The sequence below is a fragment of the Juglans microcarpa x Juglans regia genome, chromosome 4D (assembly GCF_004785595.1).
Source record: "Juglans microcarpa x Juglans regia isolate MS1-56 chromosome 4D, Jm3101_v1.0, whole genome shotgun sequence".
In the NCBI taxonomy this organism is placed as follows: Eukaryota; Viridiplantae; Streptophyta; class Magnoliopsida; order Fagales; family Juglandaceae; genus Juglans; species Juglans microcarpa x Juglans regia.
The window spans coordinates 31,434,720-31,505,394 of NC_054600.1; the positions used below are offsets into that span (position 1 = coordinate 31,434,720).

At 37.3% G+C, this 70,675-nt stretch overlaps 10 protein-coding genes and 1 long non-coding RNA gene across 11 annotated transcripts in view; 7 read left to right on the top strand and 4 right to left on the bottom strand.

The window, feature by feature from the left end:
* Positions 1–4,638: 4,638 nt before the first annotated feature.
* LOC121261021 lies at positions 4,639–5,915 on the top strand. Its single transcript, XM_041163155.1, has one exon. It carries the CDS (start codon positions 4,844–4,846, stop codon positions 5,849–5,851), a length of 1,008 nt encoding a protein of 335 aa, XP_041019089.1. The 5' UTR covers positions 4,639–4,843; the 3' UTR covers positions 5,852–5,915.
* A 1,765-nt stretch (positions 5,916–7,680) lies between these two features.
* Positions 7,681–13,749, top strand: LOC121261023 (mitochondrial outer membrane protein porin 4-like). The gene is made up of 7 exons (XM_041163156.1): positions 7,681–7,901; positions 9,297–9,377; positions 10,438–10,505; positions 11,842–11,952; positions 12,138–12,224; positions 12,502–12,710; positions 13,080–13,749. Exons 2-7 carry the CDS (start codon positions 9,329–9,331, stop codon positions 13,384–13,386), a joined length of 831 nt encoding a protein of 276 aa, XP_041019090.1. The 5' UTR covers positions 7,681–7,901; positions 9,297–9,328; the 3' UTR covers positions 13,387–13,749.
* A 423-nt stretch (positions 13,750–14,172) lies between these two features.
* On the top strand, positions 14,173–23,812 carry LOC121261028 (protein YIP4b-like). Its single transcript, XM_041163162.1, is given in 4 exon segments — positions 14,173–14,527; positions 14,530–14,756; positions 23,068–23,142; positions 23,384–23,812. Coding segments are annotated over 4 exon segments (822 nt in total). The 5' UTR covers positions 14,173–14,268; the 3' UTR covers positions 23,645–23,812.
* Positions 15,788–35,713, bottom strand: LOC121261029. Its single transcript, XR_005939815.1, has 3 exons — positions 35,670–35,713; positions 21,790–21,793; positions 15,788–15,905 (listed from the first exon to the last, which is right to left on the bottom strand). It is a non-coding gene; the product is annotated as an uncharacterized LOC121261029 (long non-coding RNA).
* LOC121261026 (AAA-ATPase At5g57480-like) lies at positions 31,341–33,611 on the top strand. The gene is given in 3 exon segments (XM_041163160.1): positions 31,341–32,568; positions 32,570–32,826; positions 32,829–33,611. Coding segments are annotated over 3 exon segments (1,551 nt in total). The 5' UTR covers positions 31,341–31,837; the 3' UTR covers positions 33,392–33,611.
* A 7,741-nt stretch (positions 35,714–43,454) lies between the features above and the next one.
* On the top strand, positions 43,455–51,123 carry LOC121261025. Its single transcript, XM_041163158.1, is given in 13 exon segments — positions 43,455–43,532; positions 44,578–44,670; positions 44,832–44,960; positions 45,246–45,546; positions 45,815–45,933; positions 46,857–46,989; positions 47,213–47,289; positions 48,595–48,792; positions 49,541–49,730; positions 49,894–49,944; positions 49,947–50,056; positions 50,272–50,372; positions 50,469–51,123. Coding segments are annotated over 13 exon segments (1,659 nt in total). The 5' UTR covers positions 43,455–43,526; the 3' UTR covers positions 50,620–51,123.
* Positions 51,124–51,949: 826 nt separating this feature from the next.
* Positions 51,950–56,915, top strand: LOC121261027. Its single transcript, XM_041163161.1, has 6 exons — positions 51,950–52,317; positions 53,237–53,351; positions 53,671–54,312; positions 54,758–54,869; positions 55,479–55,540; positions 56,587–56,915. The coding sequence occupies exons 1-5, from the start codon at positions 52,235–52,237 to the stop codon at positions 55,502–55,504; spliced, it is 978 nt and encodes a 325-aa protein (XP_041019095.1). The 5' UTR covers positions 51,950–52,234; the 3' UTR covers positions 55,505–55,540; positions 56,587–56,915.
* Positions 56,916–57,691: 776 nt separating this feature from the next.
* LOC121261024 lies at positions 57,692–60,143 on the top strand. The gene has a single exon (XM_041163157.1). The coding sequence runs from the start codon at positions 58,004–58,006 to the stop codon at positions 59,930–59,932; it is 1,929 nt and encodes a 642-aa protein (XP_041019091.1). The 5' UTR covers positions 57,692–58,003; the 3' UTR covers positions 59,933–60,143.
* A 2,858-nt stretch (positions 60,144–63,001) lies between these two features.
* On the bottom strand, positions 63,002–63,826 carry LOC121260294. Its single transcript, XM_041162120.1, has one exon. It carries the CDS (start codon positions 63,824–63,826, stop codon positions 63,002–63,004), a length of 825 nt encoding a protein of 274 aa, XP_041018054.1.
* A 3,297-nt stretch (positions 63,827–67,123) lies between these two features.
* On the bottom strand, positions 67,124–68,024 carry LOC121260295 (auxin-responsive protein IAA33-like). Its single transcript, XM_041162121.1, has 2 exons — positions 67,589–68,024; positions 67,124–67,185 (listed from the first exon to the last, which is right to left on the bottom strand). The coding sequence occupies exons 1-2, from the start codon at positions 68,022–68,024 to the stop codon at positions 67,124–67,126; spliced, it is 498 nt and encodes a 165-aa protein (XP_041018055.1).
* A 1,791-nt stretch (positions 68,025–69,815) lies between these two features.
* LOC121261030 (NADPH--cytochrome P450 reductase-like) overlaps positions 69,816–70,675 on the bottom strand; it is a 6,122-nt gene continuing 5,262 nt past the window's right edge. Inside the window, exons 17-18 of the mRNA XM_041163163.1 lie at positions 70,634–70,675; positions 69,816–70,251 (exon numbers count right to left, since the gene is read on the bottom strand). The exon at positions 70,634–70,675 is cut by the window's right edge and continues 72 nt beyond it. Of these exons, the coding sequence (XP_041019097.1) occupies positions 70,171–70,251; positions 70,634–70,675 (123 nt within the window). The 3' untranslated portion in view covers positions 69,816–70,170. The remainder of the gene's footprint in view (positions 70,252–70,633) is intronic.

The following is a 70,675-nucleotide window of genomic DNA, read 5'->3' on the forward strand; positions in this document are numbered from 1 at the left end:
CGTCCAGGTGGAACCCGGCAAGCAGGAGTTGCGCCATGCCATATGGTGGATTCTCAAGAAAACCGGCGATGGTGAACGGATGTTAGGGTTTGAGGATAAGTTCTCTGGTAGTGATAATTCATCGAGTCATCGATTTCGATCGATAATTGTTTGTAATAAATCGGGATTGGGATTGATCCCACGAACCTGACTTTAGTCGGGTGGGGCCATGTCGAGTATTTCGGACGGACGAGCCCAAGCTTTTTATGCACAACCCTACATATAATAACTACAATTTTTTTTAAATTTTCACACAAAATATAATATACAATTCAACTTTTGTAAATTTTAAAGCAAAAATTATATTAAAAAATTATATTATAATAATATTTTATTTAACTTTCAACTTTTATCTCATCCCATCTGTGTAACCAAATGATAAAAATAAACAAGTTCTCTTATCACTATTGTTACCATAAAAGTAAATCACAATGTGCCTATGTTCAGCCTTATTACAATGAAGTTACTATATTTCTTTCACCTGAAATTATATATAAGAAGAGCACCGATACATTTGTCGGGAGTGAGTTATGGGGATTTTCACGTGATGGTTAAGAAATTGTATTGTTTGTTGCACTGTTCATATTTCTTAAGCATAGAGGTGTAATTATAAGAAAGTCTGATGGCGAATTATTTACATTATAAGAAAAAAGAAGATAGAAGCTAGTAATTAGCATAATCCATGGAGGTAAATTAGCAACTTTATTATAATTATTAGCAGGCGACCGATGTTGCCGGCCGGGGCAACTCTTGGAAACTTCGTTAAGTATCACAAGGCCGTGCATCTCCCATGGTTTTTACTTTTCCAACCAAAGTAAAGTCCCCCCATGAAATTAGCAGCAGTAACCCCCTTGCCCAAGCTAGCTAGCTTGCTTGGAAACTTCTATTATCTTATCTAATATATGTCTTAATTGACCACGTGGCCCGCGTATGCAAGGTCAAATCATAACCATGCAAGCAATAGGAAAGTAGCTGCCTACCTGGCTGGCATTAATTAGTGCGACTTGTCAAAGTTCCCTCACCTTGCATATATGGCTACCAAAGCTTTGCTATGCTGAATCGCTTGACTATGACAGCTGGCCGTTCGTCGATCGGGTTCTGAAGGGCTGGCTGGCTGTTGTGGGCTATTGTTCGATACTACTTGATCTTATTTTTTACTAATCATAATTCGAGAATAATCCTGCTTTGCATGATTTAAACAAAAAAAATTAATGGATTAATCAAATTAATACAAACCTCACACTGGGAATATTGCACAACCCATAAAAAAAAAGTGAATAAATAACTGAAAATATTAATAAATATCTAAACCAAACTCTTTAAATAAAACTTCAAGGAGATAAGTACCAACTTGCAATTATGTTGCAGCAGCTTCATAAACAACCTTGTTGCACTTATATTTTTTAAGTTATTAATTTACATATGTTTTTTGGTATTAATTTACATTGTTTTTTGGTATTAATCGTAGTGCATGAGCCTGAGATACGCGTTGGGTGCGACTAAAAGGTCCATGCTATGGAACTTATAATTATATTAGTTGATAAAACTACTTCTAAGAGAACCTATCAACCTTTTGACCATAATTTATTAATTTCCTAAAACAAATTTCCAACTTCTAGTATCATCATTACACGGTACTCCTCTTCCATACGCATCATTCTCTTTGACCACTTATTCCCGCCCAGCAGCTTCCTATTTCACGCACAATCTTGTGTTACACATAACCTCTTCACCATATAAATTCCATACAGGCTACAGGTACCCCACTTTTAAAGCATACCTCCACCACATTATCATCCATAAAAAGCTAGCTGCCCATATTGAAACCATTATTCTCATCAATGATACAAATCTTCTCTGATATGGGCGTTGACAATTGGTCTGTGTTAACTCGCCTAAAGAGGGCAGTAAAGAAGGTCAGGTTTTTATTGCATTTTAATGTCAACCTGTGGCGTCTAGCTTCGATGATTAACCGTACTTCTTCTAGCAATCACCACCGGATAAGTTTCAATGATCGTCCAGGCTTGAGGGCTTGCACTGATGATAATTTCGATACAGAATCTGAAGAATCAGGCGCCTCTACAAGGAGTTTACAGAGAACAATAAGCTATCAATCTGAAGATGATATCGATAAGAGAGCTGATATGTTTATTGCTAATTTCTATCGCCAACTTAAGATAGATAGACAGATTTCGCTCGAACTTCATTATTGTCGGGACAATAGCTTCGAGGCAATCTCTCCATGATGGTGATTGCCTTTTTTTTCTTTTGTAAATCTTCTCTCTCTTGTTTTGTTCTTGATCATTATTTGCTTATCACGCGGGAGGCTTTGATATTTTAAAAAGAGGGCCTGAATTGTGAATTTGTTGTTGTGCTTTTGATTTTGAAGAGAGGCTTTGTTTGTTGGTCGGGTTGATAGAAGAAATGGGCACGAGATCGTAGTGCCCGCTGTTGGACGATTCCGAGATTGTAGTACGAAGTATCAATTGTTTTGTGTACAGCTTGTAAAGTTTCAGTGTATAACGTGTTTTCTCCCCCCAATTCTTTTCGCTCTTTGATCTCAATTCAACATGCTTATGAATTGTATAGATCATATATAGGAAGAATGCAAGCAAAAAATGCGACTTTTGGTTTCTTATAAGTTATGTAGGCAGTATATTATATATGTCCGATGCAGTAGTTGCCTGATTGCCCGGTTTGTGTTCTTGTTAACTTAGTATGGAATTGGCACAATTTCTATTTTGTTGATTGAAATTTACAAGTCCCAAGACACAGTTCCGTAGCCAAAAACAGTAGAGGATAGAATCCAAGGAAGAGATTTCACATAAATCAATGGAAACTCTAGATCGATCGTAGGCCTGGTTTTTATTTGATGCTTGGAGAGCAAGAACGCTTCCGTTCTCCCAAATTAAACGCGCGGTCACATTGCATCCTTCTCACAACTAATTTGTGCGTGATTTAGGATATGTTTAGCTGTTGAACAAAATTCAACTCATTTCAAATTAATCATTGAAAATATTTACTACTTTGATTTTTCGTAAAAAATTTAAACTCATCTCAACATATTTTATACATTTCAATTTAAAAAGTTAAACCCATCTCAACTTAAAAAAGTTAAACCTATTATAATGAGACCCGCAAAATATTATTATTCACAATTCAACTCAATTCATATCAACGTTGAAACGTAGTGTTAGACATTAAATCTTGGATAGTGATAGGGTTACTATCATATTACTATCTATTTACTACTCATAGTTCATTTCAAGTTTTTTATTTTTTTATAATTTTCTTTTAAATATTTTTTTAACATCCTTAACCATTAAGAAGAAATTAAAAAAATATATAATTTTACTAATAGCCACTTCTTTAACCATTAAATAAAATAAAAATTTAAAAAAATAAAATATAAAATGAGTAATAGGAAGATAATAATTCTATCATTTTTTTAAAATCTTATCCTTTTGTTGAGAACCGGCCCATACAAAAGTGACGGCCCAATTTTAAATTGAGCCATTGAATGGGCTCGATCTAAAATGCTCCGACACCTTCCGGCCCAGTCAAATTAAGGAATAGTGCGCACATTGAGATTTTGGAGCAATTATCCTTCCTCAAGTCTATAAACTGCACGTATGCATCGTCGTTCTTGGATTGAACAAACGAATCCAATCCATTCAAATATATTGATAGTTTTCGCATGCAACTACGCCGTCAGGGAAGAAGCGTCTCTTTTTTCTTTCTTTCTAAACCATGAAAGAACCATGGAAGAAGTAAATGGCAAGACGAAGCAAAGCTTTTCAAGAACCATACAAATAATTTTATGATATTCATAAATTTTCAAATTTTTAGTTTGAGAAATGCATTAGCCAAAAGTAGATTTCATAAAAATAAAATCACGAATTGACGTGACTTGATATGATATGTTAGTTTGTAAACTTAATTTTATTATAAAATAGATCATTTAATGTATATGAAGTTACATTAATTTGAAAGTTTACTTTTGTAAAATTTATTTATAGCTGTATGACTTCACTTTTAAAGCAGTAAGCAAGCGCAACTCCAATATTGTTATAATCAAATTATAACGGGACAATTATAAGTGACAGAGCCATGCAGATGGGGACGTGCATTGCAAGTCTACATCCTGCTAGTTGGTTTTCATAACACATGTTAGCAGCAGATTTTTTGGATCGCTGCAATGTGTTTTGAATGGTTAGATAGCATGTTTTCAGGGTCAACGCTTTCTATTCAAATTATCATGGTGAGTCTCGAGTAAGCTGAAGACGAAGCAAGCCGACCATGTTCGTGCACATTTACCTAATTACGAAATGTTGACCAAATCACTTTAGCAATATGCAAGCGAGACTAGAAAAATATGCAAAAGTGTATCTAACATTAGGCACCAATCCACCTTCCCCACTTCCTTCCCAGTGCTTTTCTTGCGCACTTGGTGCCATAAACTGTGAGATTGCTCAATTATTGCCCCATATTGAGACCCCAAAAAAGACTGGGAACTCCTTAATTCAATATAAAGGAAAAAAAAGTCTAAAGAGTGATGCTGCCATCTACATTAAGGACATGACAGTAAATTATTCATACGGTATATGCACTCTCTTATTTTCTTCGCATCTTCCTTGCATGGGAGAAAAGTCAAATATGCTAGTCTCAATACCACGGTATTGACAATGTACTAATTATGCGTTTCGCCTAAGAAAAGTTGGGAAATTTTATTAATATATAACACCTGATACAAGACTCCATCACGATCAGATACATCCCGTTGCTTAGACTACACCATTACAAAATGGATGAAGACCGGTTCAATTGCCGAATAGAGATGAAGAACGCAAGGCTAGACCGTCGACGTTTTGTACTTTCTTCTTTCTTCTTCATCTTGTTTCTTTGTTTCTTAGCTTCCATCAATGAAGTCCGATTTGATAGCCTGGTGAAGTTTGGTCAGTGTGCTATAGCCAGCAGCATGCACTCACAATCTTTCAATTCATCGTCGGATCAAAACTTGTCGGCCGCCTCGAATGCTAACGCTTCCACCTCAGACGACATCCGAATCCTCATTGGCATCCCAACATTACCGGACCAATACCAGCGCCGCCACTTCCTCCGTCTCATCTACGGCACACAAGAAGCTCCAACGGGTGTCAAAGTCGACGTCAAGTTCGTGTTCTGTAATCTAACAAAGGAAGACCAAAAGCTACTGGTTGCACTAGAGATAATGCGTTACGATGATATCATAATCCTCGACTGCAAAGAGAACATGAACAAGGGTAAGACTTACACATACTTCTCAAGCTTGCCAGAAATGCTGAGCGACGCAAATGGTCCTTACCCTCCATATCATTATGTCATGAAAGCCGACGATGATACCTATTTTAGGGTGAACAATTTGGTGGAGTCTTTAAGGCCATTGCCTCGAGAAGATTTGTATTATGGTTATGTCATTCCATGTCCTAGCATGGACCCCTTTAAGGATTACATGTCAGGAATGGGATATTTGATTTCTTGGGACATAGTGGAGTGGATTAGGGAATCAGATATCCCGAAGAACCATTTGGAAGGGCCAGAGGATAAGACTTTTGGGGACTGGATTCGAGAAGGTCATCGTGCTAAGAATAGGTACAATGCCAAGTGGTCGATGTATAACTTTCCCGAACCGCCCACTAGATGTACGCACGAGCTTTGGCCGGATACGATCGCGGTTCATTTGTTGAAGAACCAGGAGAAATGGATTCGGACATTGAAATATTTCAATGTCACTGCTCATTTGAAACCATCGAAATTGTATCATATACCTTAGGTACTAATCTATATTTCGCATACTATTTTGCTTAATTATGATCATCATATATATATATTCTTTTATCCGATCGCACAATTTGATCGATGGATACAATCTGATCATCTTGATCAGATTTATAGTTCATGTTTTAGGTATTTCAAATGTGAAATTCCCTTCCTATAGGCACTTCATGAGGCCTCATGGTAAAGAAAAATATGATTTATTTTTTATTTTTTAATGGTGGTGCAATAGGATGTGTAACATGAATTCTTGACATTTTAATTATCACGACTCACAAGTCTTTTACAAACGGTACACTTACATCATATATGATTTATTTTTTATTTTTTTATGAGTTGCATTAGTTTTGTACCCAATTTTATATAGAAGAGTGAAGTTTTAGTATGAATTTTGTCTCAATTTTAATTGGGATCTTGTTGATCCATTATTAATAAAAAAAATATATATTAAATACAGTTTTAAAATATTTAAATATTTGTAAAAAGTGAGACCCATTATAATTTTTTTTTAATATGGATCCCGTTTGTACATATCCTTTAAAAAAAGAATTTTAAAACTATAAAAATTATTCTTTAACAAATATAAAATAAAATAATAGTACATTTATCCTTGAACAAAGTGTTAAAAGTTTACTTAATTTATCGATTCACAGTGTAAGTAATGAGTTGATATGGTGGAGTAAGTTTTATGGGGTCCAATTAAGATAAGTCTGAATATTGAGATGAGTTTAAATGTATTTATCGAAAGTTTAAAAAGGTTATGAGTCCCTCATATAAAAATGTGTTGAATTAAAAAAGAAATATAAAAAAGTTTTGAGTTGAGATGTGTTTAATAATTTGAGAGTTGAATATTTGAATATTAAATTCAATTTAAAATTAAACGTTCAGTGCAAGTTCCAAACGGGACCTTAATTTATAGATCCGCAGTATTACGACCCGTCAAGCTCTAACCACTAAGAGCATTGGCAATGGACTAGCTAAATGCCAATGCAAGTCCAAACTTTAGTTAGATGTGAGAAAAGCTTCCACATTGGACTAATGGTTCAAAGCTTAAGATTTGAACTACAGTAAATCTTAAATCCTCTCCAAACATGACTAGCTACTATTCACAATGAAAAATAATATTTTATTATTTCATCACTTCCCACTCTCTTTGAATGGTAAAACATGCATGACATGCACATTATTTATTCTACTGATTGCGAATATTGATAAAGTAAACACATTATTTCTACAAAAGATCTAAGAAATATATAAATTTTATTTGCAAAAATATATATATATAATATTATATTATTATTTTAATTTTAAGATAGTTAGTTCAATATAGATTCATTTAGTCAAAAATTAATATTATAATTAAAAATTAAAATTTTAAATAAATTTTAGACTTAGCAATCGCATTGCCAACGCTCTAATCAGATCTACCACGCCCATAGCTTTCCCTTCGTTGACATGATTGACTAATCAGATCTACAAGGTTGACCCATCAAAATATTTTGCATAGTGAAGTTGATGAGAAAAAAAAAATTATTGTGAAAAAAAGGAGAAATAAATCTAGGAACGGATTTAATTAATGAGATGGAGTAAGGCTCGTTTAAAATCCACGTTAATTCATCTCATTTCATTATTATAATTTTTTAAATTTTTATATAAAATATAATAAATAATTTATTTTTTTTAAATTTTAAAATAATTTTTTAAATTTTTATATAAAATATAATAAATAATTTAATTTTTATTTTATTATTTATAAAATATTTCAATCTATCTCAATTCATCAATTAATCCAAGCCATTATATTTTTCCCTTTCCTAAAAAATAAAAATAAAGACTTGGTGTACAGTTGTACACAAATCGTGAAAATCCTCTCCTGACTCGACGGTGACCTAGCTGTCTCACGGGTCAATCAAGAGTCTTACCGTAATACCTGTCTCCCACCAAAGCTCACGGAGAAGGCTCTTCGCTTGAAGCGGGTCGCTTACGCCGCATCGGGGTTTTCTTGTCTCGGCGTTGCACTTTAGCTCCATCTACGCCGACTTTTCCCTGTAAGTATTCTCCTCCCCCTCTTTTAATCCGTCGTCTGCTTTCGAAATGAATAGTTTTGAGTTTGTGGGATTAATATTTCGGGGCTTGCTCTTGTTGTTTTACGATTGTATGATTGTTTTTCTTTGATGGTTGGATCTGCTGGTTGACTTGTTAAAGTTGGATTCCTTATATGGCTTTAGAATATGCTCCGAATCCAACTGGGAAATCAGGGTTCGAATCTACAGCTGTATGATTACTTGGTTCAAGAATACCAGTCAATCGGGCGGATTCTTTGAAGGCGTTTTTTGATTTATTCATCGTGATTAGTGTTTTGAATTTCTTGTATTACTGTATAGACTTACTGTTGGATTTCGTCCAGACGAATTCCCGTGTACTACAAAACTTGTGCGATCGTCTGGCGTAAGTATTTATTTTTAATCAAGATTTTGGTCGGTTGATATCGGAGGAATAGGTTGTATTGCTCTGGTAGAGGGAAAAGCTAGTGGTTTCGATCACCATTTTGTAGGGGTAGCTGTTGCGAAGTGGGAAATATTAATTTTGGTTGTCGTAGATTTCACGGGGGTATGGATATAAATAAGTTACTTATAAAAAAAAAAAAAAAAAGTATGGATATACATAAGTCAGTTTTAGTTTCAAATTGCAATCTCCGAATGAGCAGAGACTTTCTAAGTTGCGTTGACAATATGTCTTTGCATTGGTCTACCTCGAAGATTTTATACTTGGAGATGCTGATTGCTTCATTTTGAAAGTTTTTGTTCCTCTTCCCTTTCAGCCAAAAGAAAAAAGAATCCTTGTATGCGTCAAACACAGATGTGTATTAAATATTGAAAACTACAGATGAGCTTGGAACATTCCATTATGCTTTTGCCTTCTCTACCAGTTTTGTTGACTATGAAGATGATTAGAAGGTTTCTTGCTACAAATTTTTACTCTCGCAAATATAGTTTTTCACAAGGGGATTTCAGAGTTCAAATGTCGAAATATTGTAATTTTATTAAAAAAATGTTGTATATGAATCCTAGATCAGTTGAATAATACTATCAGCAGAATCACGAAGATAAATTGGAATCGATCAAATGCTTATTTCACCTTTCTGGAAAATTTTACAACTTGCAGTTCTTCTTTCTTCAAGACTGTAATTTCATTAATCCTCCTCAAGTTACTTCTAATATTGTTAAGTGGCTTCCATTTGGGGATGAGCTTTATCCATGGCAAGTTTAACTATAGGATACGATGCTTACATATGTGCCAGTACACAATCAATCATGCATAGATGCTTGTGCTTGTGTTTTTATGTAATGTGGCATGCCCTTCTGTTTACTTATTACTTTTATCCCAGTCCACCTGTTGTGCAAATCTATAACTTCTGATATTTTATCACATTTGTGGCATAGGGTGTGGAACTATTTTTTCAATCTAATTGAGTATGGCCAGTGGTCCAGCATCATTTTCAGATATAGGCAAAAAGGCAAAAGGTATCCTCTCTATGAAATCATTGACTATGGCTATTCTTGTATTTGTTTTGGGCCGAATATTTGGTTGATATGGGTTGTGAAATAGACTTGTCATTGAGTTATTGCAATACAGCTCTTCTGTTTCATTTCCTTACAATTTTACCCAAAGTTTAACGAACCTAATAGTGCAAGTGCACATGTAACAGAATTTGTTTCATGCTGCATTCTTTATCATGTTATGTAAGTGTTAGATTGGTGATGAGTAGCATTCTTGAATTTTGCTTAAAAGTGACACTAGGTTGCAACAATGTGGAATGTAACAGTAATAAATTTGCCTGCTTATTTAAAATATTATATCATGAATATTGCATACATACAGAATTTGAGGGTCTGTAGAGGTTCGGTCCCAGCAGATGCAAACATATGAATATAAGAGGGGAAGTGATGTAGATGATTCATATGTATTTTGTGGCTGGAGAATATTATAGAAATGGACACCATATATAGATTTGATTAAAACTTTTTGTCGACAAGGACCTTAAATACATAGAAGAAACTTGAAATAGTTAAAAATAAAAAAAGAAGTGTAATAGTTATATGTATTTAGCAGGGCCTGAGCCTTAGAAAATCTACAAGACTGATTTTTGAAAATATTGGCTCAAAGTGATTGAGACCATAAACATTTTCAATAAAATATTGACTAATTAATAGAAGGTGGTAAGCTACACATTTAAGAAACTTAATGTATTATTATTGGTTTGTTGATTAAGTATTTTTTTGAGGTAATGATAATCATAGTTCTGCTATGAGAACCATCATTAAATAGACTTGAATATATATTTTTCCATTATACATCAACTTGAGGACCTGTATCAAGGAACTCATGTCCCATGCATAATTTTAATCCTCTCTGATATCTCAGGCACTGTCAAGAGCCCTACATCTACATCTTTGGCTTTCTGTTCCTGTCAAACTTATTCCTTTGTTGTTAGATGCCATTGTGGATTAATGTAGAATATTCCAACTTGCAGTATCTTGCTCTGTCAAATTTAATTGTGCTTAAATTTGGATATCTGTGCAGACTTACTGACCAAAGATTACAACTTCAGTCACAAGTTTACCCTGTCATTGCTGAGCTCTTCCGGGCTGGTAATGTGTGATATTACTTCTGCTTAAATTGATTTCTTCCAATATGTGTTTTCCTCTCTCTCCGGTCAGAAATCAACTAAGACCTCTGTGAAGAATCTCATGAAAATTTCCTGGCTCTGTTTTTCCATCTCCCACCCATTGTTTGTCAGTTCAAGGCTTTAGCGTAAGAAAGCCTTTTACTCTGTTGTTTCAGGAACTCAATTTATAAAAGATAAGTGCTACAGCCACAAAGAGATCCCATAAAAATAAACCCACAAACTGATGTGGCTTGGTGTAGTTAAAGCATTTATATGTTAAAAACTGTCCCATCTAATTAATTTCAGTTTTCCTCAAGTTTGGGAGCCTTAACCACAGTAGGAGAATTGTTGGCTAGGACTAGAGAAGGCAAGGTAGGCGAAAAGAGTTGGACTTTATTTTGGTCTCTCTCTCCCCCCATGTAACGCCCCAATGGAAGGCCCAAACCACATGGCCTATACTCCAAAAAGACTAGTCAATGATATAATTGGAGCTACATTGGAACCTTATAAAGAGCAATAACTTCTCCTCCCAAGCAATGTGGGATCCCATACACCACCTACCCTTATCCATATCATATGGGGGTATCACAATCTACCCCCCTTAAATTCCCAACGTCCTCGTCTGGCCTGTTCATTGTAGGTGGCATGGCTCAAGTCCCACATTTCTGGTTGGGATAGTCTCTGATACCATTTGTAACGCCCCAATGGAAGGCCCAAACCACATGGCCTATACTCCAAAAAGACTAGTCAATGATATAATTGGAGCTACATTGGAACCTTATAAAGAGCAATAACTTCTCCTCCCAAGCAATGTGGGATCCCATACACCACCTACCCTTATCCATATCATATGGGGGTATCACACCCCACCCCCCACAATGTGTGGACAAGTCTTAAAAATGATTATGGAACCAAACTAGTGAAAACAGAACTTACAATTTTTGTAAGAGATAAAAAGTTTATGATTAATGATTTCTTTGCATAATATCAGAAGGTTAAATGTTAAAACTGGCTTTCTAGTGGTTATTGTTTCCTAGTGATTCTGGCTTTGTCTCTATGAATAAGTGGTATTCAGGAAAGGAACAAATTATAATTGAATAGAGTAACAATGAGATAAGGCTTATCTGTGAATTATGCTTCTCTGTATTTTTCTCCATCTATGACTGTCCCTAGCATCCTCAAAGAGACATGCCATATGTAAAGTGAGAAACCTTTTTTGATGTCAGCTATCTTTTGCTAAAGCAGTCTTTAATGTTCCTCCTGCTTCCTTATGATGTTGTCTTGCCATACCTATTTCATACTAGAATTTTACATGGCAGGGGCTTACAGCTACAGGTTTGAAGAAGGATCAAATTTCTTTTGGTGACATAAGTACCCTGTACAAGAGTGGAAATACTACAGTGGATGTGAAAGTTGATACTTTTTCTAATGTAAGAGGAGAAAAACCTGCCTCATAACAAAAGGTTTTTATTATTATTATTATTATTATTATTGTGATTCTTGTCAGGATACTTCTTGTGCCCATGATTTTCCCTTACGGCATATACCAATATCTGTTACTTAATCTCAAATCATAATAGCTTTAATAAGGTATTCCTAATTTACCTTTCCACAGGTGACCACGAAAGTGACTGTGAGTGATATCTTACCAAGCACCAAAGCAGCACTTAGCTTCAAAATTCCTGATCACCAGTCTGGCAAGGTATGTGTCATGCAATTTATGGAAATAAAATTGGTAACAAGTTTTAGAACAAAAGAAAAAAACATAATGGTCATGCTGCTTGTTGAAAATAATAATGATGGTGATGAGGAGGAGGAGGAGGAGGTTAACAGTTTAATTTCAGATGTCTCTATTGTTTTGGAAACTCAAACTGGGAATATTGCATTTCTACAGAGATGATTTTAATTTTAATGGTTAAATACGAAATTAAGTTCAGAGGTATTGCAGAAATATTTTACATTTGATCTGCATCGTACAGCTGGATGTGCAGTATCTACATCCTCATGCAGCAATCAATTCCAGTATTGGACTGAACCCAACCCCTCTTTTGGAGCTTTCAGCGGCAATTGGAAGCAAGGATCTCAGTTTGGGTGGTGAAGTTGGATTTGATACGGTTTCTGCTTCCTTCATCAAGTACAATGCTGGGATTGGCTTGAATAGGCCAGATTACTCCGTGGCACTTTTACTGTAAGTGTAGAGGAATCCTGATTTTCTTTGCTTAATTGTGTTTTTTATGTACATGTTTTTATATTGTGTTTCAACATGAATATTCTGGATTCGAAACGATTACAGAAATTTTCCCTTAACTCCTTGTCGAGGGCTGTGCACCCTCAAGATTAGTCAGGACTTTCCTCTCAGACACCTGGTGCCAATTAAAAAAACAGGGATGTTCTCTGGTTCAGATTTGCATCTGAGACAATCTCAAATTGGGTCGGTTTTATTAGGTCTGGAAACCTGCACTTTTACATCCTACCACCAGAAACTTGTCCCTGGGTGGGAGTACATGTTTTCAAATTGGGTCGGTTTTATGACCTGAACCCGTTTGTGTGCATGCAGGACGGACAAAGGACAGGCATTGAAGGCATCTTATATTCATTTTGTGAATCCTGTCAATGGAACGGCGGTTGCCGCTGAAATGACCCACAGATTTTCCAGCACTGAGAACAGTTTTAGCATTGGAAGCTCTCATGCGCTTGATCCACAAACTCTGGTAAAAACACGATTTTCTGACAACGGGAAAGTTGCGATGCTGTGCCAGCATGAATGGAGGCCTAAGTCACTGATTACTTTTTCCGCCGAGTACGACTCGAAGGCCAATAATGTGGCCCCCAAGCTGGGTCTTGCCCTTGCCCTCAAGCCTTGAGTTGAGGCAATTGTTTTGATCGTGTTGGGGCAATTTGAATTTAACAACTTTCAACTATTGCCTATTTCTTTCCCAAAATTTGAAGAGGGTATGCATTTACCCCATAATTATTTTTTATAACCAAGAATTAGTTTTGGTGGGAAAATTGGACCCATTTTTGAAGGAGGAAGAACAAAGAAAAAAAAAAGGAAAATTGTAGTGATATTTTCTTCTGTATTGGCCCCCCATGGGAGGGGGAATGAGATTTTTCAGAATGTGTAGAAGAATCGTTTTCGAGTCGGAAGTTGTGCCCGACGACATGTCGGTATATTGTGTCGGGTGATCTAATTTACACCTTGAAATTAGAATAAAAACGAACTTTTTGTACCTTTTGGGTTAATTTGTTCTTTCGAACGTTTCGTCTATACATCTAATGCGTATTGTTTCGTCGATGATATCATGATAGGAGGCTGCACGACTTCAGTCATGACAACTCAGGTGTTCATCACAAAATATATATTAATTGGAAATGGATTATGTATCTCTTAGAAGAAATTAAAGAACTTTTTCTAAATTTAGAGGAGCAAATTAAGAAAAAGAGATTTCAGGTTGCATGCATGGCATAAAACCAGACATAGCCACTTACCCATCATTTTTTTAAATTTATTTCAAGAAATTGTTCTACTTTTTTCGCACTCCACAAAATATTTTATTTATAAAAATAAATAATATTAATCTATAAAAATTAGATTATTGTTGATTTTGTAATTATAATTATTTTCGATAATTTTTTTAATATCTACACTCAGCCCTTGCCGTCAGTACTCAGATCCGCACCCGCGTACACGCAAAGCCAATAAGATTCCTTCACTCTCCCGGGAAGATTAGAAAGAAAAAGAAAAGATGTCGCACAGCGACACCGTACCTCTCCACCAGTCCTCCCAATCGGACATCGACGAGATCGAGAGCCTCATCAACGCCAGTGTCCAATCCGGCCCCGCCACTGTCCTCCCTGCCCGGCCGCCCAGCCCCCCACGCGCCTCCATCCCCGTTGTCTCCTCGTCTCCATTCATACAGTCCAATCTCCCACCACTGCCACCACTACCCTCTTCCAACCAGAAGGTGCCATCTGTCCCCGCACCTGCTCCTCCGCCACCCCCAGTATCGGAGCGAGCGGGTTCGGTCCGGTTCCTAACACGCTTACGGAACCGGTATGGGACACGGTGAAGCGGGATCTGTCGAGGATCGTGAGCAATCTGAAGCTGGTGGTGTTCCCCAACCCGTATAGGGAGGACCCCGGAAAGGCGTTGCGGGATTGGGATCTCTGGGGCCCCTTTTTCTTCATTGTCTTCTTGGGTCTAGCTCTCTCGTGGTCTGCTTCCGTCAAGAAGGTCTGCTCCTTTCCTTCTTTTCCTTTTTTGGGTTTAATGTAGTTTCCGAGCATGATGTAGTTGGCTCAGATTCAAGACTCGATAATGCTACGTGATTGAAACGTCGGTTAATTTTTTCTTAATTATATGTTTTGAAGGAAAACGAGGCAACATAATGAAGTTGATGGATGGATTTGGTTTTTATATGTAGTTTTGAGCTTAATTATTAATTGTTGTTGAGGCTTGAATGTTATGTGGGAATTAAGCTTTCCCATGCATTTATAACTGTAAATTTAGGCGTCGCAGTAGGGCTTTGGAAGAACTTGGAAATGCGACTTGAGTTGAGTTTGTTCGTTAAACGGACAGAGCTTTAATAAGCCTCACGAAAGTTTTGGCTCGGCCCATATAAACTAATGTAACTTAATATAACTATTTGTTTAAGTTCGTGTAGGTTTGTGCTTGTGGAATTCAATCTTTTGCGTGCTAGTAGTTTATGACATATATATAAGTTTATAAAACCTTGGATTGAGAATAGGAGGCTGAATTCTACATTGCCTAGGAAGGAGAAGTTAGCTGTTTAAAGTGATTCCAAATGATTTTTTTGGTAAACATAACTAGTCTTTTGAGTATAAGCACAAATGGTAACAGAGCCAATCTCAACTGAAAGTGTAGGACTTGAGTTGTCTCATTTATAATTTTTTTTTTTATAAGTAATAATCTTTATTGATGTGAATGAGATTAGGCGAAGCCCAAGTACACAGGAAATATACTAAGTGAGGCACCTAATTACATTCTAGTAGACTAGAAAGAAGATAAAAACTCGTGAACAGTCCCTCCCTTCAATACAATAGCAGAAAACCACTGGAAAATAGAGAATACAAAAAAGTTCCAGATTTCCCCCATTGCACGCTCCTTGTTATTAAAGCACCTGTCATTCCTTTCCAACCATAAATACCACATTAAGCACAAAGGAATCATCCGCCACACGGCTGCTAGTTGGACACTACTATGAGGTCTGTTCTAGCATGCTAATAAATCCACCACACTCTTGGGCATAGCCCAACTTAGCCCAACTCTACTAAGAATACCAGCCCAAAGCTCCCCAGCCACCTCACAATGTAAGAGCAAGTGATCTACCGATTCCCCACTCTTTTTACACATGTAGCACCACTCCGTGATCATCATACCTCGTTTTCTTAAATTGTCAACCATCAAGATCTTCTCAAGAGCAGCTGTCCAAGTAAAGAAAGCAACTTTAGAAGGCACTGATACCTTCCATATACTCTTCCAAGGAAAGAAAGTGGGCTGTAGGGCTGTCAAAACCTTGTAGAAAGATTTAACAGTAAACTTTTCTTTCCTCGTGTGACTCCACAACATACGGTCTCCCCCATTGGCCCCTAGCTTTGTTGAATACAAGTAGCTGTAAAAATCTACCAGCTCTTCTAGTTCCCAGTCCTAAACATTTTTTGTAAAAGTGATATTCTAAGTGACCATCCCATTGGCACGACATAGAACTTATGAAACTGGGGCTTGCTGATTTCCAGCCAAATTAAAAACAAATGGGAAAGCCAAACAAAGAGGGCTCTCCCCACTCCATACATCGAACCAAAAGCGGATACGTGTTCCATCACCCACCTCAAACTTAAGATGTTTTTAAAAGGTATTCCACCCCTTCCTTATGAATTTCCACAGGCTTACTCCGTAAGACCCCCTACCCTCTTTAGAACACCATCCCCCCCACACACAACCATACTTATGATCAATAACCTCTCTCCACAGCGAATTCTCTTCCATATGATACCTCTACAACCACTTCTCTAAGAGTGCTTTGTTGAAAACACACACATTTCGCACCCCTAACCCCCCATTCGCCAATGGACAGCTCACCCTTTGCCAACTCACAAGGTGAAGTTTGGATTCCTCCCCCAATCCACCCCGCAAAAAAGCTCTAAACAACTTTTCTAACCGGTTTGCCACACCCACCGGTAATGGAAATAGAGAAAGATAGTAAGTGGGAAGGTTGGAAAGAGTACTTTTGATAAGGGTTAATCTCTTCCCTTTCGATAGATATAGCCGCTTCCATCCTGAAAGTCGTTGCTCAACCTTCTCTACCACTCCATCCCAAATGCTCCTTGCTTTGAAAGACGCCCCCAAGGGGAGACCAAGATATTTCATAGGGAGAGAGGCAATTTTGCAACCTAGTAACTCCGCTAAAGAGGCTATATTGTTCACCTCTCCCACCGAAACCAACTCCGACTTCCCCAAGTTCACCTTGAGTCCTGAAACAGCTTCAAAACACAACAAAACTGCCCTTAAAGCTTGAATCTAGCCACTAACAGCATCACAAAAAATGAGCGTATCATTTGCAAAAAGTAAATGAGAAATGGAGCTGGTATTACTATTGCTTCCCACTGAAAAACCAGCAAGAAATCCCCCCTTACAGCTGCCTCCACCATACGACTCAATGCCTCCATTACAATAACAAAACGGAATGGGGATATCGGATCCCCTTGTCTCAAACCCCTGGAAGAATGAAAAAAACCACAAGGACTTCCATTGACTAGTACCGAGAACCGAGCGGTTGAGACGCAATGTTTAATCCATTCACACCATCTATCCCCGAAACCACATCGTCTAAGCATATAAAGGAGAAAATCCCAACACACATGGTCATAAGCTTTCTCCATGTCGAGCTTGCAAAGGACCTCTGGGATGCCCTCTCTCAACCGACTGTCCAAGCACTCATTTGCTATCAAAACTGAATCCAGAATTTGCCGACCCCTTACAAATGCATTTTGAGGTTTGGAAATGAGTTTGTCCATGACCAAACTCATACGATTAGCTAACACCTTTGATATGATTTTATATATCCCACTTACCAAACTAATAGGCTCAGAAATCTTTCAATTCATATGCACCGACTATTTTCGGAATGAGAGCAATGAAAGTGGCGTTTAGTGACTTTTCAAACTTTTGACTAGTATGAAAAGCATGAAAAATCTGCATCACTTCCTCCTTCACTATGTCCCAACTCTCTTGAAAGAAAGCCATAGAGAAGCCATCCGGACCCGGTGCTTTGTCTCTGCACATACTTTTCACCACGAGATGCACCTCCTCTTCATCAAACGGCCTCTCCAACCAACCTGCTACATCCAAATCCAGCTGAGCAAAGGGTAAACCATCTAGTTTGGGACGTCATTCTTCTTTTTCAGCAAGGAGATCCTCATAATACTGCACTATGTGGTCTTGGATTTCTTCGGAAGAATGTAACAAATTTGAACCGGAATGGAGTACTTCAATAACATTGTGGCGCCTATGTGAGTTAGCCACCTTGTAAAAAACTTAGTACATTTATCCCCCTCCTTCAACCAAATTGCCCTTGATTTTTGCCTCCAAGATATTTCTTCCAACAACAAAACTTTCTCAATTTCGTTTACCACCACTTTCTTCCGTAATAAAGAATCCACATTAACTACCCCTTCCTCCAAAGCCTGCAACTCATCCCAAAGGATATTTTTCTGCACTTCCCTATGTCTAAATTCTTCTTCGTTCCACTTCTTCAAGTCATACTTGAGGGCTTTAAGTTTACCCGCCACTATGAAACTAGGGGTACCCTCAAAAGAATAATTGTCCCACCAAGCCCTTACCTTGTCCGCAAATCCTTCCACTTCCAACCACATATTCTCAAATTTGAAGGAATGTCTACCCCCACGAATTCCACCACAATCAAGCAAAATTGGAAAATGATTGGAGCAAACACGTGGCAGCCTTTCCTGACGTAGATCCGGAAAGTGCGTCTCCCAAGAAGAGGAGACTAGAAATCTGTCCAGCCAGGACCCCCCTTGGCTATTGGACCAAGTGTAGGCCCCCCCAACCAACAGAAGATCCACAAGATTCAAATCAAAGATCAACTCTGAGAAGGCTTCCATTACCCCTGATGACATAGAGGCCCTTGCCCTCTCACTAGGGAACCGAACAATATTAAAATCTCCGCAAAAAACCCAGGGAAAATTCCATAAGGATTGAAGACCTGCCCCACAAAAAGCTTCTATCTCTATCTATATTAGGCCCATACACACCCGTTAATGCCCACATCCACCCATCCGCAATGTTCCTAAAAGATACAACCATTGTGACTGCCCCCATGCAATCCTCTACCATCTCCACCACTCGTTTATCCCACATTACCAACACATCTCCCAAAGCCCCCAATGAAGCTAAAAAACACCACCCCACAAAGGAACAGCCCCACAAGTTACGAATTATGTATCTATCAACACCACACAACTTAGTCTCTTGAAGACATACAATGTCACCCTTCCAAATACAAATGAGGGATCTAATACGGAGACGTTTATTCACGTCATTGATCCCCCTTACATTCCAAGAAAGAATTTTAGGCTTCATTAAATAACGAAGACCCCTTACCCTTCAACCTCTCCCTCCCCACACTTCCCTCCTTGTTATCGTAATTAATAGAGCATTTGAGACGTTTCAACTCCCGGTCCCGTTTCACTGCTGATTTCAGAGCTGTAGGTCTCCCTGCCTCCATCGCAATCAAAAGGGCCTTAAACTGATCTTCATACCCAGCAAACGAGATTCCCACACACTCTTGAACTTCCTCTACTTTTTTTAACAGCCAATCTTCTATTATATTGTACATTGGCTTCGGAGAAATAATGCGTAACGGGATTGGACTTTCCAACTCATCCTTATCACCCTCAATGCCGCTGCCCATAAGCTGATCCACTGGTTGAACCATAGAGTCAGCCTCCTTCAACACCATTGAAGATGACCCAGTACCCCTATCAATCCCCCCTTCCATATCCACTAACCACAACTCCCGAGTGTTATACCCCTCATCCACCTCCCCATCCTCCAAAATTTTCTCAAAAAGCCCAAATTTTTGGACCTCCATAGCCTCCAGAGCCCTCTCAGCCACTTCCGCCGCCATGGGCATTGCCTGAACTGCACCTGAACATTCGCCAGTGGTCGGCGGCGTGTTCTGTGCATTCCCCGACGCTGCAGGGGCATCGGCGACCTCCGTCGCACCCAACTGTGCAGGTCCCGAGACTGGATCCGCGTCCATCTCCCCTGAAGCGTCACTCCCCAGTGGACTAAACTGCTGCAATGATGTCAGAGAGACATCGGAGACCTCCGTCGCGCCTGTCTGTGCAAGTCCCGATGATTGAACACCTCGGCAATCTCCTTCGACCTCCATCGCACCTTTCTCCTCTGTTTCTTAGAGTGCTGCCAATGATTCCGGCACCCCAGATGTCAACGAAATGCCCGCTCCCTCTGACGGCAACCCCTGGTCCATTGTCGGTGGTGGGTGTTGAGACCCACCTAACGACGATGGAGTTTCGGCTCTTGGAGGCCGACGTCTCCAAGCTATCCCCGCGGCCTGCTGCTTGGCATTTAAGGGGGCATTGTAATATCTGAATTGAGTATAAGAGTGGTGAATGAGTCTATGAGATCCCACATTATTAAGAAGGGAGAATTTCTATCAATTTGTAATGATTCTAACAAATTCCAATTGTAACCTTAACTAGTCTTTTGGAGTGTGCAGGTCCAGATTTGGCTTGGACTTCCCTTGGGTCATTACAATATGTGACTGCTAAGGCTGTTAATGTTGTTTGTTTGGTCGGCCAATGGTTCACTTTTCTTGAGTCACTCGCAGCAAAACAAGAGTAGGGTTGTAAATCGGTCTGGTTCAGTCTGGGGGGTGATGAGCCGAAATTTTTTGGTCCAACATTTTCGCCGGACCGAACATCCATAGGGACCGGATCGCTAGATACCAGTCCAGCCCAATTATTTTTTATTTTTTTTCTTCTTTTTTTCAAATAAATTAATAAAAAAATTTATTTAAATTACTAAATTAAAATTAAGTGAATTATTGATGTAGATTATGTAACTAACCCATTAAAAAAATTTATATGGTCAATGATAATAAATTAGATAAAAATGACATCATTAACTTATATAATTACTATATAAAAATAATATATTAAATTACTAAAAATAGTTTTTAAATATATATAGGAGCTCGGTTCAGTCCGGTCCAAAATTTATAGACCTGGGGTTGGACTGGATTTTTTCGGTCCACAATTTATGGGATCGAGACCAACCGGTCTGGAGTTCGGTCTAGTCCAATCTGGTCGGTTTTTCCGGTCCGGACCAAACTCCTTACACCCCTAAACAAGGGCATGGCAGATTAACAACTTGAGATATGAGATAAGGTTTGAGGAGCCATAAAAATGACTAGGGATATAAAGAATATATATCAATGTTGAGGAAGAAGGTAAATGTTGACTTGAGCTTTAGGTCGATCTTGGGTCAATGATATGTCCTCGCGGCAATCTGCTTTATAATGTGATGCTCAAAACTGTTATCACGAAAGGGCCTTTTTTTAATATCAAACTAGATGTGAAGGACTTTGAAGATTTGGGGAATGTGATCTATAAGGAATTTACTTATGTATATCTGTAAGGAATTTACCATGGCCTATTCAAATTTACTAGTAATCATGCACAAGGCTTCAGTTTGCTGGCATAATGAGAATTAGAGATTTTGGATCAAAGTAAATACCTAACAATCCTTTGCTAACGATCTTTTGACCAAATAACAGTGTTTCTCCTCCAGAAAATAAAAAGGACTAAGGAGAGAAGGGGATGGGAATTGCAAGGTACATCCTCTATCATATAAACAGTTAAGAACAATACTTGATACACAAGGCCCCTTGGGGCATCAACTACTAAATTACCAGCTTTTTTTTTAATATTCATCAACAACAGAGGCTGCTGCTTTAATAGTAGATCTAAGGTCAGTATTGGAGCTAACTTATTAGGGGAGTGCACTCCCACCGACATTTGGTACCAAAATTGGTACCAAATAGTGTATTCTGTTTTTTTTTTTTTTTTTTTTTTCAAATCATCTGTGTTATTATTTAAAAAATAAACACACACAAATGTTTTAAGAAAAAAAAACTAATCGGTACAAAGTGTTGGCACACTTTGTCCGTGGGAGTATCATTTTCTTACTTATTAACAATCACTAGTCTAAACCCCGGGAATTGGCTCAAGTGCCTAGAGCTTTAGGGGAGGTTTGGATACAAAAAGCATTTTAACTCATCTCATCTAATCATTACAACTTTTTCAAATTTCTACACAAAATAAAATAAATAATTCAACTTTTTCAAATCTCAAAACAATAAGAATATTAAAAGATAATATTCTAACAATATTTTATTCAACTTTCAACTTTTATCACAACTCACTATCCAAACCTCCCTTTAGTCTTGGTGGTATGCTCTTTCCAAATCTACGGTTCGAACCCATAGGTGCAAATAATTTGTAGAGATCATCAGACTGGGAGAGTTTTTCTTGAATTAGCTGAGGTGCTTTTACTGAAAACTCTTTGTTGAGGGCTTGTGCATCCCTGAGATTAGTTAAGATCTTTTTCCGACACCTAGGGCCAATTAAAGAAAAGGTCACTAATCTGCTTATGTTGTTCAATGTTGTGTCTTTGGTGATTGAGGTCATGTAGACTAAACTGACCTTCTTACAAGCTTTTTATGCATAAAGTTGAGTTTCAAACGAAATATTCTTTTGGGTATTCCCTTTATGCATAAAGTTGAGTTTCAAACGAAATATTCTTTTGGGTATTCCCGTTCTTCCAGTTTAAAATCCCACGAACCTTTGACCAAGTAGTTTTCTATTCTTTCAAAGTAACTTGCTTATATTTGAAGTAGTTGCTAGCTTGATACTTGGCATTTGGATGTTGTTATATAATCTTTTATATATTATTATTCTTGGTGGCTTTCTTCTTAGTACTCATGCGATACCCCATACTAAGTGATAAGGTTAGGTGGTGTGTGGAATCTCACATCGTTTGGGAATGAGAAGTTCTTGCTCTTTATAATAGTTCTAATGGGGTTCCAATTGTATCATTGGTTAGTCCTTTTAGAGTATAGGCTCAGATGTGGCTTGGGCCTTCCTTAGGGCATTACAACTCATACTATTAATTATTTGATTAACGTCTCAACACCTTGGTTTTGATATTTTGTGGTACTCTAATGTATGAAAGAGCTTACTTGTCAAAAAGATAAATAAGGAATAAAAAAATCTACTTAAGATTCTAAGAACCAGAAATGAATGCATGAGATGATGCAGATATCAACAGGACGAGATTAGGAAATGATTGTCACTTTTACTATCTTTTTGAGGCTCTGTTCTCTTTCCTTCATGGTACTGTGCCAATTTATTTATTTTGTTCAATCCAATTAATTAAGTGTAGTTGGCTCACTACTAAAATTATTTTCTGTAATCTCCAGTCTGAAGTTTTTGCGGTTGCATTTGCGCTACTTGCTGCTGGTGCTGTAATTCTGACATTGAATGTACTTCTACTGGTATTTTTCTCTCTTTCAAACTCGCTAGCATTAACTTTTGGTTTAGGTACCAGTCTCCTTCCTGTTAAAGACATCAAGTTTCTTGAAATCTATTATATGATTGAGTTTCTGAGATGCAAAAACCTGTATATTTTCCTTCCTTTAACGTAATGGTTACGAAAAATGAAAAGGACAAATAAAAAGATTTGTACACAAGTCTTTTAGTTTGGCCGAGTATTTTACATTCTATTTTTTTTTTCAGGGTGGACATATAATCTTCTTCCAAAGTCTGAGTTTGCTGGGTTATTGCCTGTTCCCGCTGGACGTTGGAGCCGTAATCTGTATGTTGAAGGACAATGTAATGTTGAAAGTGATTGTGGTAAGTGTGACGTTAGCGTGGAGCTCCTGGGCTGCATATCCTTTCATGAGTTCAGCAGTGAACCCTCGGAGAAAAGCCCTCGCACTCTATCCCGTTTTTCTCATGTATGTATCTGTCGGTTTTCTCATCATTGCCATTGATTAATATACATCAACCGTCGCCACTGCAGAGGTTCTTATAAAATCACATTGGTTCGTATAGAAATTCCATGTAATGATTAATCTTCTTCTCATGGTACACCGTGTTTTTTGACTTCTGAGTGGACATGTTTGGACACAATTCTGCCTAATATATAACGGAGTTGTATGAAAAGCAGTGTACGCGTCGCTTCAACCTACCGCATTAAGCTTCTTTAATCGGTAATTACAATCGTAAGAGGTCTATTAATTTTGCCTTCGCAGTATCATTATGCTATTAGTCCTTTCAACGACAAGATCCGCCAAGTTGGAACTCAACCCTTTTAAGGAAAGGGAAAATCCAAATCTTTCAAGCAACTCAATTTCTGGGTTTCAACCTGAGGCTAATTTAATGTAAGCACGTATAATTGGCATGAACAAAAAAAAGTCCTAAATAAGAGTGGTTTGGATTTAGAGATGGATTAAGATGGTTTGTGAATGGTAGAATAAAAGTTGAATATTGTATTTTGTGTGAGAATTTGGGAAAGTTGTTTTGAGATTTGAAAAAATTGAATTTTTTATTATATTTTGTGTGAAAATTTGAAAAAGTTGTAATGATGAGATAAGATAAGTTTAAATGAGTTGAGGTGGGTCTTGAATACAAATGAGTCCACTAAGGATATTTTCAGGAGAACTTGGGTGGGGTACGAGTGTAGCAAGTTTAAACTATAGACCCGAAATTTCTGACCACTCCTCCATTCCTATATTCATGAAAGTACATGCAACTCAGGATGTGTGTGTTGGCTTTGTGGGGCATGACATATACTGGAGAGTTTGATTTATCCTTTGAAGTTTTTTGCCCCAATAATGCTAGTGTTTCAGTTCATGGCGCTTCTGGACCCCTTAAGATACATGCTATGTAGCCATAACCTTGCTAGAGATTCTTCAATGACAACAAAAATCATAATTATATATACATATACCGAAAAGACATTAGCAAGACTGAAATATGAATGAAAAAAACTAGACTGCAAGTACTTATGATGGGACACTAGGGCAAATCGCTGTGTGCATAATATACAACACAACGATGGCTACATATTTGTTCTGTTTCGGATAAGTGCAAATCTGGCATGTTAGGTGCTGCTGCCCATTGGTCCGTAGAAAGGCTGAAGTGCCACTTAATCTGTAATTGGTGAAGTCCTTTGCTCATTGGACCAAAGAAAATAAGGAAAGGTCTTTTCCTCATTAGACCAAAGAAAAAGATAGGAAACGATACAAAAACAGTGAGAAATTCTATCTTCACCGGGGAAATGGGAAGAGGGATGAGCCTGATTCCAATGGAAGGACTGGCTGTTAACTTGTCTAAGCTCACACGTGGATTGGACCCAAGTGGCTTTCTCAATGGACAAAATGAACAACGTCGATATATTCTTAAAAACAGCTAGCACGGACAAGAAAGTCGTAACTTGGTCATATTTCAGTACTGTATCCAACAACTTGCAACGAAGTAATTTACTGAAAAAAGAATAAAATTTCACCTAGTTTTCTGCTTACTATATGAGGTAATTTACGATCTCAGCTTGAAATATCATGACAGCATCCTGAGAACCAAACCATATATCTATCAATGATGTAAGAGTAATTAAGCGGCTCAAATTTCCAACTGCAAATGATGTTTGGTGTTACCAGATAAATGTATCAAGTATTTGCGTCTCAATCCGACCCGTTTTAATATTTTCATTATTTAAAACAAACTTCTTGTAATTTTACCATCATTTTTCTCTTTTTTTTTTTTTTTGACCTGGAATAGATGGCTACATGCTAACCTTTGACAATACAGTGGGGTTACTATGTCGCTCCACTCTTATTATTGGGCGTACTGTCTAGTGATTTTTTTTTTATATTTTTTTAATACATTTAAATATTTAAAAAAAATATATCAATATACTTAAAATTACTTTCTTAATTATTAAATAAATAAAAAATTAATCAGTGATCAAATGAAACGGTCAAAGTGGAGAGGCATGATAGTTTTATTCTTAACAATATTCAATGGCTTACATGCACGTGCAATTTGTGTCCATCCAGCTACAACATTGGGCTTGAGCCGTAGGATAAAAGGACCACCATGTGACATGTTCTTAGTTATCGTTATTCGGTTGTTAGAACAGAACCCCAACAGTGCCCTCTCCTCAATCATAAAGATCTAAATCCAACGAGTTGTAGGTCGGTTTGTCCAATTATACAACTTTTATATATATATATTAGAAAATGATAGTATACTACTAAATATATCTATCAAATCTGCCCATTTATATATTTTCATTTTATTTTTTTATTTTTGTAATAATTAAATAAATGACTATTAGTGAATTTTTGTTTTTTTTAATTTTTTTCTTAATAGTTAAGGACATTAAAAAAAATTATTAAAGAAAAATAAAACAACTCATTTGTACTAATGTACACATTTGGTGGGTACATTTAATAGTCACCCTACATTGTCCATATATAATATCTGATTTGTACTTTTGATACGATATTTATCTTAAAAATCTAAATTGAAAAAAAAATGGTAGATTTAATTTTTTACATTTGACTTAACAACCCCAAATACAAAGAAGTTAGAAAGCTTTTTTTTTTTTTTAAATAAAAAATGTGAAAAAGTTGGAATTTTTTATAATCGTCGAGTCCCGGGCTTGTTTGGAAATTGAGTTAATTTCAAAATTCTTGTATCATCTCATTCATTCTTTTCAAATATAATTTAAATATAAAATTTTTAAACTAATCATTATAACTTTTTAAAAATAATCATTATAATTTTTTTAAAATTTTAGTTAAAAAATAAAAAATAATTCAATTTTTTCAAATCTCAAAATAAAATTAATATTGTCAAACAATATTTTAACAATATTTTAATTTTATTTTATTCAATATTTTTCAAAATTTTAAAAATATTTAACTTAAATTATCTCACAATTATTTATAAATATCTTATTATTATTCATAAAATTACCGGATGATCTCACTCCCGAAAGAAGCCCAAGTGGAGCATTGCATCATTGATACGCGGGGACTCGGAGCAAATCCGATACTAATAAAAAAGAACATTTTGCTTGCGGTTGTGGGATTTACTTTAGAATTATAAACTGTTTCCTGAATAAAAGAAATGGTTGAAATCAGCGCTCAAACATCGTCGACACCTCTGTTCTTCTGGGTTAAAAATCACTTCTTTGGCAAGTACATAAATTAAATTTGGTTTTATATATTAAGAATAAGGGGGCGGCTACTATGCCGCCTGACAGTTGGGCATATCGTCTAATATAAATTTTTTTTTTTATATTTTTTTAATATATTTAAATATATTTAAAAAATAAAAAAAATATACTAATATATTTAAAACTATTTCTTTAAAAAAAATAAAATAAAAAAATAAATTTTAATTAAGTGTTAAATAGAAATATCAAATTAAAGAGGTAAAATAGATTTTTTCTAAAAATAAATAAATAAATGAACTAGTTCTTGGACTCAGCGGTGCTTCGGAATCTTGAAATGCTGGCGCATACGATGATGAAGATAAAGTTAAGTTTCTTTCGGGAAAATTATTGAGCAGTACCTGTCAGTCTATCTGACAGGCTATAGGCTCTAGTCTATTCTTATAGGCTATAGCCTGTCATGGGGATAGGTTTTTCCAATTATGTGAAAATCTGTATCATTTGATTGAAAGTCGGAAGACGTTTATGTTTTATCTTTCCCTTTGTTTGACACTGAGTCTCGATCGCTTCCCATCCATATGTTTCCAGCTTCTAGGATTAATGTTCTGCATGTCATGGATGGATGGGGTAGCTGTGAAGATATTGATGAACCTAATTTATTTTATTTAAATCGATTTTATAAGAAATTATTCTTTATTCTTTGTAAATATATCAAAAATACTATAGACAACCGACTTGTGTCCTCGCCACGATATCGCATTCGACGTGGTTAAAATGAAAACGACCTCGTTTCGCAAAAATTGAAAACAGAAGGGGCTCCAGTCTCCATTCCTATTTCGCATCTCCATTTCGATTTCTCTTGTTGTTTCGAAGACAGAAAGTGCTCTGATCTCCACCCCATTTCCAATCTATAGTTTCTCCATATTCTTCTTCCTCTATCCCCACGATTATTTTTCGAATTCAAGAAAGCCACGTACCTCTCTCTATCTTCATTTCACCCCCATTTTCTCTTTCTATTTTCTCAATCTTCTTCTTCTCCATCCCACGATTACCTGTCGTAGACCTCTCTTTGTCTTCTCCACGTCATAGTCGAACCCACGATGGTTTTGAGTCTCTTCTCTTCGTCCTATCCCCTGCTCACACTCGCAAGTTCCATCGGGCTCCATGGACTCTCGTCACAATCTCTCTCTCTGGGTGTTTGGTTGTTGAGAAAAACAGATGAAAATAAATGCGAATGGAAATTTATAACTTCGGATCTCGATTTAAGCCCTAATTTTGTGTGAATATCTTTTTTGATTGCAGATAAAACATATAGAAGTAAATGAAAAGAGATTCATGATTTTTCTTAAACAGTTTATAACTTTTTCTAGATATGTGTATTCGTGTTTTCATAAGGGGGCGTTTCCATAGCAAGCTTCGATGATGGCTCTTTGTCTCCAGATTCGGTCCTTGTTCAATTGCCCAGTCCATAGTAGCACATTAAGCTAAGTTAATTCTTATTGATGCGCTTCAACTGCCCAGTTCTGCCCCTGTTCAACTAGTTCAGCTCTCGAAGACAATGGGATGGGGGTCGCTTGGGAGAAGACGAAGACGATGGGGAGAGGATGATGGCTGCTGTGTTCGTGGGGATGGGGGTTTCGATGGATCGAAGATGAATGGTTGCTATGTTCGTGGGGATGAGATTTCGAGAACTGTTTCTGTTATTTTTTTAAAAAAAATAATGCCACGTCAACCGCGATGTCGCGGCGGGGTCGCAGGCCAGTTGCCTATAGAGTTTATGTAAATATATTAAAGACTTTGTTTATAGGTAATGTGAGATTATTTCTTAATATCTTTCCTCACGTGTAAGTCAATATTTTTTTTTTTTTGTCATTGTCAATAAATAAATAGTATGGGCCCACATTCGTCTTGTAGTAGGCTCTAATATCAAGAAGAAATTTATAGATCTAACTCATTTTATTAAAACTAATTCTAAAAGAAAAAATTATTTATTTTTTATAAACATACTAAAGATCTTGTTTAGAGATAATATGAAATTATTATTCAATAAGTTGGACTATATAAAGTGTCAATATTCAAACAAGAGTTAAAAATACATATTCTTAGGTTTTGCCCAAATCTCCCCTATGATGAGCACCCGATCTAACTGTATATAATATATTAATTATAAGAGTTATTCTAAGACGTTACACATCTGTTTAATATACTAATTTTTTTTCTCTAACACTACTTAATAGGTTGTGGTGTTGGATTGGTGAGTATAATTTTTTTTTAATTATAATGATCTTACAAAACACTAGAAAGAAGATACACCCCCCTCTAATGCCCAATCGCTAGTTCTGTAATATATATTTTTTTTCAGGAAAATAACTTGCATTAATAAAGATATATTATTACAAGCATATCAAAATTAAGATATTATAACTGGTGAATCTTTCTCATTAAGAAAATCCAACAGGCATTGAGGAATTTTAATCAGGGTGATGCTTCCAATAGTTCTGTAATATTATAACAAGGTTAATAATACTTAAGCAGAGGTTTATTTTGAAATAACTCTTGAAATCGTTACATTTATTTATCTTTTTAAAATTGCGGTGTTAGGAAGAAGAAAAGGACCAAGTTGTCTGTCAGCATGCAAGGCAGGACCCAGTTCATTTATTTTTTTTTATCGTGACTACTGTTTGGTTAATTACCTGGAGCTGGGCAGTGGATTTGTACGGCTCATCGTCTGAGATATGTGTCGCACCTCGGAAGGACGCTTAATTATATGGTGATTGGTGACCATCTATTTGGCTTACATGAGGGTGAAAAATTGTACGGCCATACTGGAAGAGTTCACAGAGAGAGAGAGAGAGAGAGAGAGAGAGAGAGAGAGAGAGAGAAGAATCAAATATACTAAAGGGTTTGCTTTTACGTAGTGGTTTAGTCTTACTTGTAAGGACGTTCGGGGTTCTTGTTTTTGGGTGATCTCCAAACTGTGCAGAGAAAAAAAGAGTCAGAAAAGCAAACCCAAAAGGATTCTCTCTTACTCGAAACATCTGTTCAAAATATTAAACCCATCCTTACAAATTTTTTGTGGGGTTAGATTTGATAAGTAAATGCACACATCAGGCTTGGGACAACGAGCCTTGGAGCTCTCTCTCTCTCTCTCCCCTTAAATAGTCGCTTCTTTGTAACTAGACAGACAGAACAGAACAGAACAGAAGTATATACATACAAAAACCGACGAGAGAATAGAGATTGATACTTATCATGTCTCTTCTTCTGGGATATATCTTTTAACCCTTTTCTTTATAGAATCAGATTAAAAAAAATCATATTTTTTTTTTGAGCTGATTCATGGAAAAAAAGCCTTTCCTGTATTTATTTAAGATAAAATGTACTGACCGATTATGCATATTTGGACTGCCAAAATCTGACCTAAATAATAGCTCTGACCAATCCTTTATTAAATTAGAGAGTTCAGCCCACGCAAGTGTGCAGCACGTGGGTCTATCATTTTCATGATCTATTCCTATCTCTCTCTGTTTTTTTTTTGGTATAAAAGAAATTCATGGCAATAGCATCTTTATTGAATGCTGTAGTGGTTGTGACTCTTTATTAAAATTTAAATCATCATCATAAATACCTGCCCCCTTTATAAAACTACCTTAAAGAGGATTTGTCTTGGGATAAATTAATAGTAAAAATAAGGTAATTAAATGGTCTGGCTTCGGACGTCTCAGACAGGCTAGGAAGACAGACCTTTGTACACAGAGACCATCATAACAAACCTATCAATACTGCATGGGGGTCTGCACCTAATACCCATAAGAGCTGGACACCTAGCAATTTGGGTTAAGACAGGCCCAGTAAAATCTTTTGGGAAAGTTCTTCGATCCAGCTTTACACCTCGAACAATGGATAGGTAAAATTCTCAAAATTATAACAAAAATCTTCCAAACCGTAATAAACGTTGATTGGTATGACATCATTCCATAAATCTTCCAAAGATTAGTTCAAAAAAAAATAAATCCTCCAAAGATTTTCTTGACTGATCCAAATATCTTTGGCGATATTTTAGCAATTGCCAACAAATGATAAGGTTCAATTTCTGCAGAAATCTTCATTTTGTAGAAATCCTCAGTTAGTCAGAGGTAAGGATCAAATGATGGGCACTTGATACATTCCATCTATATGCTATATGTTCTCACCGTTTTTGTTTTTCTCATCTGTCATTTGTCTGTTTTATTAAGTTGGTGGTAAATGATTTTCTTGCATTTAAATCCTGCAAACTCACATGACAAATCCCTGTCAGGTTCTTAAGATTGTTGACACTGTTTTTGTACCTATTTTCACTCGAGTGGTTTTGGTTGGAGTATAATGTTTCCGGTCTGCAGCTCACAGTAACCCTCCTTTTTTAACCTACATTATTGTCCTATTCCAAGATCTTGAAATATCATCTCTCTCGTTTCACAGTCCCCTGTCCTTTGCAGCAGCAAACAACTTATTCAAATCCTCCATAATAATGCACTGGAAATACTCCAACAAAACTCTCTGTACATCACTCAAGTCCAACCCAACCCAATAGGCCCGTCCCTGATCTCTTCACAACTCAAAACTCCAAAAACCCTATTTGTTTTTTTGTTCTTCCTCGGCTGTTCTAACTTCTCTCCTTGTACTTGTATCCCCTCCATTGGCCAGCTAATCCTCCAAAGTCCAAAGCCGTTCGGCCTTTTTAACCTTCGCTTTATTCCCGTCCCTTTAGGTCTTTCTCGCTCTCCTCCACAAATTTTCCCAGTTCCTGCAGGGCCCCCAAGAAGAATTTCGAAACCCCACTAGCTAGTTTCTTCGACTCTCTCTATAAATTTGAGCAAGACCCGTTATTTTCTAAACCTAGAAGAACTCTCAGGCTTTCTCCTCAGAATACAACACCTACCATACTATTGCCCATCTCTCATTTCTCAAGCATACAGAGTCGGCACCTTTCTTCCTTTACACCAACTCAAAATTATATCATAGGAAGAATGAAAGAGTATTGGACCTCCTTGGCATCCCTTCTGGGCGTTTTGGCCTTCTGCCAAAGCCTCCTCCAAGTAGTCTTCCCACCCGAACTCCGGTTCGCCACTGTCAAGCTCTTCAACAGGATTTTCCATTGGTTCTCCTCCTACTGCTACTTCGACATCACCGAGATCGACGGAGTCAACACCAACGAGCTCTACAACGCCGTCCAGCTCTACCTCAGCTCCTCCGTCTCCATCACCGGTAGCCGCCTCAGCCTCACCCGTGCCCTAAACTCCAGCGCCATCACCTTTGGCCTCTCCAACAATGACAGCATCGTCGACACCTACAACGGCGTCACCGTTCTCTGGGAACACGTCGTCACGCAAAGGCAAGCTCAAACCTTCTCATGGCGTCCTTTACCAGAAGAGAAACGAGGCTTCACTCTCCGACTCACGAAGCGCGACAAAACGCTGGTTCTTGATTCGTATCTGGATTACATAATGGAAAAGGCCAACGATATACGAAGAAAGAACCAAGACCGTCTTTTGTACACGAACTCGAGAGGCGGTTCCTTGGACTCGAGGGGACACCCGTGGGAGTCTGTACCGTTTAAGCATCCAAGCACATTTGAGACCTTAGCCATGGACCCAATAAAGAAGCAGGAGATTATGGAGGATCTCATAGACTTCGCCAACGGTCAAGGATTCTACCAGAAGACCGGGCGAGCATGGAAAAGAGGGTACCTACTCTATGGTCCCCGGGACAGGGAAATCAAGCATGATCGCAGCCATAGCAAATTATCTGGGTTACGACATATACGACTTAGAGCTGACCGAGGTGCATACCAACTCGGAGCTGAGGAAGCTGCTGATGAAGACGAGCTCCAAGTCCATAATTGTCATCGAGGACATAGATTGCTCTCTAAGTTTGACGAACAGGAAGAATGCTACTAGTACTAGTTCGTCCGCGAGAAGCGGTACTTACAGTGACATGGGTGAAATCCGAGGTGGGGGTGTGGCTCGGGTGACGATGGTGGGAATAATACGATTACGCTCTCGGGGTTGTTAAATTTTACGGACGGGTTATGGTCTTGCTGTGGGAGCGAGAGGATTTTCGTGTTCACCACGAACCACATTGAGAAGCTTGACCCGGCATTGCTGAGGAGTGGGAGGATGGATATGCACATATTCATGAGCTATTGCTCATTTCCGGCGTTGAAGATACTTTTGAAGAATTACTTAGGGTTTGATGAGGTTGATTTGGATGGTGCGGTCTTGCAGGAATTGGAGGGTGTCGTTGACAAGGCCGATATGACTCCGGCGGATGTTAGCGAGGTCTTGATCAAGAACCGGAGGGATAAGGTAAAGGCAGTGAGGGAGTTGTTGGAGGCTTTGAAGGTGAGGGCGGAGAGGAACGCAAAGAATGGTGGGTTGTCGAGGGAGAGGGATGTGGAGGAGGCCGAGGAGCAGGAGAAGAGGGCCTTGGAGACACCAAAGCAAGGATCTGAGTTTCAGGAGGAGAGTTGCAGGCAAGAAAAAGAAAACGAGGAGAAAGATGATGGCACAATAGAGAAATGAAGGCTTTGGTTTTCCTATTTTAAAATTTTTTTCTTCTCTTTGTGTTTTGCTTTGGTGCAGAAAAGGTAGGGATGAAATTTGCATATTGCTCCTTCAAGTTATTAGAGCTTTTGATCCTTTCTTTCTTAATTTTTGGTGTTTAAACATATCATGTATATCCATATCGTGTGCTTGAATAACGAACCAAAATTATGTGGGTCCATAAATTGGCTTATTTAAATGTGGTGTGGTTAGCTGGCTGCCCATAGGGTCGATCTATACTTCCTTCCATGTTACTCGCCCATCCAAAAATCACATGCGTTTATCGCGATCCCTCCTTTATATATCCCCTGCAAGTGCTACACTGATCAGTAACTTGACATAGATTGCTTGCTAGCGATCTGGGTTTTTAGTGACCACCTGGGAAGCACATGAGCAAATCCGACATTTTGGAAATATCCAAGTATATAAATCGGGTCTATAATACAACCCAGAATATATTTTGGCCGTAAATACGCTGTTATTGTTTATGCCACTGCTTGAAAGAAAACAAGTTCTACAATTGTTGTTAATGGGATGTTCTTTTCAACAATTTTTTCCCGTGTTTCAATTAATGCCAATCTAGGAGAAGAAGACTGTGTGAGTGGATAGGATTCGAGGGGAGGGTGAATAGGGGGATCGGAATAAAGACGCGAAGAAAAAGGTGATACAACAGAACAAGCTCAGATTTTGTGTTCGGAAAAAGAAGGATCGAGTAGCAAAAGCAGCTGGAAAAGTCTTCGCTTACAATGAGAAAAAGTTGACATTTTTGTTGTTGATTTTGATATTGAGTTGGAAAGGCAGTGGGTTGTCAAGCCCAGAGTAGATCTTTGACAGACGTGTTGGGTGACAAATGACCAACAACCTCCTTTAAATTTTTACATGGAAAACATGCATTTTGAGCGGCATGAAAAGGAAGACTTTTTTTTTATTATTATTTTAACATTTTATTTACTTTCTTCTCCTTTAGTTCTCTTTGGTTTTTGGCATAAAAGGAGTAGGGTGGCCGCCGACATGTCCATTTACTTTGTACACACCTTCTTTTTTTTTTTTTTTTTTGATAAGTTACTTTGTACACACTTTTCGTGAAGCAATGTTATTTTAATAAATAAAATAAAACACGATCAAAGTTCTATCCTTTAATTCATTAGCCTTGTCTTGCCAATTATTTTAGGTTTTGATTATAATTCTCCTTCAATTTTAATTACCATGAAAAGCCTCAAATATTTTCGACTTTAGCCGTCTTTTGGAAGAGTAATGATACACATAATATTTTTCATAATATAAAATAGTGTTACTTTTATATAATATTTTACAATAATATTTTTTATTTTAAAATATGATTATAAAATATACTGTAAAAAGTGTATGTATTTGTCAATTTTTCACTTTTGAAAGAGTTTGTAGTTAAACCTTTTAAGAGCACTCTCATTGGATTAATCAAAATTAAAAAACATTTTTTATGAATATAAGATAAATTTGATTTTTAACTATTCCATTCACATAAATATCTACATTGGAATAATTATTTTTTTATTATATAATAATAAAATAATATAAGATAAATTTAGTTTTAGTTATTCACATCAAATCTCCACATTAGATTTTACATTTATTCATTATATAGTAATGAATAACTAATAATTTCAAAAATATTTAATTTTTTTAATTATTAATTTATTTTATTTTATTATATTTTACTATTTTACCTATTATATATTAATTAATAATTATATTCTTATTAAATTAATATATCAATTGTGATAAAATATGTGATAAAAAGAAAGTGAGAAATAATTAATAAAATATATATTTAATGTATGTACAGTAATTTTTAAATTTGAAAAATTTTTTAAAAGTCACTATAATTAAATTTTAAATATTTAAAATTTAGTTGATTCAATATAAGCATATTTTACTCTCTAACAATCAAATACTCATTAGAATGATAGTGATAGGTTAACCGTCCATTCACAACTTATAGATAATTTAAATATAATAATATTTAAATACATCAAATTAGAAATAAAAGTCAAAATTAAATTTAAAATAATATTATTTAGTAATAACTTTATCATTTTTCAAGCCATCAAACACTTTGCAATTTCCAAGACGCTTCTCCCTTTGAAGTACAAAAAGTTTACGTATCAGAATTGATTTCGCAATTGAAGTCCTAAAGGCTATGCTGCTTTGAAAGTGGAGGTTGCAGAGGTTGAAAGAAACGGATTTGGAGAGTGAGATAGGATTTTTTATTTTAAACGAAAATTTAAAATATTATTTTTTAATATTATTATTATTTTAAAATTTAAAAAAATTAAATTATTATTTAAAAAAATTAAATTATTTATTATATTTTGTATAAAGATTTGAAAAAAGTGTAATGATAAGATGAGATGAAAATTTTGTGTTTTGTCTTGATTGCCAAACCTGTTCAAGGGAGCTGGTTTAGTTATATAAAACTACATAAATCATCTCATCTCATCTCATTTCATATAATTATTATAATTTTTTCAAAGTTCTACACAAAATATAATAAACAATTCAACTTTTTTAATTTCATCAATTTAAATTCTGGATGGTTTTACATTGAGGCTTTTAGGAAACTAATTAATTTAAAATTTGGGTCCATTAATGTTAGAAGAATGGCTCAGATTTGTAACCATTATATTATGTAATGTGGGACTTTCTCGTTGAAAGTAGATTAGGTGAGATTGAAACAGGTCTCATACTCATATCTTATTGACAGACGTGTACCCACGCAATGGACCTGATCAGCTTTGGAGTTATATTCTATGCCCATTTTTGGTGGTAGCAAACTCAAGAAATGGAAGAGGAAAAAAGAAGAAGAAGAAGAAGATGAAGATGAAGAAAATCACTGGAAATACGCAGTTCTTGTGGCTTTTGGCATCTTGTGCTGTGCATGGGAAGTACTTTCTTTTCTGAATAGTCCAAGTTTTGCACACAACAGCAGCAAGCAGATAAGTGACCCTCTTTATAAGGACATTGAAGCTGTCTTGTTTTTTTTTTTTTTTTTTTTTAAGAAAAACAATAAATAAATAATAATAATAAAAAGAGCACAAATCCAATCCACGCACATCAACATCCATCCATGCTAAGCAACAAACGCTGCAATCCATTCCATCTTCCTTGAAGATCAATGCAAAGATTTTTATTCCTACGGTTCGCCACTGAGGCATGAAGCATGTCCCCACAAACAATGAATAGCTTTTTGTCTTGGAATGCTCTTCTAAAGCTCCAACAATCAGTCCAATGCCTCATTTCATTGCCTTACAAGCTTACTCCCAATTTTACAGAGAATAATAATTTCAACGGTGCCCTCTTGCTTGCTGTTTCTTTGTTGCCAGAGGATCTTGGACCAGTTTGTAAATCAGCAGGAATTCCACTGCACCTGAATTGTGATTGTCCAATATGCATCGATTCCAAAATAAATAAATAAATAAAAAAAATCCTCAGAAAAAATTGCCTCCATTCTTTGCAGCAAGTTGTCAAACGAGAACCCAGTCTTTGGTTCCATCTTTTAACCCACACACCTTAAAGGCTTTGCTTGCTTCAATGAGTAGATAAATTCTCATATAACATGATGAAATCCAGGAAGAACGCCTCTCAAGAAATATATATATATATAGGAATGAATCTTAAATATACGATCTTCTGCACTAGGTTTTAAGATGATTGTATGGCATGCATGCAAATATGCGAAATGATAATGAATATATATTATCATTTGGGTATAAATGAATCTGATACTTACGTGTAAACGAAGAAGATTGACCATTAACGTCTGTTTCATCGTCAAAAAAGGCTTAGAATCATGTATAGACCAAAAGGTGTAAAGAAAGAGTGATGACCATCACTTTTCTCACGCTGTCAGAATGGATTCTTAGACCAATTAGCGAAAGGGACAAAGCCTAATTGTATTGTAGGTTGTTGGAGCATCTTCCTTCCCTCAATGCATGGTTCCATCCTCCCTATAAGAGATTTAAAGCATACAGTTTTAATGAGAAAACACCTCAATTTTCATTAATCTTTTTAACCAAATATATACAAGTGCAGAAGCTGTTTTTGGTAACAACATATACGCAGAACTGATATTGTGCAAGAATAGAATTTACAATAAATGAAAACATTTACAATAAATGGAAACAGCTGGGATTCTATATTTGATCTTGATTTGGTTGACTTGGCTGGAATCAAGTTTTCTGGCCGTGATTGTTGGGATCTTTACAATGAATCTGGAATCAAGTTTTCTGGCCGTGATTGTTGGGATCCTCCTTAATACGCCCCCGCAAGATAGGACTTCCATCGGCAAGACCAATCTTGGATCGAAGAAGTTCAGTACGCTGCCGAGACAATGGTTTGGTGAGCAAGTCTGCAAGCTGGTCCTGAGTGTGGACATGTTTGACATGAAGAGTCCCTTTTTGAACTAAGTCACGGACAAAATGGAGATCGATTTGAATGTGCTTCATGCGAGAATGATAGACTGGATTAAAGCTTAGATGAGTTGCTCCAAGGTTGTCACATAACAGAGAAGGTGGATCTTTGAGAGGAAAACCAAGTTCATTGAGAAGGCCAAGTAACCACATAGTTTCTGAGGCTGCATTAGCTAAGGATCTGTATTCAGCTTCTGTAGAAGAGCGTGCAACAGCCCTTTGTTTCTTGGAGCTCCAGGAGATTGGGTTGGTACCAAGAAAACTGATATAGGCAGAGGTAGAGGAACGATCATCAACATTTCCAGCCCAATCAGCATCAGAATAGGTCATAAGATGCGAAGGAGTGTCCTTTCGAAGCTGAATGCCGTGAAAAATGGTTTGCTTCAGATATCGAAGTAATCTTTTTGCTGCTGTCCAGTGTGTAATGGTGGGCTTGTGCATAAATTGAGATAGCTTGTTAACAGCGAAGGATATATCGGGACGAGTAAGGGAGAGATATTGAAGACTCCCAATAACTTGTCGAAATTCAGTGCTATCAAAGGAAGCAGTACCATCAACCAGTTTTAAGGATATACTAGTAGATAAAGGAGTGGACACATCCTTAGCACCAGCCATGTTGGTTTTGGACAGCAAGTCACGGATATATTTATGCTGGGATAGAAACAAACCTGCACGGGTTGGGATAACTTCCACACCCAAAAAATAGTGAAGGGGGCCCATGTCTTTCAAAGAGAATCTAACACCAAGTTGCTGAATGATAGAATACACAAAGCTGGAATCATTTCCAGTGAGCACAAGGTCATCCACATAGACCAGAAAATAGCATATAATTGAGCCACTTTGATAAATAAAGAGAGATGAGTCAGCCTTAGAGTTATGAAAACCAAGGTGAACAAGTGCATCCCTGAGTGTGGAGTACCAGGCCCGAGGGGCCTGCTTAAGGCCATAAATTGCTTTCCGTAATTTGCACACATGATTGGGTTTGGACGGATCCTTGAACCCTGGAGGTTGACTCATGTACACATCCTCAGTCATATCCCCATGCAGAAATGCATTGTTCACGTCCATTTGTCTGAGAACCCAGCCTTGCATAACAGCAACTGTAAGAACAGATCGAATAGTGGCAGGCTTGACAACGGGACTAAAAGTCTCCGTGTAATCAATTCCGGGTCTTTGATTATACCCTTTCGCAACAAGGCGGGCTTTGTATCGGTCTATCGAGCCATCAGCTTTTCGCTTGACCCGAAAGACCCACTTACAACCCACGAGATTTGAGCCAACTGGAGGGGAAACTAAGTCCCATGTGCCGTGTCTCATAAGAGCAGTGAGCTCCTCGGACATGGCAGCACGCCATTGAGGCGTGGATAAGGCTTGGGTCACACACGTTGGTTCAAGACATGGGGGAAGGGATGTTTGGTGACAACATTGAGTTGTTTGGGTTTGAAGATATTATTCATAGATCTGGTGGTCATGGAGTGTGTGCGTTGTGTGGATGTGGGAAGTGACCGAATGGGTTCGGAGTGAAAAACAGGAGAAGGGGAAGAGGGAGATATTCGGGAGCAGATTCATAATGAGATTCAAGCACATTGACAGGCAATAGAGAGGTAGAATCCGAATGATTTTGAGAATCTAGAACAACATTAGGAGAAGATGGAGGGAGATTACCTGGAGGAGATGAGACCGCGGCGGAGACAATTTCCGAGACCACTGGTACGGCATGCGATGACGGCAGTGAGGAGACTGCAGGGGCGAGCGGAACGACAGCGTGTGGAGGTGGCACGCCAGACGAAGAAGAAGAAGATGAAGTCGGAGAGGAACGGATGGAGGCTAGGGTTCGGGCTTCATCAAAGAGGACATGCCGAGAGGTGTAAATCCTCTGGGTAATGGGCTCAAAACAGCGGTGTAAATCCTCTGGTTTGGTTTTTGACCAAAAAGAGCCTCAAATGGAGATTTATGTTGAAGAAGAGGGGTGGGTTGACGGTTGATAAGATATGTGGCAGTTTGGAAAGCATGGGGCCAATATGAGAGAGGGAGATTGGCATCATGAAGTAAGGTAAGGCCAGTCTCAACCAAGTGACGATGACGACGTTCAGAAACACCATTTTGTTGAGGTGTGTGAGGGGCAGTAGTGTAGTGACTAATGCCATGTAGAGAAAGAAACGGTTTGAGACCGATATATTCGCCACCATTGTCGGAATAGAGACTTTTAATTTTTGCTTGAAAGCGCTTTTCGACAAGAGTTTTGAATTGAGGAAAAATGGTCTTAACACAAGACTTCGCATTGATGGATAAAACCACATATATTTAGTGTAATGGTCAACAAAAAGTAAATAGAAACGAGAACCATCAAGACCAAGACAATGAGCAGGACCCCATACATCAGTATAAATAAGCTCTAGAGGAGCATTACTTTGAAAACTCGTGGATCGAAAAGGTTGTTGATGAGCTTTATTAATAGAACAAGAGGAACACAAGGAGTTCATTGTTTTATTCATAACAGGAAGGGAAAAATTTTTGACAAGATGTTGGACAATTTTAAATGACGGATGTCCAAGACGCTTGTGCCACCCATCAAACGAGGTCCGTTCATGCACGTTAGCCACTATTTGGGAAGAGGAGCCCACCAGTGATTTCGGAAAAATGTAAACGCCGCTTTCACATGCACCTCTTAGTAAGGTCGCCCCCGTAATCCGATCCTTCACAAGAAAATAAGAAGGGTGAAACTCAACAAAAACATTATTTTGAGAGGTGAAATGATGAACGGAAATTAAATTTTTGCAAATATTGGGGACACAAAGAGTATCACGAAGAATAAAAGTCCTATTTGGAGAATTTAAAGTTAATGAACCAATATGTGAGACAGCCAAACCTGACCCATCACCAATAACGACTTCATCAGTACCATCATACTCAGAGTGAATAGATAGGTTCGCCAAGTCACCAGTAATATTGTGAGAAGCAGCGGAGTCAAGAAGCTATTTTTTTTCTTGTTGATTGGACGTAGTGACACAGTTGGCCGTGACTTCAGATGGGTGAAGCTGGGGACAAAACTTGGCAATGTGGCCCATTTGATCACAATATTGACATTTTGGTTGATAACGGCGCTGGTTGGAGGGATTAGAGGGCTTGCGATTTTGCTGGGCTTGGAAGCTTCGATTTTGGCCTTGAGGCCGAGAAGGCCCACTGGCCTTATACGTGCCTTTTGATTGAGACCCACCAGACTTCGGCTTGCTGCGATAAGAGAAATTCGCAGAGGCGACAAGTTGCTGGGTTTTCATCTCCAAACGCCGTAGGTAGCTTTCATGCCCCACAAGGATGTCGTGCAATTCTTCGAAGGCCAAGGATGTTTCTCGGGCACGAATCGGCGCTGCAATTTCCCTGAAATCAGAACCCAATCCGTTAAGAACATAAAGAGTAAGATCATCATCAGAGATGGAATGATCAATAAGGGCGATTTCGTCGGCAAGGGCTTTCACCGCATGCAAATAATCAGGGATGGAACGAGTTCCTCGCTGAATCAAGGTAAGTTCTTCCTTGAGTTGCATGGCTCGGGTTCGAGATTTACTAGCATACATATGGTTCAATTTTTGCCAAGCCTCATGAGAGGTTTTGGCAGTGGCGATGAGGGGAGTAATGGTGGTGGAAGTTGAAGCCAGAATAGCACTTAGGATTAATTTATCCTGACGAACCCAGTGAGTTTTATTTAACTCGGTGGAAGAAGTGCCGACAGGGGAGGGGCACTGTGAAATGCCATTGACATAGTCAAGGAGATTATAGCCGATGAGGAGAGCTTCAAATTGAGCTCTCCATTGAGGGAAGGTAGAAGGTGTCAATTTCTCATTGATCTGGGTAGAGATATTGAGAGCGATGAGGGCATTTTCAGTGGGTGAGATGGGATGAGAGTGGGGTGGATGAGTGGAAGTTTGTTCAGATGAGGAGGCCATCGTAGAGAGTAGGATCTGTTTGCTCGTGGGAGAACGGCTCTCTGGATACCATATAAGAGATTTAAAGCATACAGTTTTAATGAGAAAACACCTCAATTTTCATTAATCTTTTTAACCAAATATATACAAGTGCAGAAGCTGTTTTTGGTAACAACATATACGCAGAACTGATATTGTGCAAGAATAGAATTTACAATAAATGAAAACATTTACAATAAATGGAAACAGCTGGGATTCTATATTTGATCTTGATTTGGTTGACTTGGCTGGAATCAAGTTTTCTGGCCGTGATTGTTGGGATCTTTACAATGAATCTGGAATCAAGTTTTCTGGCCGTGATTGTTGGGATCCTCCTTAATACTCCCAACTCCCAAGATCTGGGGTGGTCTATCAGTTTATGCATGTATGTTCAAGCAATAACTTTTTTTTTTTTTTCTGGAAAATGTTTTCTATACTTGTAATTTCATGCACATAACTACTGCACATGCTACGCGTCAACAATTGAAATAGATAAAATTTTAAAATTCAAATTAAAAAAAAAAAGAAAAAATTGATAAAATAATAGGTATAATATTATATATAAAACTATACTCATTTTTCTTATGGGAAGAACTCTCTCTCTCTCTCTCTCTAGAAACTCAATTTCAAGCGGGCTAATATTTGTTCCTTAAAAGTAAAGTTTCAACTTCTCTGCTCGTTAAGATTAGATCTATAAATATTACTTATCATCTCCACACCACACACCAATATGTGATTTGTAATTTTTATCATTTTATTTAAACATATATATTTACATATCAATATGTGTGTTTAAATAAAATGATAAAAATGACAAATCACATGTTTGTATACGATATAAGAGGTGATAAGTATAATTTTTGTTTAAGATTAATATCAGTTTTTATTGCTCGTGAAGAGTAGGAGATCAATCCCACTTCATGTCTGAACTTTGACCCAAAATCCATTTTTTTTTCTTTAAAAAAAAAAAAAACCACCCTTGTAATCACGAAAAAATAATAAAAAATAAAAAACAACCCATGGCCGTAATAAGCACAACCATCAACAGCCATGCATATGACCCCACACTTACCAACGAAATTAGAAATATTTTTTTTTCCTTTCCGATATGGATCTCTGGAGTTCTGCATTGGCTAATATTTTAATAACAACTTTACAATATCATTCAGAACGAAACAAGAAAATAAGAACATATATTCTTATATATCAAACCTAACCAAATCTTAGGTCAATTCATATCGATGGCTATCAATTATACCGAATAAATGGACATTATCTTTAGCAATTTAGACGGAGATGAGTCCCCAAAGTGAGAAACCTCGCAACTCTTTTTTATTTAAATGGCTGCATATCGTGTATTTTTTAATGGCTCTTTTCTATTAGAAGTAAGTCCCCCCCCAGAGTAAATTTTCTTTAAATCAAGGCTCAATCCATACTCCGCCCTCTCTCTAAAGGGATTTCTCCCAGAAGGGATTTCTAATCTCCTTAACTCTTTAAAGCAGGCCCAACGAGTATAGCTTTCTACTTAGGATAGTTGGGATCTGGGCAGAGCTCTAAGTAGGATAGTTGGGTTTGGGCTCTCTTATCTATCCATGGGCTGGATGTTTTAGTTTTGACCAAGACCGGCCGATTTATAACCCTGAACTCACATTCTTGCCGCTCAAACTCCCTCTCTCTCTCTCGTTCTGCCTCAACTTGGCTTCCATGGAGGTTGATAAACTTTAGTCTGGTCGCTCTTCTCTGTGCTTTTCTTTTAAGTTTAAACTATTCTCTTTTGACTTCATTTTCTTGGAACTAATCTCAAATTCACCTTGTTGCTTTCTTGATGCTCTATTTGGTTGCTGGGAAATCTTCCGAAAGTCGGAGAAAACTCCAAATTTTGGAAATTTGTACTCGAAAGCATTCCAAGATTCCGTATTTCATTTGTTTCCCCACACTGCCCCAGCGACCATGCATACCATTATTGCTATAATTCCTTTTTAGCTCGTTACAGCTCTTTAGGTTCTAGGTTTCGTAACAATTGTATGTGTTTTGTAGAATTTAAACTTAATTACTCCCTTTTTCATCTCCAAGTGTTTATTTTTCGGTTTCTTCGAATGGCTTTTTTCCATTATATGCAAGACGTGTGCTGATCTTGCTATATATCACCGTCGCTTTACATTGCATCAGTTTCATCCTAAAAATCCCGTTCCATTTGGAAAAAGAGAATGGTAAAGCAGAGAAGACTAAGAAATTACGTTCTGTTTCGTTATTATTCTGTTTTTTTATTTTTATTTTTATTTTATTTTTTATCGTGGCTCTTGTTTTTGGTAATTATGCTAGAACCAGGGTTTGATACTGAACTTAGATAGATTCTTAGGTTATTATTTCCTTAGCGTCTTAAACCCTTTTGCAATACGAGAACTAAACTTCATTGCTATCAGGATGGAAGAAAGTATTATGAAATATTGTTTGAATGCTGCCATGTTCTATAAACTTTTTTTTTAACAGGTAAGCAAGAACTCTTATTGGTAGCAATAGGCACAGCCCATGTACAAGAGTGCCCTGTTCTATAAACTATTATTCATCTGATTTCTGTTTAGAAGTTTGTTCTATTTGTTAGGGCACGGGCACGTGCGTGTATGTGTGGGGAAACACCACTTGAGTCCTGTAATCACAGCCCATACCGTTTTAGTTCATTAATATTTATGGTTATGTTATTGTGTTGTCAAATGAGTACAAACCTTAAAATTCATAATTTTGTTGTTCATTGCAGCCACCATCATGCGATGAAGCCAAAGAGACTAATGAGGACTGTGCCATAGTTCTTGAGCTATCTGAAAGTGACCCTTATTTTGATAAAAAGAAGGTTATAAATGAAATTAAAATTAAAAATATCTTTTACTTTTGTTCTTGGTCAAATTTTCGTCTGGGTTTACTTCGATGAAGAAATCTAATTGCTCCTAATTTAATCTTGAGTTGTTAAGTTTCTATCGTTCTTCTCATTTCTTTTAATACCTCTTTTGGCAGAAGTTACTTCGAAATAAGGCTTTCAATCCCAAGGAGCGGGTTTCTCTCAAGAGCTCTTCATGTCCTAGTTGGATAAGTGCTACGTTGAAAGTGATGCTTCGGATAGCAAGAATCATACACTTAGACGAGGTAGATTCTAATTATGCTCTCTAAACTACTTGGTTTTTCACCCCAAGGACCTGTTTGAAAGAAAGTCAGAACAATGGGCTTATTCTCTGTTTGGCCTATAGGAAAGTAAAACATTCTATCACATGGGTTTGCTTCCCTTGTTAACTTCCCAAAACTTTTAGTTTCAGTGTCTTCCTGGTCTGTTTTTGGCACAAAACTGGGGCATGAATAGCAATAAAGCCTGACAGTTCCTTCAATTTTATGGATGAGTAACTCATGAGGATATAATGCGCATATGAGGTGCAGGTAGAACTTTATTTTTGCCAGGATGATGCATGTTCACCAGTTGAATTTTACAGCCCCAGGAATGAGGTGGAGGCTCTTAATTCAATCCTTTCGCTTCTTGAAATTTCAAATTCCAGTGGTAAGTGCTTGCAAATGAATGTCCTGCAAGAGTTACGGGAAGCAATTGTTAGTATGATTCGTGACGTTGTGGACAATAACTATGTGAAGACTACAATCCTAGAAAATCACAGTGTTGATAAAGAAGAATGTTTGTTGCAATGGGGTGAAAGAAATGGCATGAGAACAAGGCTGCAGATAGCTTGTAAGTCTTCACAATCATAATTTCTACTGTCACATTTTCCTTGCTTAACAGGCATCAGGAGATTTTTCTCCTCTGGCGTCTATAATGTTGCCCTTCATTTGTTTGTTTGTTTGTTTTTTTTGGGGGGGTGGGGTGGGGTAGGGTTGGGTTGGGTTGAATCCACGAGCTGTGAACACCATATCTCTATAATAGTCACACATGCATATATGAAAAGAAAGATAGCTGATATTTAATATGCTGTGTTTCCCATCTTTCATTCATGTTGTAGATGTTGAAGGGGCTGGTAGAGGAGCCATAGCAAGAGAAGATCTGAATGTTGGAGACATTGCTTTGGAGATCCCGGTATCTATTGTCATTTCCGAGGAGCTAGTGTACACATCTGACATGGTATGCTTCAAACGTAAATGATACTTCCAAACTTGTATAAGTTTTACAGCTGTGTTAAAGTTAGAACTTCTATGAGAGACATTGGGTAAAAGCAAAAACAGTTGCAATGAATCTTCTCTTGGTTGGATGGACATTCTAAATAACTTGCCAGTCATAGGTCGATGATGATCAGTAAGAAACACTGTCTTCCTGCCTTGCATTAAATAAGAGTTTTTCATTATCCCCACCACATGAAGAGAAATGTGTAGGTAAAGGGAGACCGTTTTTAAGTATGCATCTAAATGATCATTAGGAAAAATTCAAAATCTAATTTAGCTTCCATTTTCTTTTTTTTCCAGAATATTAGAGTAAGGGGGAGAGTAAGTTGTTCCCATGTATGAGGGGAATTTTCCTTAGTCTGCCGATCTTTAAGTGGTAGTTAGTCAACCTTTTATCTAATAAATGCATCTCTTCCAGAAGTAGGGCATATTAGCTCTAGAAGTACCATGGTTATCTGAATAGTAGATACTATCAAACAAGCTACAGCTGATTTGATGAGCCCTTTGCAATTACACAGTTTGAATTAGTTTGTACTTACATATTCATGGCTTAATCTTTGAGACAAGTATATGACCACTGGTATTTTATTGAATCAGGCATCTATTACCATGACAATGTTGCTTTACATCATATAAGGTGGCATTTTAGTTCTTTAGGCCTTTCTAGCAGGGTACAAGGTATGATGTCTTTATTCAGGAGGTAAAAATCTGGGTGGGATATTATAGGCGTCATGAACATAACATTTGGTTGATGCTTTGTTTTCCATTCACTTTCATTTGGTCAGTTAAGTTTCTAAGAGGGCCATTCTTACATAATCAGTACTCTGAATCTGCATGGAAGAAAAGTGGGTCAATTCAATTTACTACCTTTCATATTTATTGTAGTTTCATATATTAGAGAAGATTGATGGCATCTCGTTTGAGACAATGTTATTGTTGTGGAGCATGAAGGAGAGGCATAATTGCACTTCAAAATTCAAGATTTACTTCGATGCGCTGCCAAAAAACTTCAATACAGGTACTCTTGGGGTCACATGCTTTCTCAATCATACCTACTTTGTTATCTAATCTCTAATATACAGTGTATTATTTCTGGCAAAAGAATGAATGGTGTAATTTAATGCATAGAAATTAAGTTTACACATTTTGTATTTAAGAATGATTTTTTAATTATAATTTTCTAACACCAATATATCTTGGTTTTACTGGGCATTGATTTGATTTATGTTTTTATCTGACAGGCTTGAGCTTTGGACTAGATGCAATCATGGCTTTAGAAGGAACACTGCTGTTTGAAGAGATAGTGCGAGCAAAAGAGGTTATCAAGCTCTCCAGTACAGTGTTAATGACTAAAATTCTTCGATATACCCAAGAATTGTGGACAAGAATTTATTAAATTGAGTCATGCATCTGAGCATAGCAATTTGGCCTGTTTTAGATTGCTCGCATCTTTCCCTGCCTTGGTATGGGTTTGGCTTTAAATATGGATGGGGTAGGCATGGGGAGTAGAGCTAAAACTTGATCTGGGTTTGGTTCTCATAGGGTTCTTTCTCTTTTTACAAATTAGCTGTCCTAGGGTTGCACCTCTTATTGCAGTTCTTGATTTAAAGGTTTTGTAGTAATAAAGAAAAAGACAGCTGGACACGTATAAGAGAGCTCCATCCCACCCAATCATATATACTAATGGCCGTATCATACAATCTTTTGAATCCCATCTCACGCATGCGTACATACACAAATCTAACTTGGTCGAACACCTTCCCAATCTGCTCTGCTTTTTCTTTTTGGTATATATTCCCCCCCCCCCCCCTTCTCTCTCTCTCTCTCTTGCACACCATCTCTCTGACACATCTTGATATTGGATATCCTAGTGTCCTTCACATTTAGCTAACTTGCTCCTATTGTTCCCTTTAGGTTTGATCTCCTTTGCTTTCTCTTTATTATATTTTTCTCTTTCCCACTTGTTTAAATGTTGGAACATATCTGAAACCATTTCTGTTTCTTTCAGTCTGGAACCCAAATCTGTGTTTACCCATTTTTCATGGTTTCATGACTATTATATTATTTCCAGGTTTTTATTAGGGGATATGATTTTCCATCTAGATAAATGGAATTTTGTCTGCAATTTCATCCAAAGGGTGGATTACATTGGGTTATGCCCAGGGAAGTGGTGGATTTATTGGAAGGGTGTGAAGGGCTGTAAGAAGGCGATGTGTGTTTGGAAAATGATTCCTCCTTGTCTTATGTGGTGCATTTGGCTCAAAAGAAATGGGAGATGCTTCGAAGATAGAGAACGTTCTTTGGGAGATCTTAGGGTTTTTTTTTTTAGTACTTTGAGTTGTAATGGCGGATAATTTTCTGCATCTGTTTTAGCTTTATGGTGGTAGTTTTCTTTTTTGTTTCTGGAAGTTGTAGGTATTTCCTTTGTATACGTCGTGTACTTGGGCTTATGCCTTTTCTTTGAATAAACTTTATTACTTATAAAAAAAAAAAAATCATCTAAAGTTTCTTTTATTAAGTTCAATTTGTTGGAAAATTGAAGTTCATCTGTTTCTGATAAGATTTCTCGCCATCTTTAAGTTCCTCACACCTATATTTATGAAAAATGAAAAATTTGTTGCAGCACTTGCGTGGTCAATATGGTGAGTTATTTCCCTCACTGTGTGATGATCATCCAGACATATTTCCACGGGAGCTATACACATGGGAGCAATTCTTATGGGCTTGTGAACTCTGGTACTCTAATAGCATGAATGTAATGTTCCCTGATGGAAAGCTAAGGACATGCCTAATTCCTATTGCTGGCTTTCTTAACCATTCGGTATGGAATTTCTTTATTCTTTTCCCCTTTAATTTTCGATTTGCCTACATGGTTTTCTGTCTCTTTGGTTAAGATAAAACTTTAGGCTTTCAATGATAGTAGCATACGCTACAGAAGTACAAAGGTAACCTAAGGTACCTGAAGTTGGAAGGCATGCATAACTTATAACACGCATATATATGGTGTATCCTAGACTAAGCTCATCACCTTTCTGGTCCCACCCGTGTCTTAAAGATTCCGATGTTGAATAAGTTTGATCAGACCAATAGAGGCCTAGTTGTATTTACTTTGTTGGGGTATCATTTTGTGGTTAATTATGCAATTTATTACTACAATATTTTTTTAAGGCAACAAGGGTGGAGATTTAGGCCCCGTTTGGATAGTGAGATGAGATGAGATGAGATGATTTTAGATGAAAGTTGAATTAAAGTATTGTTAGAATATTATTTTTTAATATTATTATTGTTTTGGGATTTGAAAAAATTGAATTGTTTATTATATTTTGTGTGGAAATTTGGGAAAGTTGTAATGATGAGATGAGATGAGATGAGATAAAACCATTTTTGTATCCAAACAGGGCCTTAAACACTTCAATCATGAGATACGAAGCTTGGTGCCACTTGGCTAAAGGCAACTGGCTTACTATATAATCTAAATGACAAATAATTGGGTATTTTATCATGAAATTCTGGAGCTTTCAAGGAGGTATATTTCTTGCTTTTGTTCCTCATTTTGTTCCCCGTTACAGCTATACCCACACATATTGCAATATGGCAAAGTAGATACTGCTTCAAATTCCTTGAAATTCCGTCTATCAAGACCATGCAGTGCAGGAGAACAATGCTTTCTCAGCTATGGACACTTCTCTAGTTCTCATCTGATTTCTTTCTATGGATTTTTGCCACAAGGAGACAACCCATATGACATCATTCCAGTGGGTAAGTTTTATGCTGTATTACCTTCTATCAATAGATATCTTACAAGTGTGTGACTGTTCACAAGATGGACAAGATTATCTTCAAGATTTTTCTTCTTTGAATTTGCACGAACTTTTCCAGACTCTCTCAGTTAAATGATATATCATTGTTTGTTCTAGTACAGACATTGATGCCACAGAGGATGATTCTATAACATCCAACTCAACTCACATGGTGCGGGTACCTGGCTCTCAAGAAACCACAACATCTTTTATTATGGCTTGCCATTGCCATTACTGGATCATCTACGGAGAACTCAGAGTCCTAAGCTGCAGTACAACACACTTGTAATTATTTTTCCTGTTTAGTCTTTTGTTTTTCTGGTGAATTGATATGGCTTAAATCTTTATAATGTGAGCTGGGTATTTGTTATTCTTTTCACTCTCACCTTAAATTGTTTAGTGTTTTTACTCCAGTTTGAGCAGGCTTAAGTTTGCTAACTAATCTCATGTTTCATTGATAATGTTCTCCTATGATCCTTCTACTATTCTATATGTTGTAGCTACAAGCAAACTTGGAAAATGAAATGGAAGTTCTTGGATGCCTTCGGTCCATCTTTGACTGCGTGATGGAAAGTCTCAGTGCCGCAGATCTTCATGACAGGTAAAGAAGTCAATAGAGAGGAATCATCATTTATATGCAATTGAAAATAGAAGAAATTTTCGTCGTTCAAAAGGGGTTTTATCTCTGTTTTTGCAGGGAAAATACCAATTGGGATGTAAGGCTGGCAGTGGAGTTCAAAGATCTACAAAGAAGAATTGTCTCTTCAATATTATCTTCGTGTGATACTGGCCTGAAGCTGGTGAAGAATGAATGGTGCAGATGCTTGGCTGAGGACAGCCGTGGGTAGTTGAGCTGGATTGAGCAGCATGGTCGATGAAAGAAATAGAAGAAAAATATCATAAAGCAGATATTCTCTTCTGGTGCTATAGTTCCCACCCAAATTAGTCATTGACCTATCAGTGTCCGAGGAAGTGCGAAAAGATTTGTTTGTCCTGATGGTGGAAGGAGCATAAGCCATCCAAATTAGTCATTTGACCTATCAGTGTGGCTTTCTGTTTTGGTTAGATCTGACCTTTGTGGAGGCGAGAAACAGAGAAAGACATGCGCATTACTTTTTAAAATGTTGTTCCAAATCAATTCTTATTCTTAATACGTGGAGAGGGGGGAGAGGGGAATCAAGGGAATAGAAGCTTGTAGTGGGGGGGGGGGGGGGGGGGGGGGGGGGGGGGGGTTTGGGGATAAGATGTGGATGCTGACATTTGATTCGAGCTCTACTACACAAATTGGGTCTGTATTGCCAAAACATCATCATTTGTGATGTTGTTTGTGCATGAAGATGTTGATTGGTTCATTGTGGTATGATTTTGTGAACGTCTCTCATCACAAATTGTTCGAGATCACCAAAACCATGTGGCTCATTATGAAGCTTTATATATATATATTAGATAAGTTAACATCGTGTCGTGGTGGTTGGTCCAATAATTGAACTATCACTGATTCAGCTACAAAAAATGGAGGTAGTTAAATCGGTGGTTAAGGGAGGTTGTGACTACTTACTAGGTGGATGTCTATATGTTTCCATTTTCATGTTTCCTCGCCTTCTTTATTTTTTTTATTCTTAAATTTTAATTCCCCCGAACCTTTTAAAGACTTTTCTGGTTGAAATCAATATATATATATATTTTTATAATGATTCTTAATGGGGGAGTGAGTCATGACTCATCACTGCTTTTGCTTTTGAAAAAATAAAAAAAGAAGCAGACCACCCGTGAAAAATAATAAATGATCAAACATTAGATTTTCATTTTATTATTATCAAATCAAAGGGAACCACGTAAAATAAAATAAAATTAAACTTTTTTTTAGACTAATGAGAACATACCCGGTAGCAAATGAACAGTCCACCAATTTGTCCTTTCCCACCCTAACCGCCTGCCCGGCTCTCAATTAACATTAAAGTCTGTCTGGATATCTTGCAACCAATAAAACTCTACCACCTGTTGAATCTTGAACTTGTGCTACGCGTGGCAGGATTTTAGTCGGACTCAGTTATGGAAGTGTTAGCAGAAGATTGAAACTGTTATTTCACATTCCAGACAACGAATGGGAAAAAATAATTAATATTAAAAGAAAGTTCCCGTAGAGTTTAATAAAATAAAATAAAATAAAAAGGAGAATGAAAGAGGGAGGAAATAAGAAAGGGAATTGCTCGTACGTCTCTTTCTCTCCCTCTGAGCTCTCTCTCTCCAACTTCTTTGCTTCACCTTAGGACGGGAGAGAGAGAGAGAGAGAGAACTCGGAAGCGTGCCCAATTTCTCTTTACGAGCGCCATATTTTGCATCTCTAAGGAATTTTTGGAGGTCTCTTTTGCTTCGTGCTCTGTCGGGATTGAGTTTGTTTCCTATAATTTTTGTTACTGTTTTTTGTTGTTGTTGTTGGTGCTGGTGTTGGTGTTTTCGAAGATGATAGTTGCAAACAGCTTCGATCTATGGCAAAAGGACACCTTCTTTTCTGCCGCCGAGGAGGTTCAAGAATCTGCCGATGTGTATGCTTCTCCATTTCTCGTTTTTATGGATTTTAGTGATGTGGGCATCCAAGAATTTGCTAGAGTCTTAAGGGTTTTTGTTTCCAATTCTTCGCTTTGCGTATTTTTGTGATGTGAGAATTTGAGGATTTGTGGGGGTTCGGTGATGTGGGTATCGAACTTCGCTTTGAGTGTTTTAAGGATTTTGGAGTTCAATTCTTCATTGTGTGGGGTTTGGGGATGCCGGTGTGGATTCTATCGCAAAGCTTGGAATGATTTATTGCAAATAATGCTTCAGAAATTGCATTAATTTGGTGAAGCTTTTTCTTTGATTGTGGTGTTTTTATCAAAAGTTAGTTGGGGGTGGTGATCCAAGGTTATATATGTCAATATATTCTCTTTTTGGTCTTGATGATGCGGTACGGTCCATTTTCAGTTGGATTAGAAGTGCTTAGCATCAATTCTCGAATGGCGAGGTTGTCTCTGTAACAATTGTTTTATGGTTATAGTTGGTTCTCATCAATTTGCGATCTTGATAGTTGTTTAATCTAGTAGGTTTTAGAACTGGGTAACTGTCTGGCATCATTTATCGTATGTATTACTGGAAATTTGCATGGTTGAAAAAGAAAATTTGTACAACATAGTTTTCAATCTTTTACTTTTTACTCGAAATCTATAAAGGAAAACAGTTACCGCCTCTTTGAAATTTATCAAAGGTTTCAGAAGTACTTATCCCTGCAATACCATCTTCGTGCACTGGAACATTCATAATTAAGGGGGTTCTTTAATCCTATAGGGCCTTATTAACTTTCCCCAAAGTTCAAAAGGCGCCTAATCCTATAGCTGGAATTAGTTGCAGTTGGAATGTTTGTTTGATTTACATGGATTCTGTTGTACAGTTGGAATTTGTTATATATATCTTTTCCTTTGTTTTGCACAGAATGGAATCAGCATACAGGACATGGGTAAGAGAGAGGCGAGAAATACTATCGCCCGAGGACTCGGATAAACTCTGTTGGGAGCTGCAAACTGCTTTAGGTACTGCCAAATGGCAGGTACATTACTTTTCTTGTTTCTATAATCTCTGCATTCCTCTTCTCATCATCTGCTTTTTTTTTTGGAAGATAAAGCTTCACTCTTCAACTTAATCAGTGTTGAATCTTTTATTTTCTAAGATTGGATTATGCTTTCATGGGTTTCATCATCATCATCAAGATGTCATATTTAACATTCAAAGTCTTCATCTGGTTTCTTAGTCTATTTTTTGCCACAAATCAAGTTGCATTTAGAACCCTGCTTTGGTTTTTGATTTTGAATTTCTGAAGGTGCTGGTTCCCTTAATCCTGAATTATTGAAATGTTGTTTTTGAATTAGTTGGAAGAGTTTGAGCGAGCTGTCAGGTTTAGCTATGGAAATCGTGGTGATGACAATACAACAGCTAGGCATAGACAATTTATTTCGGCCATTGAAGACCAAATCTCACGTGTTGAAGCATCATTAAGGGAATGTTTAAATGAGGAAGGAAAGCAACCCCTTCACTGGGTAAATCTGGATGAAGATGAACGCGATGAGTTAGCCACATTTCTCTCTGGCACCTCCCAAAGTGCAAAAGATGAATGTTCAGAGCAAAGGCCTTCAATGAAATGCTCTCTTTTGGAGAACCATACTCAGAGAAAAGATGCAGACCTTAATTTGAATGCTGCCTCTGACAGAGATGCTAGTAGCATTAATAAGGATGGAAATCATGTCCTAAAGATAGAAGAAAATAAAACTCATGGAAAGACGGATGACTTAATTTGTCAATCAGATAGCTCAACTAATAATGCAAGGAGAACATGGAGTTCACCAAATTTTGGTGAACTAAAGATCATAATTCCTGATCAAGATGAACAGATAAACAAACTAATGCGGAGCGTTGAAGACACACCTAAAGTAAAAGGCTCCAAACCTGTCTTCTGGAAGCAAAGGCGGGGGGAGTTTCCTCTGGGATGGGGGGCGGTTAATTTTTTCAATCAGGTCAGCCATTATGACTTTGGAAAAGCAAATCTAGGTTTTATGTTATCACACTAATCGTAACATTAGATATGGAGAAAGAACAGTAATTATTATGAAAAATACATTGAAGGAAATAAAAGGAAAATATGGACTATCATACTCTCTCTCTCTCTCTCTCTCTCTCTCTCTGTTATGCTTGCTGTCAGTAATGAAGTTAGGATTGAAGATTGCGGAGTAATAAATTAATAAAAAAGACCCTAAAAAAATCCTGTTTGGAAACAAATTTTAAGGATAATTGACTCAAAAGCCTCCAATCTTTTTGGGGCCCCTTGATTTGTCACAGCGTGCTGTCAGAACAATTGCATATTTGCATGTTTTATTTGTATATTAAGTTTACGCGGTGATGGTTAAGCATGATTTTTTTGGCTAAATTCTCATGAAAATTTGTAACTTCAATATGTTTCAGCACTTTGGTCGGGTTGGTGGGTTCCAAAGACAATTGCAAAGTCCACTACACTTGCCACTCCGATGTTCTCTTCAAGTTACACTCGCTTTGATGCTAACAATTTTTTTGATCGGTAAACTCTTGATTTGCTTGAACTCTTAGCATTTTCAATCAAGGTGTTGAGTACTCAACTGCTGCTACAAACTAAATAAGAATGCTACTGTTAATATGTATTGAACAATTTATTCGCTCCATGCTTCACTTTTCCCATGTTATATCCCAGTGGAAGTCCAAATTTCAACTTGGGGATTAACATATCATGCAGTGGATGAGAGTTGTTTTTTTTTTTCCTTGACAAATTTGTAGTCTCTGAGTACCCAACTTATCCCACGCATGTGTACTTGCCTTAGCTATCTGACATAAATTTTGTGCCACATTGGCTCACTCCATATAAAAGCAGTATTTGTTTTTATGTGGCATGTGAGAGTCTAACGAAAATGCCACATCTGTTCTAGCCTATGTATAGGAACCCCCCCCCCCCCCCTCTCCGTGCTGGGGGGGGGGGGGGGGGGCGCGGGTGGGTGTGTTTGTTTTTTGGTTAAAGGTGAAACCCAATTTATGTTCAGAGAGCATTAAATCTATAAATTTATTTTGTTAGGATGAATGCTTTGATTTTCTTATTTTTAAGCCACCATGACAAAGAAAGCACTCCCATGTTTTGTTTTATCTTTATCTCTTGCAGTACCTTTTGTGTTTTATTCAGCTTGATAAAGTGGAAGTTTCATGACACGTGATCAAGACGAGGTATGTCTATTGACTTAGAAACGCCTTGTTTATTACAATCTGTTTAGGGAGTAAAGCACTGATGTGCAGCTATATAGCGTGGATATCCATATACTTATTGTCTTTATATTGTATTACGTTACTTTACATATACTACTTGATATTATCTCATACTTGTTAAACGTATTTAAATCTCTGAAATGTCTTACTACTTATAAAAAAATGACATCTTTTTTGCTAGAATACAAACTTCCTTTTAGTTTGGTGTGGTTGTAGGGAAAACAAAAGAATTTTTGTGGCTTTTGATTTTTGTTTTGAATCTTAAAATCATACTCGCCCATATATACACTGTTCATCATTCTCCTTCTCATATGCACATATTAGATGCATCCATGTTTTACTTAATATCACACTTTTTGGAGATGGCTTGGGTTGAAGTATCTTTTATCACATCACATCAAAGTACAAAGTAGAAAAAAAAAATCTCTTTAAATAATGACCTATGTCAATATTGCTGTTGTAGGATAAAGTTCCAATTGATTGCAGACTGTAGCCCATCAAACGATTTTTTTGCTCTTATCTTTTATCTTTTATTTTTTAGAGCTATGCTTCATTCTTTTACTTTTTAGAGCTTTGCCAAGATCCTTTGGATCAATTGGCAACACCTTGGTTTCTCACTAAGAGAACCAAATGATCGAATCCCCCTACTCCCATGTATCAAAAAAAAAAAAAAGGGTTAAAACAAGTAGAAAAGCATTCCGTGATTATTTGATTAGCATAGGTAGAACCTTTGTTACCTTTAAAAAGTATCTGTTTGATTCTTTTGCTTCTACTTTTTTTTGGGCATATGCACTTGCTTCTTTTGCTTCAGTACGATTCTATGAAGAAGCAAACTTCGAGTTTCTTGTTAAACTGTAGCTAATCATAAGCACTCAGATGCATGAGTTTGACCTCTTTAACCTTTCGTTGATGAAGTGGAATTGAAGATGCAGCATTTCTTTCCGTTTCTCTGGAATGTAGTAAAGAGCTAAGGTCAGTTTTAACGTGTAGATCTTTGTTTATCTTGCAGGTATCGGAGCTGTTTTTAAAGCAAGGAAAGTTTGAGAAAAAGGGATGGCGTGCAACCCCCGAGTGTAAAACAAATGTGCCATCATGCACGGCATTTTGGAGTTAGGCTAAGCCATCCTTTAAAGTACAAGAAGGTAAAACAAGCATCAGGAATAGGGTGTTTTAGATTTCCAGATGACAGACAATGTAACATTGATGTTGTCTTATATGTAATGTAAGCTCCCAAGATCTGGTAGTGGGGAGCATAGAGGATCGATTTGTATTAAGCTCCAAACTTTAAACGTGATTGCTTGTTAAAGGCCCAAATCCATGGCTTTAAATGTCCCAACCTTTAACCGTTGTTTTTGGTGCTCATTCCCACAAATGTTTACTCAAATAACTGTCCAATTATGTGGTAATTCTATAGATTTTGACCACCGATTTCTTTTTATCTTTTTTATCGGACTTTAGCGATCACCATACTCTAGCCAGATTGTTAGACAAATTCATTGACAAAAAAAAGCGTTGACTTCACATCCACTTGCAACGTCAGGGCTAATCAAATGACCACAGGTACTAACTAGGTGGTGATTTTGTGAAGGAAAATTGTTCTATTAAGTGTAAATTTTTATAATTATTTGAATGTTGGTGTCTAGCATTTTTACGTGTTCCCCGGAGGCTATACATACGCTTGTGGTTTATTTATAAAAATTATATATATGTATATATTTATTTATTCATATATTTATGAGTAATGCTAGAGAGAAGCTACTGTAACAGTGTACGCTTTGTATTCTCTACATGACTGTTTTTAATTTTCTATTTTTTTATTTTAGACTTGAGAGGTGTGGTCTAGATGATGCCACATCATGTGTGTAAAATAATTGTTTCCAATAATAGCTTTTATCTATATTTATTCATATATTTATTAAGTACGCTTATTAATAATCACTGGTATAAAAATGTATTACATAATTTAACATAAAGAATATATATTACATCACTAATTTAACAAATATACATTTTACACCATTTAATATAAAAATTATTTATAACTACGATGGATCTCACTATCATGATTGTGGGCTTGGTTCATTATAGACCTTCTGATCATCAACCGGCCCAAAACTTTCCTTTCGTCCCTCCCTGAGTTTTGCTACCCAGTCCTCTCTCTCCGTCTCTCTCTCTCAAAGGGGAAGTGAGAGATTTGGTAGCTGCAGCCTGCAGGCAGCAACAGAGATTCAAGCTGCTATGAATTAGAATTTAGAGTCAATTCTCCAGATCTCGTATTCTTCAAGACATACCCCCAAAGTCCTCTCACCCGATCCAAAGCCAAACCCTAGAACGGAACAGAATCTAAGCTTACATTCGCATGAACAGATTAACCACCCATTCGATCCCAATCAGTCTTTGAGTTTTAAGTTCTTCACCTTCACCATGTCGTGCTTAGCCCTCTCTCTCCAACCTGCCAACGGATCCGACATCCTGCTCCAGACCCGCGAGTGGTTCCCACCCGCTCGAGCCCTCGTCGCTCTCTCCGCCTTCCGCCAAACCCGCCTCGCCTTCGCCGCCTCCAAACACAACAATCCCTCGGTCTCTTCTTCCTCCGATGCTGACGCCGACTCCATCGCAGCCTCTCTCGGCGACGACCCCCTCGCCGCCTCCAGTGGCCAGGTCATCGTCGGCGTCGAGAGCCGCTACCGCGTGGTGTATCGCCTCGTGAATTCCATCTACGTCCTTGGTATTACTACGGCCGAAGACAATTCCGCTGTCAACGTCTTCGAGTGCATCCACATCGTCAACCAGGCCGTCTTCGTCGTCGTCACGGCCTGCCGAGGCGTCGACGTCACACCCGAGAAGCTCGGGCGCAAGTACGCCGAGATCTACATGGCGCTCGACATCGTCCTTCGCGGCGTCAGCAGCATCCGTCTCGCCGCCATGCTCGGTTCTATGCATGGTGACGGCATTGCCAAGATGGTGCACTCCGCGCTCGACACCGAGAGCAAGATCCGCGGCGCCGAGAATTGGACCAATTTGGAAGCGAATTCCGTCGAGCACGAAGCAGGCATCGACACGTTTTCAAACGCACGTTTCGAGATGCCCCCCGAGACTCTCGCGGCCGGGGACGAGGTTGCAGCGACCCTCGCCCCCGTGGCGCCACCTGTGGGCGAGCAACAGCCGGAGCAGCAGGAGGAAACGCAAGCGGAGAAAGACCCGTTCGCGGCGAGCGATACTATTAACCAGCCGCAAGAGCTTGTGGGTGGGTTTAAGAAAAACAAGGACCCGTCCTCCTCAACGGATTTGACATTGGCATTGGCGGGGCTCGAGGTTACGCCGTTGCCTCCCGCGGAGGCGACCCAATCGACGTATATTGGAGTCGAGGGATTCGAAGGAGATTACGGTGGAGTAGCGTATGGAAATGAGAAAGCGGCATCTTTGGATGATTCATTTCAAGGGCTTAACGATGCCCCTTTCGGTGGAGGATTGGATGCTTCTGAGTTTTTGGGTCCCACAAAAGTATCGAAACCTCAAGGTCTTGGTGGGCTTGAGTTGTTACAGACTGGGCAGAGTGATGCACCGGCTGTAGCTTCTGCTGCCGGCATGGGAGCAAATACTCCACTTGATGATCTGGTGAAGAAAACCGAACAGAAGGGTCCGGAGATGTTTATTCTGGAAGAGATTAGTGTGGAGTTCAGAGAATCTCTGCTTGCTAGAGTTGGATTGATGGGCGTGGTTTATCTGAAAACATTGCCAACTAAAGTGTCGGGTGATAAAGAAACCGAGTTTTCATTCCAGGTGGAGGGTACGAGTGCGGTTAAGAGATTTGTTATGCAGAGTTCTCGTGTTAGTAGTCTCGGCAATGGAATGTTTCATGTGAGAACCGCATCCGGTGACGAGCCTATACCGATTCTCAAATATAGCTTGTTGCCTAGGTTGACGCCGTTGCCTCTGAGGATTCGTCTAATAAAGCGTCATACTGGAACATTACTTTCTGTGATGATTCAGTATGTATCAAACCCTGATTTACCAGCACCATTGAATGATGTAACCTTTGTATTGAAACTACCGGTCGACCCCACCTTGTTGAAGGTGTCTCCAAAAGCTATGTTGAATAGGTCTGAAAGAGAATTGAAATGGCATGTCCCAGAGATTCCAGTTAAGGGTTCTCCTGGTCGGTTGAGGGTGAGGATGCCTGTGGACTCGATTGACGAGGATGAAGAGATGGAGATTGTTGGCTACGTGAAATTTTCTGCCCAAGGACCTAGATCATTGTCTGGGATTAGCCTACGGCCAGCTTCTGAGGGTAAGATCGAGTTTTATGAGGTTAGTCACAGGTTTGAGAGTGGGGTTTATATGTGCAATTGAGCAACTGAAGAAATGGTTAATTGTTTACTGATTGTTATGCTTCTCCTTCCTTTCTTTATTTCTTATGTTCAAGAGCATGTATGGTTTGGATGGATGTGTGTGGCCTACTTTGATATCAGCCATGTAACTTAGATTCATGAGTTCTGTGATATTTTGTCTTCATGTTACTACCGAATGATCTTTTGTAAGGGATATATACTTTGTTCGTTTTTCTCGGGCCTTTGTCTATTTGATGCTCAATAAAATTTTGTTTGTCGATAAAAAATAAAAAAAAAATCATACTTTGTTCGTTATGTGTTTGTCTTGTTATTTTATGTTTTTCGGCGTGTTCTCGTTGATGTTTACTGATGCATCCAAATTCAGTCATTTGATTCGGTCATAGGCCTTCTCACTAGTTGTGGATGGTTATGTTGTGTAGGAGAATTAAATAGAATCAAATATATTGCTGCCTTTAAAACACATGTAATCCGGCTGGAAAACCTAGAAATATCTTTTGTCTCCAAAGATAAGTGTAGTCAAAAGTGATGTAAAAAAAAAAAAAAAAAAAAGTGATGAAATAGGTTTTGGAATCAGCATTGGAAAAATTGGCCGAGGAAGGGGAGGGGATCCATTTCGTGGGTGTTAGCTTAGAAAAACTTGAAGCCAAGATCTATCGCAATGCAAGCCCATCCTTTTACCACTTCAGCTAAAGCTCAATACTATGCAAACACACATTTATTGGGGGGACGTGAGATGAAGACAGATTTATGGCTAAAGAATTCTCCATGTACTCCGAAAAGCATATCTATTTAAACCATTCGAGCACTTAACATGACAGGTGAAGACAGATAAAAAAAAAACATGACAGGTGAAGACACATAAGTTGATGCTGTATATAGGTTTTTGGTTTAATTTGGGTTTGGTAAGCTAGGCTCTCTGTGCTTTTTATCATTTCTTGTAGCCATGTGAAAAATATTAGAATTTTTCTAGTTTTCCCTCCCTTCCATGGTAGATACGTTAGTGCCTTGATCATGAAGGTTGTCTTGGTGCCCTGCTTTTTTTGGGGGCCCCAGATTGGAGGCGGTGTACATCATGGAGTATTTTTTGTTATAATGAATGCTTATGAGTTTTCAGTAGCCAAAAAAGTACTCATTCCTTGCGAGGATCCTAAAGAAGATGGAAATGTTTGGAGTGGATGCTAGGAGGTGAGTGATTCTTAGATGGCAATGGTTGGAGTTAATACATATGAGCTATATATTTGAGTACAACGATTGCTGGTGTGGCTGTTGGCCATATAGGTCTTGGTCTGGGCTTGGTGACTTTGTCGGTTAGGATTGGTTGATTACATGTCTTTTGATACAATCTCTTTCAGAAAAGATTTGATGAATTGTTCCACTTTTATATGAAGGCCTTCGATTAGCCAATGGCCTTTATACATTTAAGGAACAATTTTTTCAACTTATATCTGCAAAATAATTCTCGGAGTTGGTAAAAGATTAGAGATGTACGAAAGGCTAAGTAAAAGCATCCAAACGCATATAGGCTATGTCGATTGGCATTCCAGCTATTTGGATTCTGGAGTACTAGGCGTGCTATGCATACAGCTGTTAGTCCGGACTTCGTGAGCCAATTTTTTCTGAAAAATGATTAAATTATTTTTTATTAGTGAAATTTACTTTTTTACAAAAAAAATTTGTGAAAAATTTATACTCGTAATGCACTATTACTATTTTCGGAGACGTGAATCTTTGGCAACTGGTTGGTCTAGTCAACGACTGTTCAAAGTGCTACTTAAGAACTATTTGTTTAGTTTATTTGTTTAGTTTATTTTGCCCCTTCTTTTGCTTCTCATTTTGACACTTCATCTATTTTAAATTTTTTTTAATTTTAATTTTTTTCTTTACTTAATTGTTAAGAAAGTGATTATTAATGTATTAATATTTTTTTTATATAATTTTTAAATTTTTTTTAAAATGGTAAAAAGATAAGAATAAAAAAATTGAAGAAAAATAAAATAAGAAACTTTCAACAAGCGGTAAGATGGAGCACCGCTCTTTGGACTTTTTCGTCACGCACCAAGTACTAACGCAGGATAATCGGTGTTTTTTAATGTTTGCATGCGAAGAAAAAGAAAGCAAAAGACAAAGGGGCAAGCTCTAAATTGCCATCATTCCAATCCAAGATTGCAACGAGACAATACCAAATTTGCTGGCATTATCATTGTTGACAGTATAATGTTGGTCTAAAGATTAAATACATAGGGCCACTATTAATCATTTGCTTCCTACACCATAATGTGTTGGATGGGGGCATTGAATGAGGCCTCCAATTCTCATAATTGGGCTTGCTACAGCCATTTTACGTGGGTGCTCCCAAAAGAGTGGCTCTACACTCGGAATTTTCACTGGCAAAACAGAAACAGCACCATCATGATAGTTGAAATCGATTAAAGGGCTGAAAAAGAAGTAGCCTAAGCCTGCACGGTACTTATCTGCCATGACACAGATGAATAAATTATCACAATGATCGTGGCGTCTTCACCACTTTCTTTTTTTTTTTTTCTTTTTTTTTTTTTCTTTTTCTTTTTTGTCTTTCCTTTCCTTTCCTTTCCTTTGTGCCTTAATTTTGTTTTGTATTTTTTTTTTTAAAGGAAATACGAGGCATGTGTAAGTTATAAGCAGTTGTTTGATTAAAACGTTTTAAAGCGGTACATATGTGATTGTATATTGTCATGGTTAAAAGCTAAAGCGACAGATATTTTTTAACAGTAGAGATACATTATGGCTAATACAATCATTTCGAAGTTAGGTAAGTCGAAAATTTGATAAATAAATAAATAAGAATATGATCTTAATGTCACTGTTGGAATCCTCGTGATTTTCATTCATTTTGCATTCCCACCACCAAACAATGAAACAAAACATCCTTTTCCCAGTGACTGAGAGGGCACTATCATCGACCTTGCTCCGCCACTGTGCAGTGTCGTTCCTTCTACATAAAGTCGTATAATATCCTATGAGAAATGATAACTGATAAACTGCCATTTACCAAAACACCCATACCATGCATATCGGTGGCAAATCATTAAGTTCACTCATCTGGAAAGCAAAACGACGCCGTTACCGTCACACTTGCATGGTCCTTGCAGCTCAATGCTCTAAGAAACCTCCAAGACCCCTTAGTGGAAGAGCTCCGGCTCACCGGCAGATTCCTGTTAAAATCAAGCGGTGGAGGAAACAGCGTCGAAGGAGCGTTCCGCCGAACCTGTCGATTCTTTATATCACTAAGTTCCATCTCCGGTGGAAACTTCACCATTCCAAACATCAACAAGTACCAACGAGGCTTCGCCGCCTTTTTAAGCGCTATATCATACTTTCCAACGCTCCTTACGGATGGGTTTCGCTCTATTTCCGGTGCCGTGGAGATCATGGAAATGGAACTCGGGTGGAGCTTTCTATAATCCAAAGAGCGGCTGTTCCTCATGAGCTTAGTAGTGCTAGCTATACTAGTGTTGAATCCAGTTACGGGGCTTTGTAGCTTGGATAATGACTCGCATCTTCGGCGACAATGCGTTTTTCTTGTTTGGTTTTCGTCGGTGGCTGATGTTTTGGGGGTTTGATCATGAGTGGGAGGAGATTTTCCTTCAAAGGGCACGAGTTTTCCGCAGAAGAAGATGTCGTCGGCTGGACACATATCGGAGCTGAAGTCGCTGAAGAACTCGAAGATATCGGGGGGCTCAGAGCGTGATCGTGGATTGTGGTTGGACAAGCATTTGGAATCGTTGTTGCAACAATTGTGCTGATTATCATTCTCGTTGTTGTTATCATCGACTGGAAGGTGGCAAAGGGCGAGCGCCTCTTCTGCTGCTTCTTCTTCTTGGTTTTGAAAATGAGGACTCTTAGAATGATCTCTCATATTTTGAGGAAAGGGTGCGTCAGATGACAACATAGAATAATGTTCAGGAGAGAATTGAATTTATGTGTGTAGTCGTGCACACACTCACTGTCTCTTTTCCCTTGTTGATGGCTCTTAGAAGAAAATACAGAGAGAGAGAGTAGATTCACTATTAAGGAGCTTTTTCACATTGAGATGAGAAGAGAATAAATAAGATAGTTTTAAAATAAAGTTAAAAGTTGAATAAAATATTATTATAATATTATTTTTTAATATTATTATTATTTTAAGATTTAAAAAAGTTGTAATAATAAGATTAGATGATATGAATTGAGAATGCTTCTCAATCCAAATAACTCCCAAGACATCTAAAACACCCACATAAAGAAATAGGATCTTCAATTTTTGAGGGAGAGGCACGTCAAATAACTAAATAAGGATGCTTTTTTTTAATGTCATTTCCAGTTTTGCACCCTCCATAGAGAAACATGATCCATAATTATAATTTCTTGTGAAATCACCGCTATTTTTAAAAGTTCAAATTCTTAAGATAATTAATAATTTTACATGCGTGAAAATCACTAACATGTAGTAATTTCATATGTTGCAGTTAAAAAGTTTGTAGTTAGATCTTGGGTTGGGTAGAGCGGTCCTCTCCTAGTGTGTACCGGTTTGCTCGTCTCTTCTATTGGTGATGCGCTCTTAGCCTTAATTGACCGAGTCATGCCTTTGGTATTGTTACTTTGAATAAATTAGAATGCTCAAAATAAGCTTATGTTTTAATACTAAATGAGATTACCACGTATCTTAAAAATTTAAACTTTTGGATTAAATAATAATGTCAATGTTCTCCCTTCACTCCCAACTTATAACTTCCCATCCTTAAAACTTGACATGTATACTGTCATACACAAAAATGGTAGTTTATAACAACCTAATGTCCGAAATGTCATTTTGGTTTGAACGCTGAAGGCCTTAACTTCTGGCCTTTAGAAGAAGTCAATCGATGAACTTACTTTCGACTAAGAATCGGCTCAATATATATATATATATATATATATATATATACACAAAAGTACTTTAGTCATAAATAAATTATATAAAAATAAACTCACAAACTGATGTAACTTGATATGATACATCAGATTGTATAGTTAATTTTATTATAAAGTAAATCTAACGGATTGATTCCATGAAACCACGTCAGTTTATTGATTTACTTTTGTATAATCTATTTGTGTCTGTAACAATTCTCAATGTCTTATATACACACACATACATATATATATATATATTATATAAATGTCCTCAACCAACTTCATGGGCGCTATGTATATATCTTGCATTTCAGGTGGTACTATTGCATCCCATATCTCAAGATCCACTCTTTTAACTTTTGAAAAGTTCAAAGTGATCATTCTCCCCGGGAAAAGTTGTTCCTGTTGTAAAGTAAAGCGGCTTTACAAGGGCTGATCAGCACCGACTCACTTGGTTGGTTTCCAGCGGTTTCTCATTTGATTAATTCCATCTTCATTAATGGTGATTTTCATGTTGAATTGAATGACGGACAAGGTGAAGTGATTCAACAAAATGCTGTGATCAGAGACGATGCACTAGCTAGCTTGAGCATTTAATAACACATTGAAAATAAAGAGCATCTGTGCAAGCATGGCAAGATAAGATGATTATTAAATTGTTGTTGTTGCATTGACTTGTAGATTTTAGAAACTGTCTTTAGACTTTATAGACTTTCTCATTGTATGCTGAAAGTCTCCTAGCTAGCCGTTGGAATTATCTTCAAGAATTGTGCAATTTAGAGTGTTTTGAGTAGCCAGCTTATAAGGCATGTAGTATTGCCAAGCATCTTTGAACCCCGCCTTTTTGTGGCAATTAAATACTACCAGCTAAAACAGTACCGTACGTCTTAATATTTTCCGTTCTTTTCTCACATATCTTTAGGGGCTAGCAGCTTGATCAGATAGACATCGATCTTCATGGAAAAGGAATATATACCATGATTTTTCTTGGCATAAGGTTACAGTGTATCCATTTCCATTCTACCATTCGTATCTTGAAGACAGGAACAACATTTGACACTTTCTTGTTCTTCGATCACACAGGTACTACAAGTTAAACTGAAAGGTTTGTACATTTCTTCCGAAGTTTTTTAAATTTGGAAACACCTTAATTAGTAATATATATACAAGGAGCTTTAAACATTTGGCAGAGTGCATAATTCATATGCTAGTTCCAAGGACTAGCAATGCATGACATTAATCCATGTTCCCAAAGTATTCTGATAATTTTTTATGTGTAACTAATTCCAGTCTTTAACTTCCTGGCCAGCATACCCCCAACACTACAAGAAAAACAGCAAAAAGCATGATCAGCATCGCAATTACTTTTTAATGTTGCTAACGAATCGACGCAAGATGGTTAGTAATATTGCAGATATAATTTTCCCCGACGAATTTTTCTTGCTGGAAAATGTCATTATAATATTGAGATTTGGTCACAAATTCTTGTTTGCAGCGATTATACAGCAGCAAATACTTATATTTGCAACCCCAATTTATTAATAGTCGCCAATATTTACTTGCAACGGTATAATCATTGTAAATAATAATTTTCAACCATAACATCATACGTCCTGTCGTGAATGTTGTATAAATTTGTGTGGTCGTAAATAAATATTTGCGCGATTGTTGTTGCCGCAAATAAATGATTGTGACAAAATAATTATTTCCGACAATTCAAGATCACCGGAAGTAGTATGTTACAAAATAAATAAATAAATAATAGTATTGAAACAAAATATATAAAAATACATATCCTACATTATATTTCAATCCATAAAGCATTTATAAAAAATACTTACTTTATATTCTAAGAAATTACATTATATTATAATCCATAATTACATCATATTCTAATTAGTGTGCGACTTTAGATTTTTCAAGGCACGTCAAAGTACAAAATATGGAAACGTGTATTATCAAGTCTAACATACTTGTAGAAATCTCTCATGTGGTGGTTCCTGCAAAAATATTCGATGTCGTCTTCAAATGATTATAAAACAAAAATTTTAAAGATATCAGAGCAAATAAAAGGGGAAGGCAAGAAGCATGTGCATGACATTATAATCATCATATGGTATCATTTGCGACGAAAATTGGCATCAAGTTTAATTAATTTCACCGCAAATGATATTTTTTAGTGTCGATTTGAGCGTCAACTGAAATATTTTAGATGCAAAAAGCCATATTTCTTGCAGCGAAAAATGCAACACCTGCAAGCCATATTCCTCGATCCTCTTCCCTACGGCCTTGAATTTGACTTCATTGGCAGGATCCGAATTCTCTTCGCCACACGTACAAAAGTCCCTGTTTACAGTACAACATATACATATAGAATATTAATGTTGGAGATACTACACACATATAGATTTTACAAACTTAAGCTTTACCAAAATCACACAAGACTTGTAAGATTTTTAATGTGTATGTGTGTGTAGATCAGATCATCAGAGAGAAGTACTACTAATTATTTGGTGTAAGATTTATCCTCATTTGATAAAAATTATGACTTTCAGAAAAAGAAGTGCTTGACAGATCGAATAGAATTCTTTCCCGGCAACCTAGCTAAATGCTTAATTAATTAGAAGCGAAGAAAATAGTTTTTCTTTTCCTTAATTTCCTTCTCCCGTTTTCCTATGAATGATCAATATCATGAGGCTAAAATATTTGCAACAAGAAGAAACAGAAGACGGTAATAGTAACGTATACTTCCAATTGAGGTCGCCTGCGAGGAGAAGATCATTTTCTATGTCCTCATAAGCAGTAGTGAGATGACAAGGAATAGCATTAGACAGGTCATGAAGCTGATCATTCTCCGAAGTGAGTCCAACATCTCCGGCATCCACAAACATCTGTCTCAGGGCCTTAGCTAGGCTATGATAACTTGCATGCTTATGAAGATTGACGCGCTGGCAGATCGAACGGCCTTGGAATACACTTGTCACAGGTGGAACTAACGTGGAAACGAGATTATCATCAACTCCAGGGAAAGCGTACGTGGATATTGTTTTTAGAGTTTTCCGGCTGGAAGCAGGTTCCAGAAGAGGCCAGTTGGAGTTGCACTGACAATGCTCCTTTCTTGCCATATATCTTCTTTCAAGGAGTGATCTTAATTGTCGCCTCTGAGAATCAAAGCTATTCATTTTCCTTTTTGATCGTATTTTTACTTTTTTGTGCTAACTATTCCCTTCACTGTCTCTTTTATATATTGATTGGAGTTATGAATGAGTAAGAGCTGTGTACAGCTTGGTCCTCAGCAGGAACACACACACATGCATCCATGCCTAATGGCTCGTGTTCATGCATTTTTTCCGTTAACATTGGATGTCAACAATATGGTTAAATGATCTGCAGTGTTATTTGACAGTGGTGCATGCATGCATTGCTTGAAATGTTCGTAAGCAGTAAATAAGTATAGAAAATATAAATAAAAAGAGAGACGGTAGGATTTATGTGGTTGATTTACGTCCATTAACGGATCTTTTGAAGATAATTATACTATATTTTATGATTTTACTAGCTCTCAAGCCTCACTTTTATTTCTGATACAGTACAATGGAGATTTAAAAAAATAAAATGGAGGAGAGGTTGAAGATATGAAGCCAACCTTTGGTGCTTGAAGTTTCCTTCTCTATCTCGTTACTTCTTGCCCTGTCCAGCTACCATTGCTATAAGTCACTTCCCCATTTTCCAACCGCTATTCTTGATCTTTTTATGCGATTTCCTTGCTTTAAGTTGAATCTAGCTTTTTGGTAGATCTCGTCTTACTCTCTTCATCACTACTCTGCCTCATGTTAGGCTTCAACACCGGGAGTTTAATATACCAATGCAACACTTTTTAATTATTAAATATAATTAACATTACTTGATTAATCTATGAAAAATCAATTTAATAATTGTTGAGATCAAGCAAATAAATATTATTGAATATGTAGGTTTATACTAATTCCAATTTCCACATACAAAATTGGCTGGCTAGACCAAAAAATACCGAAGAAGAAAGTTGCCTTTTGTTGTAAAAAATGGCTAGGCTAGTAATTAGATTAAAAATATAAAATAGAGAAATATTTTAAGCATATCTCATAAATATAATTCTACAAATTAATGTGATTCGACGTGAAATATTAAATTATAAAATTATTTTATTATAAAATAGATCTATAAAATCATATATCTTTATTTTTATGAAATACATACTCCTCATTATTCTCACAGCTTTTATTAGGGTCCCTTCTTTTTATTTTTCCCTCTTCCTCAGTTTATATATGGATGAAACTAGTTGGATCCGTGCATTTTGTCCTCCGCCACGCCAGTCTTGTTTTTTCGTTTTTCCTTCTAATTTTTACTGAAAAATTGGCAGTACTAGAAAGGGGACCCAACACGAAGACAAAAAGGATACTAACTAAGGTCTACGTGTCCCTTTCGGGAAAAAGAAAGATTTGTGGCTGAAATTGTAAAGCATTAAAAGAAAGAATAGAGTCCCCACAATTTGTGAACAAAAGATGTGATAGAGTCGGGCATTTTATTTGGTAAATTGTCAATTTCGTTTTCGGTGGTTTTAATTAATGCAGTTTTTATTGGTAGGGAGTTGGGGAGTCGGTGAATACTGAAGGCTAGACTTCATTTTAACTATTTGACATGCTCAACCAAAACCTACCCCGATATTACTCCAGAATAATTAGTTGATATTTCATCTATTAATTACAGAAATTACAACTTGTAATTACAAAAATACGTTACATCTAACATATCACATCTTTATTTTATAAATTTATTTTAATAAAATCTCTTTATTACTAAAATATTTATCCTTATTAAATTTGACAAGGCATTATCTTGTAAGAAACATCCGGGACTGAATTAATATTCGAAATGACCCTGTAACAAATATCATCACAAAAAAGAAATTTGTTATTTCAGATGCGAAATATAAGTCCATGCAATGCGATTATTACATAAAAGTAGAACATTTTTCTGTCATTTGAACCTTCTTGCTGGTTCATACAAGGAATATTAGACCACATAACCTGGTACCTACTTATATAATTAATCATATTATGTATTTATAAATTACATCAATCAAAAATAAAAATAAAAATAAAAATCCTTCATATTGAAAAATTAAAAAGAATCACAAAACCGACTTGGGCCATCGCAAGGTCGTAAACGGTAATTGACAGGCATCTCAATAAGCCCCCGCATACCTCGCCACCACAATCATAATTTTTTTTTTTTTTTCACAATTTCTAGAGGTTTCTTCGACCTTGTCCATAGGATGGAGGAATTGTGTCACCATACGTCACGCAGATATCTGCCATTCATTTGCAGATTCTTTACCATGCTCTCCGCTTTGGAGCTGTCGAGAGATCCCTGAAATTCACAAATCAGTGAGCTTTATTAGTCAACTACAATTCAACATCTTTAAGAAGAAAAATAGTATCAACACAAGCGGGTGTAATCACATGGCAGGAAGCGTCAGTGGTTATTGAAGCGCAAAATAAGGTTGGAGATCTAATTGGTTGAAAAAGGTTGTCCATAGATTTTCAAATGCTATGATGTTGGGAAATGTCATCTATGGACATACAAGAAACGTGTTGGTGGGGGCTCCTGGTTCAAAAGCAAACACAACTGTCCAATCACACCACGAATGGTTGTGATTATTTGGTCAGATTGCTTTTTATAGTGGGTAGGTGGCGACTGCAACCATACACATCCAATTGCTGCTTATTATAATTTTGCTATATAATCATACCTGTTCTTGCAAAATGGTATGGAGTGTTCGGTGGACATCCCT

Excerpts from the sequence above, each read along its gene's own strand:
- LOC121260295 (XM_041162121.1), bottom strand. The coding sequence starts at position 68,024 with ATGAATAGCTTTGATTCTCAGAGGCGACAATTAAGATCACTCCTTGAA. Across the intron at positions 67,186-67,588 it reads AGGCGACCTCAATTGGAAGT|CTTTTGTACGTGTGGCGAAG; the intron begins ATACGTTACTAT and ends TGTAAACAGGGA.
- LOC121261024 (XM_041163157.1), top strand. The coding sequence starts at position 58,004 with ATGTCGTGCTTAGCCCTCTCTCTCCAACCTGCCAACGGATCCGACATC.
- LOC121261021 (XM_041163155.1), top strand. The coding sequence starts at position 4,844 with ATGGATGAAGACCGGTTCAATTGCCGAATAGAGATGAAGAACGCAAGG.
- LOC121261023 (XM_041163156.1), top strand. The coding sequence starts at position 9,329 with ATGGCCAGTGGTCCAGCATCATTTTCAGATATAGGCAAAAAGGCAAAA. Across the intron at positions 11,953-12,137 it reads AAGTTGATACTTTTTCTAAT|GTGACCACGAAAGTGACTGT; the intron begins GTAAGAGGAGAA and ends ACCTTTCCACAG. Across the intron at positions 12,711-13,079 it reads TACTCCGTGGCACTTTTACT|GACGGACAAAGGACAGGCAT; the intron begins GTAAGTGTAGAG and ends GTGTGCATGCAG.
- LOC121260294 (XM_041162120.1), bottom strand. The coding sequence starts at position 63,826 with ATGAGAGATCATTCTAAGAGTCCTCATTTTCAAAACCAAGAAGAAGAA.
- LOC121261027 (XM_041163161.1), top strand. The coding sequence starts at position 52,235 with ATGATAGTTGCAAACAGCTTCGATCTATGGCAAAAGGACACCTTCTTT. Across the intron at positions 53,352-53,670 it reads TAGGTACTGCCAAATGGCAG|TTGGAAGAGTTTGAGCGAGC; the intron begins GTACATTACTTT and ends TTTTTGAATTAG. Across the intron at positions 54,313-54,757 it reads CGGTTAATTTTTTCAATCAG|CACTTTGGTCGGGTTGGTGG; the intron begins GTCAGCCATTAT and ends AATATGTTTCAG.